General features: G+C 37.7%; 1 protein-coding gene and 1 pseudogene across 2 annotated transcripts; both read right to left on the bottom strand.

Annotated features, from left to right (window-relative positions):
- Positions 1 to 34,782: 34,782 nt before the first annotated feature.
- ZNF800 (zinc finger protein 800) lies at positions 34,783 to 63,161 on the bottom strand. 2 transcript variants are annotated; one of them, XM_036863208.1, is made up of 6 exons: positions 60,914 to 63,161; positions 60,306 to 60,424; positions 55,117 to 55,212; positions 42,114 to 42,257; positions 37,804 to 39,496; positions 34,783 to 36,558 (listed from the first exon to the last, which is right to left on the bottom strand). In XM_036863208.1, coding segments are annotated over exons 2-6 (1,995 nt in total). In that variant the 5' UTR covers positions 60,367 to 60,424; positions 60,914 to 63,161; the 3' UTR covers positions 34,783 to 36,557. The 2 variants fall into 2 exon arrangements, with proteins under 2 accessions (XP_036719103.1, XP_036719102.1); XM_036863207.1 differs by having other exon boundaries at positions 34,783 to 39,496.
- Positions 47,404 to 48,837, bottom strand: LOC118900673 (annotated as a pseudogene).
- Positions 63,162 to 72,089: the final 8,928 nt, after the last annotated feature.

The raw sequence follows: 72,089 nt of genomic DNA, 5'->3' as shown, positions 1-72,089 counted from the left end.
ATTTGCATGAAATCTGATTTCTACAAAGCACTTTACAGTATTTGGATGAAAGAAAAGTGTCAGGGAAAATTATCAAAGCAATCAAAAAAATTAAATTGCTAATTGCACATCCCTTTTAGTTAGAAAGAATTCACTCTGCTAAAGAACGGCATAGAAGTAAAATTACAAAATTTAAGGCTTGTAATTTGGGGAATGTTTTTCCTTCAGCTCAAAACTGATAAACTGGTCATTAAGCACTGCCCTTAAAGTTGAGGCTTTAGTCCTTTCTTTTTCCCCCACAAACAAGCAATGAAGCTGCTTAAAAGGGAGTTATGTCAAGCATTTAAGCACCACGCTGTTTAAAAAATGAAAATGAAATCTGACTGATGACAAGTCAAAGTAGAGGGACTTTAAAGAGAACACCCAGTTATTATTTGTCTCTTCAAGTTTTGGGCTACTCTTGCTTTGGGTCCGACTCTTGCTTGTATTAGTTTCCAGTGCTGCTGTAACAAATCATCACAAACTTAGTGGCTTAAAACAAACAACACAAATGTATTATCTTACCGTTCTGGAGGTAAGAAGTCTCAGTAGGCTAAAATCGAGGTGCCAGCAGGACTGTGTTCCTTCTGGAGACTCTAAAGGAGAACCAACTTCCTTGCCTGTTCCAGCTTCTAGAGGCTCCCCACGTTCTTTGGTGTATCACTCCAACCTCTGCCTCTGTCATCACGCGTCTGGCTCTCCTCTCTCCTCTTTTTACTTATAAGGACCTCTCTGATTACATTCGGCCCACCTGGAAAATGCAAGCTAATCTCTCCACGTTAAGATCCTTAACTTAATCACTTCCCTTTCGCACAGTCCTTTTTGCCACGTAAAGCAATTATATTCATAAGTTCTGGGGATTAGGCGCGCATGTCTTGCAGGGGGTTGGGGACTGAGGGTCATAATTCTGTCGACCCCACCTGGGGAATACCTGTGGGCTAGCAGCTGTGAGGTGAGCCAGAAGAAGCAGCCCCACTGGGCAGTCTGTACTCCAAGACCAAGTCAGAGCAAAGGATGCCTAGTGTTTTCCATTGACCAAATGATGTGGGCAACGCAAGTGAGAGAGAAAGGATATTCAGGCAGCCTAAGGGGCGACAGGCCTCAGAAGAAAGAAGCCAAATGTCAACACCTCCCAGGCATGAGGGAAGGAGCAAGCAATGAGCTAGATCAGTGCTCAATGAGCGAGGTCAGGACTGGTGCTGGTGCACAGACTGTGACCAGTCTACAATGTTGAAAAAGGACAGAAATTGAGAATAAGCCTTAGGAAAATTTTAGAGCAGTTTGACAGAGTAATTTTCTGTTGTAGAATGTGATTATTTAAAATGCAGGTTTATATTTTGTATGTCTTTTCTTTCCATTTCATTTTATTAGCAATTCATTTTTATTGTATGTTTTCAAAACTATTGGTCCATGGCAGACTGGAAATAATTGGAAATTTTTTTTTAATTTTAATTTTATTTTGGAGTATAGTTGAATAACAATGTTGTGTTTAATTGGAAATTATTGTTCCCATTCTCTTTCTTTTTCTTTCACACACACTCAAAAAAATCCTGGTTCTTCACCACTGATGATTTTTTTTTAAATAAATTTATTTATTTATTTATTTATTTTTGGCTGCGTTGGGTCTTCGTTGCTGCACGCGGGCTTTCTCTTGTTGCGGCGAGCGGGGGCTACTCGGCTACTCTTGGTTGCGGTGAGCGGGCTTCTCACTAAGGTGGCTTCTCTTGTTGCGGAGCACAGGCTCTAGGTGCATGGGCTTCAGTAGCTGTGGCACATGGGCTTAGCTGCTCCGCGCCATGTGGGATCTTCCTGGACCAGGGATCAAATCCGCGTCCCCTGCATTGGCAGACAGATCCTTAACCACTGTACCACCAGGGAAGTCCCACCACTGATGATTTTTCAAGAAGCCCTGAGCTAGAGGAAAGTGCATAACTTACAGAAGGGAATTCCAGGTGAGAGCTCCCCTGGAAATCTCCAAGGAGCTAGAATCAGCTGTAAACACTTGCCAGGCACTCCAGCGAGTTCCACACCAACTCACAGCACTATCAGCTCACTAAGAACTGCCCCGGCCCCATTCCCTTCCTCCACCCCACGCTCCAACCCCAAGGTTGGACAAGCTAGGAGAGGGGTAGGACCACTACCAGGAAAGGGGAAAGAAGCTTGCCACACCGTTGTCCTCTTAAGTCAAGCTTGGAGTTTTGATTATTACAAGGGACTAGACATTTTAATTACTGAATTGAGAATGTGCTCTGTGGTTTAAAATGAATAAAGGACATTTTTCATTGTATAACAGTCACCAGAAAATTCATGAGATTGGCCCATTTTCATCCAAGGCCAGGGCCAGAACAAGCCCCGCAGACCATTTTAAAGGAAGAGTTTAAAGACAAGAATAGAAGTCACTTTATGGTTTCATCCCTCAAGTCATGATTGTTCAATCTAATAATTATGTAACTCTTAGAGATAGGGCAAGTCTCAATATAGAGCCACTCATGCCATAGTTTAAGGCAGGGTTTCTCAACCCTGGCAATACTGCCTATTGAGCTGGATAATTTTTCCCAGACGTATAATTTTAAGTTCAAAGTCCTCTGAGAAAGGACATCTAGCTGTTATCAGTCATTGATGCATTACTGTAATTGGGTCATCAGACTCCTTTCTTTCACAGATTGCCCCATTTTTACTATACTGGTTGTCTGAAGCCAAGGTGAGAGTAAGGCACAAAGATCTGGGAAAACCAGTTGGTTCCTTCCATTTCCAAAACATCCTCTGATCTTCTCCCTACCCCCACTACCAATTCTCTCTTTCAGGAACTCCACTTCTCACCTGTATTATGGCACTAAATTTTTACCATGTCCTCCTGCACCAGTTTCATGTCCCTCAAACTCATCTTCTGCATTGTCCTTGGAATGATCTTTCTAATCATGCCATGTCCTAACTCATAAGTCTTTAAAGACTTGCTATCATCCAGAGGAAAACATCCAAGCTCTTAACAAGGCATGCACCCTACTTCCATCCATATGAATGATTTCTAACCCCTACGTCTTTACCCTTGCTGTTCCCTTTCCCTTTCTCTGTCTTTCACATTTCTTTGTTTACTGGAAAACTCCCACTCAAACCTGCAGTTTCAACTCAAGCACTCAAGTCCTTGAAAAATCCTTCTCTGATTCACTCAGCAATAATTAAGTTGCTCCTTTTCCCAGGATCCCAGATAATAGTGAGCATATCTTTAGTGTAGCACTTACCTCTTTGTGTTTAATTATTGTTTTACTAGACTTTTTTCTCCACTAGACCATGAGTTCATTGAAGGTAGAAACCATGGTCTGCTGTTTTCCTGAAATTCACAACATGGTTTACAGAGCCCTGTGTGATCAGGGCTCTGTATTCCTCTCCTGTCTCATCTGGCCATACTGTCCGTCTTGCTTTCAACTCCCATACCACACAGACCTTTATTCAGTTCCAATTCATCATGTGCTCCCCCACTTCCAACCTCCTCATATAGTCTTCCCTCCTGCTTGCAATGCCCTTTTTTACCTCCCTTGAATGCTGTCCCTGAAAACTCTGCTCATTTTCCATCCCTCAGCTAAATATTACTTCTTCCAAAAACTTAATCTGAACTTCCAGACCAAGGGAGGTTCCTCTGTTTTACTCTTCCAAGACATTCTGTGCTTCTTTCTGCACCATTTTGCACTTATTACAATCGTGTGACTCATACCACCTCACTCAGGTATAAGAGATGTGCTATTATTTAATTTTCTAAGTAAAATTAAATCTGATTCTGAACTTGCCACTCACCAGTGTATTGGGAGGAAATATCAAAGTCAGTCATGTTTTTGCAAGACTGTTAGAGTACAGAATTCTGAAGGCCTCTGGAATGCCCAGGACTTGGAGGAAGGGCCTCTAGTCTTTAATCCACTGTGACCCTTGATCACTGCTAAGATACTCATCATCCAGTTTGTGCTTCATTCAAATACAGAAGGCTCTGGTGCTTCATGCCAAGCTTTCGGGCTCCGTGAGGCCCTAGAGTTCTTCCTATCTATCTATCTATCTACCTATCTCATGCCATCCAGGGCTCTATCACCCAAGTGGCCCCCTACAGCCACTTTCCTCCGAGGCCCCAAGACTTTCCGCTGTGCCACTGCCCCCAGGACTGCAACTTTTGCTTCTAGCCCTCTGAGCACCCATCTCACCCCTAATATTCACAGGGGCCAGAACAAGAGAAAAGTAGAGGCTTATGTATCATACATCCAAATATTTTCAAAGTTACAAACCAAGCCAACAAACTATTAAATGAGTTCTATTGTTCTATGATAACATATATACCTTTATAATTTCCTGGAAGGCCGCATTCAAGTTAAGAATCCTTGGATTCCTCAGTGTCCCATACTGGAACATGGTGGCCTAATCATAATTGGTCCTTATCCCATACCCCCAGCTGCATCCCACACTGTGAGGGGCCTCACATGCACCTATGTGGACTCCCCAGCCTGCAGAACCAAGCTGTGTCACACCCCTGCAAATAGCCATCCTTTGGCCACCCTTCAGGACTAAGGTACTCAACTGGCATGATAGGATGGACCAGAAGAGGCTCTAGAAGGTGAGGCTGTTTGGATTGGGAATGCTGGATCCCAGGCACCCAGAATGCAGTCTAAAGAGGAGTGCTCAGGGTCTAGGTGGGCATATTCCCTCAGATCCACAGACTCTTCAAGAGTGACCAAAAGAGAGCCAGAGCAGGGCTCTGCAAAGCGTGGGGCCCAAAGCAAGGGCCTCTCTTACCTGGGTCTGAGGGCAATCCTGAGATCAGATCCTTAGGCCTTGCTGGGACTAACTTGTCAGCACACAAGATGAGGCACCAGAAAATAAACTTATTCAATATGTTAAATCAGTATTAGTTCAACTAATACTGATGTGTGGAAACCAAGAGGAAGGGCCACCAAGCTGTTGCTAAGCTAAGAAACAAAATCAGTGTTTCATGAAATTTTATAAAAAAATATTACTAGTTTTACCAGGAAAAAGTATAGTATTCTGTAATGAAATGTTTGAAATACATATTTTAAAGCAAATTTTTTCTTTAATGCAGAACTTCTCAGAGCCTTTGATATAAGAATGTGGCCTGTGAATCTTCAAATAGGCAAATAAAGTAGGTGACATTTTCCAAACTTGTATGGGTGTGTGTGTGCCTGGGTGTGTGTGTGCTCATGCACATGCCTGTACACACATGCATAATATATCTCTTGGCATTCTGAAAATGCTATGAATCAAATAAAACAAAATCACTATAACAGCCAGAGTTCTTGAGTGCAAGTGACAGAAATAAAATAATTAAATGGAAGATTATCAGGGAAGTCTTCAAGAACCAGGCTTGGAAAGCAAGTAGTCTGGGCAGTAGAAACCACAGCAGGAAGAACCCAGTTCTTATGCTACTAATACTGAAATAAATTAATTCCCAACCATCACTACTTCCTTATGTCATAGGGAAATGCTAACAAATAATAAGTAAAAAAACAAAACCAAGAGGCAAAAGAACATGAGCCCCACCCCCCCACAAAAAAAAAGAAAGAAAGAAAAAAGAGATGTACAGAAACAGTCCTAGAAGGAAATACAACAAAATGTTAACAGTGCTTTTTTTACTGCTTGATAGCTTATAGGTAATTTTAATTTTATTTAGGTACATGAATTACATTTGTAAGTATAAAAATAAATATTTTTAAAATGAATCTTTCCAAATCTAAAAGAAAACTTGTTCCAAGGCCAAAATTTTCAAACTCCCTGTTCACAATTTTCAAATCCTTCCAGATTTCATAAACTTTGATAGTGAGTTTTTCTAATTATTAGATGATCATTTAAGTTCCATATTACCTGAGGATTTTTGAAGCAGTAAACAGTATTAAAGCTCTTTTTTCACCTTTTACATGAGTAACTAGGATATTATATAGAAATCACAATTCCAGTAAATTATTGACACTAATGGTATACCAAATCTCTGTTGTCAGTAACTAGTATAGTCACCACTAGTCAGCACTATTGGTAGGATCTCATAACGAGGAACTCTAGATAATGCTTGCATATAACTTGAGATAATTCAACTTCACAGATAATTTCACTTTTTCCAAACAAAATTACCTCTTTATTAAAATAGCAACATAAATATTAATAAATTTATTCTTTATTAAAAAGAAATCAGAATTAACAAGAAAAAAAACCTCACAACACTACCCTAAATAACACCAGTCAAAATGAAATAAAAACAGCAATTATAATCCATTATTTTAAAAATAGCAACAATTAAGAGACTATATACAAAAACTTTGGAGATGCAGTCAAAGTTGTGCTCAGAGGTAAATGTATAGCCTTATGTGTCCTATTATTAAATAAGAAAGAAGTAAAAATCAATGAACTAAGTCATTAATTACAAAGAAATATTCAGAAAACACAAAACAAACTTAAGAAAAGAATAAAGAAGGAATTTAAAAGATTAAAAGTTATAGTAATGATGTACAAAACAGAAAAAATAGTTAAATGTTGGTTCCTTTAGAAGACTACCAAGTCTAATAACAGAAAGAAAAATGCAACTAAAAAGATTAGAAGTGAGAAAAGAGCTATAACTATTAATACAGAGAAAAATATTTTCAATTATAAGATTACATGTTGAGGACTGCTAACAAATTTTTAAATTCTATGAAAATGCATGATTTTCTTTAAAAGTGTTATTTTTTTAAATTGATACTCAAGAAATAGTAGCTAACCTGTCTAAGCCAAAACCATAGAAGAAAATTTAAATTTTTTCAGATAATTATCTTCCACTCACCCTGAAAAAAGCTTGGGGCCTAAACTGTGCTATGGGTGAGTTCCTCCAAAACTTCAAAGAACAGGCAATTCCTACACTCTATACTAATCTAGAGTATGGAACAACATTTTTTTGAAGCTGTTTAAGATAGAATTAAAAAATGTAAAACTATTGTCCAATCTTATTCATGAACATAAATGCAATTATCCTAAATAAAATGTAAGGAACTGAATTCAACATGATTGTACTAAAAGAGGAAAAAAAAAAACAAAAAAACCCCATGATGAAATAGGATACATCTCATGCAGAAAATAATCCAATGTTGAGATATCTAGTAATATAATTTATTATAAAAATAGGCCACATGATCTTCTCTAGTGCCCAGAATATGTTTAATATAATTCAACAACAACTTTTAATAAAATGCTTAGTATACTTGAACAAGGAGACCACTTCCTTAGCCTGATAAAGAACTCTATTTCAATCAAACAGCTAATATTAAAAGCTGGTGAAATATTACTGGTATTCCTAAAAAGTCAGGAATAAGAACAAAATTAATACCATCATATGGCATTAACATATGAGGTATTAATATTGTAAAGAAAGAGAGAAAATTACTATTAATTATACTTCAAATGATTGTCTACTTAGAAGAGAATCAACTAGAAAAATTAATGAAAGAGTTCAGAAAAGTTACCAATTACAGAAATCAATAGCTTGACCCAACAAGGAGCAACCAGTTATAAAACATAATGTGAAAATGATCCCAACAAAGTATAAAATATCTAATAATATAATTAACAAGAAATATGCAGGACCTACAAAATTACTGAAAAATATGTAGGAAGCCTTCAATAACCTTGACATGCGACAAGTTCCTGAATAGGAAAATTATTATTACAAAGATGGCAATTTTCCCCCAATTAATCTATAATGTTAAAGCAATCCTAAACAAAATGCCAATTTCTTTTGGAAACTGGCCAAACTATAACTAAAGTTTACCTGGAAGAATAAATGCACAAATATAGCTGAAAACATTTTGAAAAAGAAGAGTAATGTTTACCCCATAAAAAAGTTAATCACACAATAAAGCAAATTATAAAATGACAATAATTAAAACAACATGGTTCAGGAATAGAGAATACCAAAACAAAACAAACCAAATAAACAAATAACTAATAAATCCAGAAACCACTCCAAGTATATGTAAGAATTTAATTTTTGATAAATGTAGAATTTTTAAAACAGTGGAAGAGGGCTTTTTCAATAAGTGATGATGCAACAACTAAATAAATATTTAGAGCCTTAATCACATCTATATCAAAAATAAATTCCATTTGGACTAAAGATTTAAATCTAAAAAATTTAAAAGAAAAAAAAAAAGACAAATATTTATATAACATTGAGCTGGAAGAAGACTTTTTCAAACATATCACCAAAAGTAGAAATCATGAAAGAGAAGATAGATTCATCTAAATAAAAAATGTAATATTTCTATATATCAAAGACATCATGAATTAAATTGGCACATATATGACAAGGGGCAAAATATCTGCAGCAAATGGAATAAACAAATTATTAGTGGTTAGTAGTTTTAATATATAAAGAGTTCTTACAAATCAATAAAAAGTGAACTCCCAACAGAAAAATGAGCAAATATGTTCATTTATTCCTTTAACAGATATTTACTGTTCACCTAATATGTGCTAGGTATTGTGCTAGGGGCTAGGAATACAATGTTGAAGAACCTAGACATCCAGACACAGTCTCTTTCATTCATTCCAGTATGGGAAACACAGACATAAAAAGTAAATAAACAAATAAATAATGTTACAAATTGAGATAAGGAATTCAAAGAAACAAAAAAGTGAGATAGCAAATAGGAGGAGAGAGGTGAGGACTATTTGCAAACAATGCTCTGGGCAGGCCTTTTTTAAGATGTTGTATTTAAGAAGTTATCTAAAGGGTTGTGGTTGGGGAGAGGATAGCCAAGGAGAGCAGCTTAAGCAAAGATAACAGCATTTACTAAGCCCCTCAGGTGCAGAAAAGATCTTGGCATGTTGGAGGAACCAGTGTGGTTACATCATGGTGAGCAATAAAGAGAGGAGCATAGATAGGTTTGGAGAGATAGGTAGGCATCAGATTGTGCAGAACTCTGTGAGTCGCCGCGGTAAAGGGTTTAGATTTTATCTTACAATTTACTCAGTTCAATTTAGGAGTAAGGTCACTGTTGCAACTCTATGAAGAATGTATTGAAGTGGGTCATGGGTCAAGAGTGGAAGCAGAGAAAACAGGTAGGCTGGCTGTCATAATAATCAGGTGAGAAAAAATAGTGATTAGAAGTAAGTGTTGGCATTGAAGATGGAAAGAAGACAGATTAAAGATTTGGGGGACCAAATGGATATATTATGCTGATCTATCTGATGTAGGGGAGAGATGAAAAGAATCTAGGATGATGCGTAGGTTTCTGGCTTGAGCAATTGGTTGTATGGTGGTACTCTTTACTGTATAGGGAAGATGTGGTAAACAGGTTTGGGGTGAGAGTGAGGAATTCGATTTTGGCCATGTTAAGTTTGAAAGATCTGAGTCATTCAAAGGAAGATATCAAGCAAGCAATTAGATATGTGAGTCTAAAACTTAGAGGAAAGATCAAAGTGGGAAACATAAATTTGTAACTCATTAGCATAAAGCCAGTACTTAAATCCATGGAAATGGAAAAGATCCTGCTGGGAAAGCACATAGAAAGAAAAGAGGGACCCAACGGAGGTGAAAAACCTCAACTTTTCAAAGTTAGGCGGGAGATAGAGCATAACATTAGGAGTGAACAGTGAAGCAGGAAAAAAACTGGACAGAATAGTGTCTTGGATATGAAGAGATAATCTTTAAAGAAGCAGGAAGTGGTCAAGGTGAGGACAGGAAAGTATCCTTTTGGATAGGGTAATATGGAAGTGCTTGGTGACTGAAATGGGCACTTTCAATAGTGGTGGTGGGGAAGTCACATTGTGAATTGAAAAGTGAATAGAAGATTAGAAAATGAAGACAATCTATAAGGATAACTCCATAAAGAAGTCTGGTTATGAAGGACAGCTGAGAAATGGCTAATAGATGGAAAAGATGTGCACAAGGGAAGCTTTGGTTAAGATGGAGAACACTGGAGCATGTTTGCAGGCTGATGAGAATGATCCATTCAAGGCACAGATTAATAATGCAGAGGAAAAGGGAAAAGCTAAGGAGAAAAGTCCATGAAAAGGCAGGAAGTGTTGGGATCCAGAGCACAAGAGGAGGGGCTGGACTTTGCAATTTCCTCCATAGTCACAAAAAGGAAGTTGGTGGTTGCCAAGCTAGCTGGGTTGGGGGTGGAGGGGTCTTGTGCTGGGAAGATGAAGTTTGTATGTAACAGCTATTTTCCAAGGGAAATTTAAAGTAAACAGGGAGGAGGGGATCAGAAAATTTGAGGAGAGTTGAAAAGGTATAAACAGTCATTTTAGAAGTGGGAAACTAAGACTACAGTAAGAACAATAGCACCAATTTGAGGTTTGAGATACTGGATTCAAAGTACAACTAGTTGACTGTGTTGTGTGATTTTCTTAAAGAAAATGTCCCATTGGCCCAGTCAGGCCAGTGGAAGGAGATGGTAAGGTTCATCTGGAGTGGGGATTTTACCAGGAAAGTAAACTGGAAGAAATTGAGGTTCAAGACTACTGAGGGCACTGTATTTCAAGGAGGATGAGGACAGTGATGGATCATGGGATCTAGGCTAGACAGGAAAGGAAGTGAATCCAAAACATGGGCTGAAAAATAGTGGAAAAAATGAGGTTTATGAATTAGCTGTCAGTGAACAAGGGATCCAGGAGGATAGGAAGATGGTAATCAGAGTGGAATGTCTGATAATGTGTTAGCTCAGGTCCTCCTAGAAGCAGACACCAAGGCAGGGTTCAACTTAGAAGAGTTTTATTGAGGGCACATCTGTGAAGGACAAAGGGAAGGAATCAGGAGCAGGGTGGGGTCTTCATATCATAATTCAAGTCTGGCACCTAGGGAAGGAGAGGGAGATTGGGCAAGAAGAGCCTTAGACGGCACGCAGCACGGTTCTAAGGAAGTTTCAGCCAGGCTGCTGAGGAGTTCCCATGCCCAAGCTGCTCGTGAGAGGAGTCCCGGCGTCTCACTAATACCCCGACTGTGCTCAGTCATGGGCCAAGAGTAGCCCAGGAGACGCACCGGCCTCCGCGCAAACCCAGTTGAGGATGCCCTGGGATGGCAGTCTAGAACGTGGGAGCAAGGGCTGATTCCGAACGGAAGAAATGGTCATTGGGGATGAAGTTACAAGGAGTGGACTGGAGGCTGGAGTTCAAGTTTAACCACAGTTACGCGTCACACGACTCCAGATAGTGCGGGTCACCAGCTTGTTGATGATGGGATTCGAGGTGAAGACTAAAGTGGGAGCTAGTCTTTGAAGAACTAATAATGAAAGAAGCTGACTAGGAACTTGACGAATTACGAGGAGGAGGGAAAGAGGATGGTATTGTCCAGTGGCAAGATTCTCCGAGAAGCCGGGACTGTGGCAGACGGGATGAGGAAGTGCTGCTCAGCAAGTAGCAGCGACTAGCAGGGAGGCCTTCCTCCCCACCCGCCGGCCCTAAGGCACACGGTCCGCCTGAGGGGCTGCGTGGGACAGAGTTCGGTAAAGCGCGGGGGGACGGCAGGTCTGCGATGGCTGAGGACCCCAGGGCGATCGCCGACGCCCGAGTGGACTTCGAGAGCTCCGGCGGGTGCGGCGGGTCCGGCGGGGAGGAGAGGCGCGACGGGCGAGGCTTGAGGTACTGGGCTGTGCCGGGCGCGGCGGCGTCCGCCGGCGGCCGGGCGGCGGCGCTCACGGGGGCGCGGGCTTCCCCAGGCCGCGGGCGGCGTGCTGGCGCTCCCGGGCGGCGCCGCCGCGGAGCTTGGCGCGGCAGCTGGCGGCGGCCTGGCGCGTGGTGACGGCGCCCGCGGGAGGGCAGCGGCTCCCCGGGGCGGCCGGGCGCAGGGCGGCGGCGCTGCGGGGCGACGGCTTCCCGAGGCTTCGGCCCGCACGGGCGGCAGCGGTCCCCAGGGAGAGAGACAAAGACACGCCGGTTAGAAACGGGCCGAACGCGCCGGCGCCTCCCAGCTAATCAAGGAGCTGCCAACCCAAACTCGGCGCGATGCCATTTCCGCCCAACAGGTTGTCTGTCACGTAAACACAGGAGATAAACCTGTGTTGATCAGAGGAAAACAGCATCCAATTCAAGTGTCATTATACACGTTTTTAGCAATTTAGGGAAATGTACCAAAACCCTTAAATTTTTTAATACTCTTTGACCCAGAAATTCTAGTTTTAGAGTTTTCCCTTAAGGAGTAATTATGAACACATGCAAAAATTTCATACGGGGTATTCAGTGCAGTATCTGTAACAGCAAAAAACAACAGGCAAAGAAAATGGAAAAAAAAAATTTAAGGAGAAACCGGGAATATCCTATATCCAAAAATAAGATTATAGTCCTTCTCTTATAGTTGAAACTAACCTGCTATTAAAATAATGCTGGGATATAACTATTCATATGGAAAGGTATACTAGATAGAACGAAAAAAATTAGGTTCATCCCCATTTGTAGTGGTGGGATATGTGCGTACATGTGTATACACACACACACACACCACACATGTATAAAATAGTGGAGAGAAACACTCCAAAATGTTAAGTGGTTATCTTCAGGTGATGAGGCTGCAGGTAATCTTTATTTATATATTTCCCAAATTGTATACAATAAGCATATCTTTATAATAAAAAATTCAAGTAACTTAATAAAAGGCATTTTAGTCCATTCTTATGTACCCATTCTAACTTTCTACCAATTCAAAATTATATTCTATATTGTGTAGCAAAGTGGTGGACATCAAAAGATTTTAAGAATGAATGAATGGTCCACAGTAGTTTATCTTCCTCAAAAGTTCTGAGTAAATCACAGTATTTCAGAGCAGTTTATGCCTTAAACGTTATGCAGTTAATCAAAACCACTGTCTTCTCTGAAGTTATACCTTATTTTGCTCTATTAAGCATTTCTACTTCAGGAAGAAAAAAAAAAGCTTTCTGGGCTGCTAACGAACCTAATTTGATTTGTAATCTCCACAGACTTGTGAACACAAAGTTTTCTGAAAAAAAATTACCATACTTTTGGAACAAATGTTTTAGATAATACCAATGTTTTCACAATGTATTCAATAATTTGCTCTTTAACTTGAAATAACTTAGTGGGAGCAAAACTAAAATACTGCAATAAACGAGAGTCTAAACTGTACATCTTGGTCTTCCAGTCATAACAAATTTAAATTTTAGCACTCATTAATACCAAGGGAATCTGTTTTGCTAAACCTTGTTCCAGAAAAATGTGTAAGATGACAATATAATTATACTAATGTAACACAGGGATGGGATTCCAGGGCTTTGTTATTAAACTGATAGAAGATCCATTTAATACATAAGTTCCAATGATATTTTAAGCCAAAGTGACCTCAGAGTTGTCAGATTGATTTTTCTTAATGATGAGTAAAATCCAAGCTTAGATGTTTATTGGAATGCAGCTTAAACAGATGATGACCTAATCAACCATACCATCCTGCAAGTTTCCTTCCCTCTGCAGGTACTGGATAAAATGATCATGTCTAGAGACATACCTGTAGTAAAAAAAATTATCAGAAATAAAATATACAATAAGAACAAATCCTAAGTGGCCAAAACTTTGTGTTAACCAACTGCTCAAACAAAAAGGGTGCGTAAGGGCTTCCCTGGTGGCGCAGTGGTTGAGAATCTGCCTGCTAATGCAGGGGACACGGGTTCGAGCCCTGGTCTGGGAAGATCCCACATGCCGCGGAGCAACTGGGCCCGTGAGCCACAATTACTGAGCCTGCGCGTCTAGAGCCTGTTCTCCGCAACAAGAGAGGCCGCGATAGTGAGAGGCCCGTGCACCGTGATGAAGAGTGGCTCCCGCTTGCCGCAACTAGAGAAAGCCCTCGCACAGAAACGAAGACCCAACACAGTCATAAATAAATAAGTAAATAAAATTAAAAAAAAAAAAAGGTGCATGAGGTTTTTATAAAGCAGTGTCTCTCCAAAACCCTTATTTTACACCAAATGATTTAACATAACAGTATTAAATGCAGATAAGACAGAAGAACATTTTTGGGGTGCTATCATCTAACTTTCATTTGGTATATCGTGTCCACACAGCAATTTCAATTTAATTCAACATTTTTGAGTGCCTATTATGTCTCAGGCACTGTGCTCAGACACTAAGAACCAAAAAAAAGACAACATGAGATTCCTTCCTTTGAGAAGCTCGATCTAGAAAATTACCTTCAGATTATTCAGATAACTCCAACCCTAAGGCTAACCTGAATCCCTAAATCACGCTGCAGTCCTGCCAAAGCTTTCCTTCTCATATCCTTCAAATGAGCACTTTCTAATTTCCTGTCATTCCTTTGCTCAAATTCATCCAGAGCATCCCATTGTCTCCACACTAGCAAAATTATTAGTTCTTAACCTTTTAGGGGAATCAAAGAATAGTCCGAGATTCTGCTTAGACATGGACTTTGTCCTCCAGAAGCATGCACAGAAATGCATACACCATGTACTTTATTTCACTGCACTAGAAACTGATTTCTTCAACATAAGCAATATACAAAAACAAATATTTACAAAGAAAGGAATCCCTCCCTCACATTGTTATTTTTCATGAAAGAAAAATGGTGACTTACTGAAAGAAATTTTAAAATTCTAACTGCTTAGTAGTAAATCTGAGATTTGGCTTGAGTTGAAATTGTAATATGGACTTTGACATAGCAACACATACATAATCTTTGATAATCGATTGTAACTTTTTTTCCATGGCAACAATTGTTGAAATCCTTGACTCACAAAGGTACACAGAACGAAAGAAGAATTTCATAGAATGCTTTGTCAGGTTAAGGTAGCCTGTGTACTAGAACACTAAATTCCTGTAAGGCTTTCAAGTTGAAGTCAAGTCACGTTATTTCCTCTGCCTTCAAGTTCAATTAAGACCTCTGGAAAGGCAGCACGTTTCTTTCCGTCTAGTAGAGAAAAACATCATGTTCTGTTCCCATTTCTTGGCAATACCTCTTGGAAAGGTGGTGACAGCTGCTGACATGGAAAGTAATGAGGCACAATGACATGTGGCTATCCCTCATCAAAGCAGGAAAACCATGATGTATGCCTGACAACACAGGTGTACATCTGACCTCAGAGTGCTATCATTTTTTTCCTGCCATCTGAATAATTATCAGAGAGAGAGGGAGAGATATTATTTTGAAGATATTGAGAGCCTTTCCAGTTTCCAAAAAGAGTCCTAAAATGAAATTCTTTGTCGATGACACCAGACAGCCCATGAAAACGTGAAGCTTGATGCAGCGAGAGGCGTCAGTAGTGTTATCAGGCTGCATGATGAACGGAAATAGCATGGTGCCCAGTTTTTTCCAACCCGGGAATGAATGATATCATTTGACAAACACTGCCTCAATTCTCTTTCATGGGCCATATTTAAGAAACTTTGTGCCAAACTACTTGACTCTCCACTCCCCTAACCTACACTATTATTTCCCACCTCTATGCTTTTGTTCTTGGCATTTCATCCATCAAAAAATGTCTTCTCCCTCCTCTCATGTATTCAAACACTGCCCATCCCTCAAGACCCTCAGCCATTCTAATTAGCTTTCCCTGATTAGTGCAGTCTGAAATGATCTATCCATTTTTATGAACTCCCACAATGTTTACTGTTTATGACTGTCCTCAAAGTGTGGTTATGAGACCACCAGCTTCAAAAATGCACCATAGGGCTTCCCTGGTGGCGCAGTGGTTGAGAATCTGCCTGCCAATACAGGAGACACGGGTTCGGGCCCTGGTCTGGGAAGATCCCACATGCCACGGAGCAACTAAGCCCGTGAGCCACTATTCCTGATAAATAAATTAAAAAAAAAAAAAAAAAAATGCACCATAATCTGTATTTTTACAAACACCAGAAAGAGCTGTAGCAATTTCTCCAGTTTTCCTAAACCTATTTTGCCATTCTTAAAAGAATAACATCCCCAGATGGATGGAGAGAAGGCTGACAACAACGCTTATTGTTGCCCGAGTGACAGATCAACTCATCTCAGTTATTCCTTTCTGTACTCATTTTCACACAAGAAGTTTGTCAAGTGTGTGTTCACCAGATCCGTAATGCCATTGCTGACTGCTGAATTTACCACCATCATACCTCTACCCCTGGATTGTTCAATCAGTGCCTCCCAGTTCCATGGCCACCTGCTAGTCTAAGGATTCAGACCATTTTCAAAATAACTTTACACTCTATGAGAAAGAAGTTAAGCAGATTTGAAATTAAGGTAAGCTGATTAGATGGAAAGGCCTACAGTCGACATCATCTACTCAAATAAGATAGAAAATTACCTATATCCTAGAGCTGAGCAGTAACCTGAAGATTATCTCTTCCAACAGATTCACATTACAGATGGAAGAACTGTGGGGAATGGGGTATTTTGGAGCAAGAAACTTAAATTTTAAGAGTATCAAAATCTCAACAAAATGGTAGCAAAATCATGCAGAGCCGAAAGGGATTCAACATGAATGATAAATGCAATTGAGTTAAAAGAATAAGGAATTAAACAATGAAAATAACTCAAAATGTGAAAGATGAGATTGATCAGTCATCTAAAGAAATGGCCCTTTAAAAGATTGTCTTTGACATTACAAGTACCAAGGTAACCTGAACTTAACACCAGTTACATTTATTAATATTAGTTATCATTTACTGTATGCCAGGCATTGGGCTAAGTGTTTTACATACATTGGTGCAATTTTATTAAACTCTAATGGGGAAAAAAAAAAAATGTGCTAAAGGAGACAATCTATAGTACCTGTAAGAAAAGAAATCAAGAAAGCAAAAGCTGGCCATCTGTCTGCATCCTGGTCTACTAGAAAGGATTCTCTGAAAATTGATGAATATCTGGTCTGAGTGGCAAGTATATTCCTATGGGAAAGATGAATGTATCATACTACCAGAGCTTGCTGATACTGGTCACTAAGAGCTGATTCAATGCTCATCAAGAAACCTTCTCATTATAATTTAGTATATTTGCCTACTGGGAGAAAATACACTGAACCATAAACATGAGAAGCCAGTGTCCCTGATACATCTCATGACAAATTTAAAAACTAGTATTGTGGTATTTATACACCAGTATCTATGAGGCTGGTTAGAGTGACACAGTCCTCAAGCACCTAGTCACCTTGCTAGGTGAACCAGTAATGGCCCTAGATGAACCAATAGGGCCAGCCTTAGAAAGCAGTGACCGTGTGAAAGTTACTTGTGAGGCCTAGCAGGGAGGCTAGCCTGCCCTCTGTCTTGCTGTTCACCATCTTCAAACTACAATGCCACGTGATTTCAAACCCATGCACGCAAGGAAGAGCCATTTAATTCGAAACGGGAATAATGGAAAATGGAGGAACAAGATATAGTGTTGTTTCTCCATGTTCCAGAGCACTACCTTGTGAATTTAGAGCTTAGTTTATATAGCAGAGAAGGCTGAAGATTTGTGTGGTTTTTATTTATTTATTTTTTGGTTTGTTTTTTTTATGGCACCAATAAGTAATTGTTTCATTTATCAAAAGAATTAGTCACCTAAGCAAAAAAGAAAAAGTTCAAGTAGAACTTGGACATATAAACTTTTACCAAAGAGTAAAGATTAAAACATTTCTCACGTCCATAAATATGCACGATACGCAGTTACTTAAGGGTTTTGTTTCTGTTTGGGGTGTTTTGTCAGTTTTTGTTTTCTGATGACACCTCTACAGGCGAGAGATCTAAATAAATACAGCAAGGTCCTAACATGACATCACAATTCTTGACAAGACTTGAGTTCATGATGTCTCATCAAGAATTCCAAAGCCAGAATGCAGTAAGAACTATTAACACCCTGTGTCCAGGGTCAAGGATAACACACATAAAAGTTGCGCTAATGCTATGAACCTCAAGGATACAATTTTATTTGTTCTACTATTGAATTTTAACTATTGTGATATTATTATGAAAATATACTTTTAGTCTGATTAACTTTTTTCCAATCAATAATGGAGTTATAATTAATACTATTTTCAAACAGAATTACTCAGTAAATGATACATGGAGAAGTACTGCCATCTTTAGGGAGAATGCAGGATTACTAATTATCTAAAGTAAAATTCAAACATAAGTACTTGGCCTCTATGACTCCAATCATGGACATTTGGTATGGTCCACATTTTTTTTTTAATGGATTTGTCTTTTGTGATATAGTCTGGTCCAAAAGATCTAAAATCAAGCAGTTGTAATAGGCCCCATTAATCTCTGAAAAATAAAGCAATAATTGCATTGACAGAGAAGCTAGCCAAAATAAACCCTGAATGATCAAAATTAAGGGTATATTTTTATACAGATGACCATGAGTCATCTCAAGAAGATTAAAACACATAGTTAAAAACTGTTTTGAGAAACAAATGAAAAATTTTTTCTGTGATTTGCATATGAGGTTGGAGATTAGAAAATAAACATTTGTGGTTTAATATTTATAACACCACTGCTTATCACTGGCACTAAGATATTAAACTGCTTTGTACATACCATACAAGTTTTTACACAAGTTTAAAAGTAAATGATTTCCCTGAAAATTTCACCTGCCATTTCTTTTTCATATATTAAAGAAAATATCCCAATCAGCTATTTTTGGTAACTAGTAGTAATAATTATTATGTACATTTCACTTTACCATTTATCATAAAATAAATCCATGACCATGATCTCTCTCTTTCTGAAAGAAATGTGAAATACCACATTATGTTGCACATGAGGTACTCAATACGATATGCTAGAAGCAAAGAATAATTTAACACTTTGTTCACATTAACAAAAACTGGTTGTCTAAATGGTAGGTAGTAAAGTAAAATGGAAAGTTCATGGACCAAGGGATAAAAACATCTGGGTTCTACAATTTTCAGACATAATGTTAAAAAGTGAAAAAAAACAAGGTACGGTATAGTATGCTACCATTTGCGTGAAGGGGAATATATACATTTATATGATTATATATACATAAAACAGATCTCGAAAGCCCAAGAAACTGGAAACTAACTTCTTAACTCTGGGGAAGAGAATGAGAAAACCAAGAGATGGGGTGGGAAGAAAACTTACCTTTCACAGTACATCTCTTTGTACTGTTTAATTTTGTTAACATGTACATGTTATTACCTACTAAAATAATCTTTAAGAGATAGCTGGTCTCTATTTCTGACTTCTTCACTGACCTTGTGCAATCACTTACCTCAATTTTCTCCATTTTAAAATGAGGTTATACTACATCTCTATAGTTCCCATCTACAATTCAACAGAATTTTGGCTCAAAAGAAGGTATATACAAAATGTATATACCAGATGGCTAAATAAAATAACTATAAGCCTTACTTTGCAGTGACTTACATACATGATATTATAATTATTTATACTCTGCCTGCTCTGTTCCCACCAGGCTACAAAAGCAGCATAGTAAGCAAAAGAATCTGGGAAGAAAATTCATGTTTGTGAACTTGATAATGTTTCTCTTCTTTGTTTTTATTCTGTATCAAAAGTAAAAAATCTGGTTAGTCCTGGGAGTTCCCTGATGGCCTAGTTGGTTAGGATTCCAGGCTTTCACTGCTGTGGCCTGGGTTCAATCCCTGGTTGGGGAACTGAGATCCCACAAGCCGCAGCCAATAAATAAATAAATAAATAAATAAACAATCTGGCTAGTCCTCTATACACACACACACACACACACACACACACACACACACACACACACACACACTATTGCTTCTAAGATACAGACTCTCAAAACATACTTTGATACATGAGTAAATATTAAAAATAAAGAGGTAGAATCTTGTGGTAGAGTTTAAAAATGGATCCTGAGTAAGGAAAAAGTTAAAAATCACCCCTGTATTCCCCTAAAATTAGCCCAAGAACCTCCTAAAAATCATCCATAATCTTCATAAACACAAGATAATAGCAGATCAGGCAGGGTAGCCAAGGGCAGAGCAATAGAAGGTTTAGACCAGTAAAACCAGGACATGAAGAGGATACTGACATCTGGAGAACAGAAAATGGGGACAGGCCTGATGACCCATTCATTCATGACCTCACATGCTGGAGAGCAAAGCTGTTAGTCTTGAGACTCAGAGGGCTTACAGTCTGATCATGGGGACACTGTAATTAAATAATCATGCATTAATAACACAAAGGATGAAAGTGAAAAAAACTGGTAAATGTGAGTTCATCAGAGGAAGAGGTCACCATGGGTTGGAGCTACCAAGAACAGATTCATAGAAGAAACAGCACTTTAAATCTGTGTGATAAGCAAAATGATGATGGTAGCATGGACAAAATAAAGTCAGCAAGGGGAATCAGTCTGGTAGTAGGATGATAAATTTAGTTTTAGTCACAGTTTGATTTTAAATAGTAACTTGGCAAAAAAAATGTTAGAAATTATTTTTCAAATATTGGGTTGTCAAGTTTTCTTGATAGAATACTTCACAGGAGTGATGACATGCTAGAGATATATATCAAAAGTGACTGAACAGGCTCAAATATAAGATTAATATGCATCTAGATACAACTTTTAATAGGGCAGCGCTCTGAAGTATGAGAAAATCATACCTATACAGGAGGCTTGGCAACCCTCTTCCAGTATTTTCTTGCAAGTACCTAGTATTATTTCCTATCACAACCTTCATACTCAAGAGTCAGCTCCACCCAAAATACAACAAAACGAGGAAATCAAGAGGTGCCGGTTCTACCTTTCCATTGATTAAGATTGTGAGTTGGGTCTGCTTGATGAAAGAGTACTGTGTGTTCTACTACATGAAAAAAATGTCAAAAAAACTAACCTCTCTCTCAACGATCTAGTAACCTTGTGAAGCTAAAGTAATAATATAGAACCATGTAATAACTTTTGGCAAGATACATTATTCAAGGTATTATGAATAAAGAGTGTGCGTGTGTGTATGAGTGTGTGTGTGTGTTGTTATTCGTAGCATACTGATAAATCTTGTAAGAAATTTCTAAACAAAATTTATCTCTAAAACGTTGGCACAGGGCAAGAAAGAATATCAACAAATATAAAGAAGGTTATTAAACAAATGAAGTCCTCAGTGCAGAAAGTATAAATTCTAAAATTCTATTCTACCATTCATTTTTGTTACAATCCTTCAAACACCTAAATACACACATTACCTTTTTTTTTTTAGTAATCTCTTAGTGATTTACTGAGGTGAGAATGAGTATATAGAAGCTTGCTGCGGGGAGGGAAAAATCAATGTTTAGAAACAAATTTATTTAAAAAGGAAGATCTGAAACAGGTATTAGTTAAAAGTTTATGATTTAAAATAATTCTGTGCTATAGCAATGTGCCTTGTGTTATTCTGACATGGCTGTTAGGTTTATGCTGATGTCTATTGTTGATTAATTTAAAGTTCAAATAACAAGAAAATGAAACCATTTTCAAAGCATTAAAACAGAAAACTTTAAAGTTTTTTTTCTCATTTTACTATAGATTATGAGATTATAATAAAATGTTGTTTTATTATAGTTATCCTCTTCTCTTCTAGTTCAAGTCTGTCAGCATTTCTATTATTGACTTCCGTTAAGGTTCATAACTCATCCATAAAAATCTGCTCTATTGAAACCTGACACACAGTCTCCTGGGAATTCTTCCCTTTAAAGGCAGATTTTAAAAGTTAATTAAAAGTTGGATAGCTTAAATGGTATACAGACCTACACTTCCAGAATTAAATCATTGGTTTCAATCCCAAGCAGGACTGACTTCTTAAAAGTCATTCTGCATACCCTCCTAAGTATCCACTGGCCAGGGCAGGGTAAATAGGCTGCTTCATTTCAGTTCCAAGAAGACAAAAATCTCCACTTGAACTCTAGTGGTTATCTAGATGGCAAGACCTAAAGTTTTATTGTTAGGTTCTTCCTTCAGAAAGGAGGTAAAAAGAAAGAGAGAAACCAGTGCGGACCACAGAAACATACGTGACAATGCAGGGCCTAGTTTTCATTTCACTGTTATTTTAAATATTCACCAGTCCAAATAGTGCAGCTTGGCAAAGTAAAATTACTCTAATTTATTTCAATAATCTGTTCAATGTTTAATAGCATATTTTTGCCCTCAGAATCTGGCTATGGATACTAAATTACTTAAGTTTATCATATGGATTATGTCAGATTTTATTAGTTTACCCAGATGGCTTCCTCCCAGTTTTCAGAAATAGTTTCTGCCTTAGTCAGAGACATAGGGACTAAGTCACAAACAACTCCTGGATAGACCAAAGCCATGGGAGTCAACAAACACATCTTCTTCAGTCCAAGAACACTGATTGTTTTACTTTTAAAAATAGGATATTTCCTTTTTAAAGAAATAATCTTTTAAAAATAGGCCTTACAGATTTTTGAAAAAGCGCTCAAAATACAAGACGGATTAGTTCACATTGCCTAATACTATTACAATTTAATTATTTAGCACTTCTTAAAGTAGTATCAAATACATGCTATATTACAGATTTCATACGTGGCAATGGGGCTGGGGAGTGGCGGTGGGGAGGAGAACCGGTGCTAGCTAAACATCATTTCCCAAATGAAAAACTGAAATAGGAAGGCACTGACCTAAATTGTAAAATAAACCAAAAGAACGTGAGAATTAGTATGGTATGTTGACTCTGTTCTTGCCAGTAATCTCTACGTTTTCAACCACGACAGGTACATGAATGATCCCTAAATCTCCAGCCCCTGCGCAATCTCTCTCCTGACCTCTAGTCTGTATATCCTACTCACACTAAGCACCTCCAATATGATGTCCCACAAGCACCTCAAACTCAACATGTCTAAACTTTAATTCAACATTTCCCAGGAAAAGTGTTCCTCCTCCTGTGTTCCCTACCTTGAAGAATGGTAACACCTACCTGCCCAACCAGAAGGCCCAAACTAGACGCCTTCTTCAACTCCACTTCAGAAATTCCACTTCTGAAATAATTATAGTATCTGTATCCATCTCCAGAGCCTCAGTGCCATTACCTAAATCTAGGTCCTTATCACTTCTTACTTAAATTTCTGGAACTGGCTTCTGTTTGATTTCCCCACCACACATCTTATCCTTATCCCATCTCCAATTCAGTCTTCTCAATGCTATCAGATGCCCCTGGCTTAAAATCCTTCAACAGCTACTCCTAATTTTGAAAATATGATTCAAACTACTCACTTGGTATATAAGACATTTCTTGATTTGGCCATAATTCCTTCCCTTGGTCTACATGTGGTCTCATGTCCTCTGTACCTACCTGGAAAGTTTGTCTGCCTAGCTAACTCTTTCAAAACTCAACTTAAAAATGAATGAATGAATGATGAAAATCCTTCACCAAACCCTCAGTATGCCTTAATACTCCACTTCTGTGTATCCTTATAACATGTTCTTCTTTCACAGTATTTGAGAAAAGGAACTGCATTTCTTATCTCTGTAACCCTAGCACCTAACTAAGTGCCTCACACAAAGCAGGAGCTCAAAATGTCTACTGAATGGATGAAGTGAGTCAACCTAAGACAGTGAAATCTCAAGAATATTGATGAAATTCTGACTTTTGAAACCTGAGCAGGCTCCACAGGGAGGGGGAGATTAATTTGCTTATTACTCACTAATCTGTTTCTAGATAATATTTTTAAATAATTTTTTCATTTTCCATTCAATAAACGTTTGCTAAATTAAAATCTTTAATCTTTAAAAGGCAAATAAATTCCTCATGTCAAACACAACTAGTCCTACAAGTAATAAACACATTAATTAACATGTGGTACAAAGGCCTGCATCACTCAAGAGGCTAAAAAGAAATCTGGGTTAAGTCAACTTAGCAAATACCTGTTTGCCTGCATGGCTAGGGCACCACCTATATATTAACAACAGGTCAACAAATCTAGCTGCCACTACCCTACCCTAGCCCCCAAATCAACTATAGTCACATCAGCATTAATGTGAGTGTGGGGTAATATAATTGTTGACTCTCATCCTTAGGGAAATAAATGCAAACGACAGAAGGGAGAAGCCCATTACTATTTCAGAAAGGCCGGAACTACAGACCAAGGTCTGTGAAAATGTAGGAAGATTCTAGGACCCCGTAACTTTTCTGCCTTTGCTATCTCCTGTTTTCCTATACTGATAAGCTATCTATTATCGATCCACTCATTCAACAAATATTTTCTAAGGACTACTATGTCCCAAGCATTGTGCTAGGCACAGGGTCTACATAACTCTCCCCAGTCTGTTACATAAATCTCTCCAGTGGGAAGACAGACATTAAACAAGTCAATGCACAAATATAAACATAACTAAAAACTGTATTAGATGACAATATGGAAAAGAACATGAAACAGAACTATAAGGGAGACTACTCTAGATTGTCTTTAGAAGTGACATTTAAGCTGAGACCTGACAATGAGTAAGTTAGTCAAGCAATGAACCTACAGTAACAACGGATCTGTGTTTTAGGAAGGTAGTTCTGACAGCAGCATGGAAGACAGATCAGAGAGGAGGTCAGTTAACAGATTATTGCAGTAGTGTAAATAAGAGATAGTCCTAACCAAACTACTAAAGGTGGAGATGGCAAGGAGGACCCAAATGTGAGAAACAGTGAATTGCAGGATGAACAGGCATTGATCACTGATAAGGTAAAGAGTGTAAGAGAGAGAAAGAAGTCAAGGTATTTCCTAGGATTCTAATTAGCCTAGGTAACCAAGAAGGTAGGGGTGTGAATAATTGAAACAGGGAACACATAAAGGAGGAGCAAGTTTAAAAAGAAGATAAGTTTGGCTTACTGAGTTTCCGTTGCTGGTAAGATATGGAGAAATATCCATGTGGAGATGTCTGACATGTAACTTTGAAAACAAATGGTCTAATAATCAGAATCGCCAGGCTAGGAAATAGGTCTGGGGTCATCTTCACAGAAGTAATAAGTGATGCTTTAGGAGTGGAGGAATCAGTAAGAGTATTAAAAAAAAAGAAAAAAGGAAAAGGAGAAAGGAAACTCTGATCATATTTAAAGGCCTAGAAACAAAATAAAAGTCAGTGGCAAGAGAGGAGGGATCAGAGTTCACAGGACCATCAGTTCAAGAAATATTTATCAACATCCACCATGTTCCAGGTACTGTGCTAGATGCTAGGGGTATAAAGAAAAGACAGGAGTTCTTAAGATGCTTACAGACTACGGGGAGAGACACAAATAGTTAAATTCAATATAGTTATAGATGGGGCACTACAGAAACACACAAGGGGGAAACCCAGCCAAACCTAGGAGATCAAGAAATACTCACTGGAGAAGATAGTGTCTGATCTAAGGCTCTAAAATTAAGTAAAATCATGCAAAGAAAATTGGTAAGGACAAACCAGATGAAATCAAGAGAATGCTCCTAGACTTTTGGAATGCTGAACAGGATAACGGGTTATAGAAAAGAACTGGAAGAAGCTGAGAGGCTAAAGTGATTTAAACTGGAAAGAACAGAGTTATTCTTAGAGAAAAGAAGAGAACCAGAAGATGAAAAAAGTAGACACGAGGTTTTGGTAGGAAGTTTACACAAGATTCTGGGGGAAATGTTACAGAAAGGGGATTGACGGAAGCTGCCAGGCTGTATGAGGATCTGGGAAGAGACGGGTAAGGAGAACTTGTATGAAGCTTGCTGAGCTTAACGTAATTGTACCTATCTCCTTAGAAGATTTCTGGAAAATAGTAAAAAGTTCATTATTTTCCAAAGATTTGGAAGCTTGTCTGTTTCTTTTGGATGCAATACCATGCTGAGACCAGCCCAAAGTGACCCAGTTACAAGTAACCACGAAAATCTTGGAAAGGTACATTTTTCTAAGCATTAATGGTCGTAGAGAGTTCAAGCATGATGGGAAGCAAGAAGGCACTAGATTTAGCATTTCTGTGGTCACTGATGGCCTTCAAGTGAACTCTCAATAGAAATGTAGGGGTAGGGAAAAACTATATGGTTCACATGTGAATGGTATAGGCATGGCTCAATATTGTTCATTCATTCAACAAATATTTACTGAATGCCTACCATGTACCAGGAACTACCCTAGGCCCTGGGGAATCAATGGTGACCAAGGCACAGGTCTCCTAAGAGCTTAACGGAGAAAGGAGACAACAAAATAGACAATTACAATATAGTGAAATTAGTGCTAAAGCAGGGTATGATGAGAGGACATGAAGTTTGACAGTGAAAGGAAGGAGGAACAGATGGCAGTAACTAGACTGAAGGTAGTCTGGAGGGGAAGTTTACTTTTTGGCTGAAAGGAATTTGAGCATGTTTGTAGGCTGAGGGGAGAAGTTTGTGGAAAGGGAGACAGAGATGAGGAGGAGGAAGGAGAGGACGGCTGGAGGAAGGTCTGAGGAAGAAGACTGGCAACGGTAGAAGTGTTGGACTTGGACTTCTTCCTTCAAAGAACCAAAGAAGGAACCGAAGACAAAAAATAACTGATGCAGAAGGGGAGCATAAAGAAATGTCTTCTACCTTTTGTCATGATATAGGCAAGGCTGCCTCTTATCAAGGAAGCAAAATAGGACTGGAGGCTTTAAGGGCAGTGTAAAAGCTCTGAAGTAGCAATGTGAGAATTGGATAAATGAAATAACTAATTCTAATTCCTAAGATTACACAAATGACAGAAGAGGCAATCAACAATTGTATGCTTAGTTTGTTTAGATCTGGGAGTGGAATATGAAAGTGAAATGTGAGGTGCATTTCATAGAATTGAATAGGGATGAATTAAACAAAGGTAAGTCTTAAAAAAAAAGAATTATCAAAAAATCACTAAATGTACACCCATACAGTGTATAACTGATTATGGATTATTTATCAGGGTATACAGTCAGCACAGCACTCCCATGAATTTGAACCTGTCACCACTACTTAGTAGCAATGGCAGAAGCTAGGAGGCTCAAATTAAAAAGTCAGGAACCAGAAGCCATCAGCAATAGAAACAAAGAGGAATTCACAGGTAGAGAAGCTATATAGATTAGAAGATGAGGTAATGGGAAAAGAAGCTTAAAAGCAAAGACATATTGTGGACTAATATAAGCCTGAAGATAACTGATGTAATGTTGCTGCTTTCCTTCTTTCCTTCTTTCCACATTCTCCTAGCTGTTTTATGCCAGGTACATTGTGAGGCATTAGTGATACAAAGAGAAGACATAATTCTTGCTTATAAACTCAGAATATGTTCTTGTACCCATAGCCTAATTTTTACAAAAAATAATCATAATAAAACTGAAAGCTGTTCTGAGTTTTGCTACTCAAAACTATGCATTGTTCTATAAGACATTAATCACAAGGAAGCACAATTACATCATAAAAAGTTCAACAAATTCTTGAACAATTAGCAAAAGGTGCTGCCAAAAACGGCAGCAGGTTAAGTACCCATAGAATAATATGTTCTAACTTAATAAACTGCTGTCCGTCTTGGCTTTATCACAGATGTTACATCTGACTTTTCCTTAAATGCCTGGATTAATACCAACAAAAAGGCAACGAACATCAAATGGCAAAGCAAGATAACCAGAAACTATTCGGCAAGTGCCAGAAAGTATTTTGGCAGCAAACTGATAGCAATTTTAGTGATCACTGTAACAGTATTAATACATATTTATTGAGCTCTTGAGCCAGGCATTGTGCTAAGTATATTACATACAATATATCATTAAACTTTTATAAATTCCCACAATAAACCTACCTATACCGCATTTTCTAATACCGTCATTTTATAGACAAGAAAATTGAAGCTTAGAAAAACTAAGTAACTTGCCCAACCTACACAGTTAGTAAGTAAAGGAGCCAGGACTTGAACTCAGGTATGCATGATTCTTAAAAATCCATGCTTTAACCACTGTGTGATTCTGTTTTCCCAGAAGAATGGAATGGTGCCAGACACATGATGAACACTCAGTAGTGCCTGTCGTTGAAGGAATGAATGAGACGATATAAAGCAGCTATTGCAGAGTAAGCCCAAATGCAGAAAATACAAGAAGAGCAGAAGCAATACTTTAAGGATTCACTAAATCACCAACTCAAATTGTGCAGCATAATTGTGGGTGTCTGGAAAATCACAGAAACTGACAGAATGGCCTAATACACTGTTACAGGAAATGTAATGGCTCTTTTTGAGTGAAAACTTCAGGCTGTCTATGAATCTACAAAGCCAAAGACGGAAACAGCACCAGGCAGTTCAGAAAAGGAACTGCAGGTACTGATTAGAAAACTCTTCCACACATTTTCTCAGTATGGAAAGGATGGTTGGTGCTGCACTGACGAACAGTCAAGCCCACAGGTTACCTTTAATTCTATCACCTTTAAAATGAAAGAAAATGACGTGTACTGGAAAGGCTAGTACATTCTAGAACCAGCCACATCCCTCTTTTAAAAGACTGGCACCAAAAGATTCCTCTTACTGGGTCCAGGGCCATGTTTTATGGCACTGACTCTGCTACCACGATCACCAACGACAGGACCCACAGAGAGCACCTGTCCCAGGAACAGCCAACCTCTGAAGAGCAACCTATGGCCAGCAACCTACGAAGAGGCCTAGCATGGGAGATTTGCCCAACAAGAATGCACCTAACTGAACCAATCAGATTTTCTCTTACAGAAGTCTAAATTCAAGCTATATGGAGAAAGAAAATACCTGAACGACACAGAAGAGGCAAGCAGTGGAAATAATGAGGCAGTTATATAACCACATTGAGAAGATATCAAATGAGGTAATTAGTGTCTTTTTTTTTTTTAAAGTAAAAGCAGAGTCTGACACGGGGAGGGGGAAGGGTAAGCTGGGACGAAGTGAGAGAGTAGCATGGACACATATACACTACCAAATGTAAAACAGATAGCTAGTGGGAAGCAGCCGCATAGCACAGGGCGATCAGCTCAGTGCTTTGTGACCACCTAGAGGGCTGGGATAGGGAGGGTGGGAGGGAGACGCAAGAGGGAGAGATATGGGGATGTATGTATATGTATAGCTGATTCACTTTGTTACACAGCAGAAACTAACACACCATTGTAAAGCAATTATACTCCAATAAAGATGTTAAAAAAAAAAAAAAAAAAGCAGAGTCTGAGAAGGGCTAATAGCAGCAGAGAAGCCACACTCCTGCTGCTAAGAAGGCAACACCCAGTCCCTAGAGTTGCATTTTTTCCGGCTTCTTTAACACCTGGTTGAAATCCATATGGTGAAGCCAGTTTGTACAATTACTGCTAGGTTCCCTTAAGGCCTGGCCCCTTCTCAGTTCCCCACACAGCACTCTCTAACGAACCTCTCCTGACCAGCTACAGACCAACTAAAACCCTGCACTCGCAGCAGCAGCAGCAAGAGCGCAGCACGATGCTGTGTCACCGGCACACATGCACCCACACGCCTGCAGCGAGATGGCACGGCAAGCTGGGTGGTGACCAGTAATCCACGTACTGTGGGTCTTACTTCCATCTTGTAGAATCTGTGGTTTGAAGACATTGTGTTCTTTAGCTCTAGTTAACTGTTTTAGAAAGAAATGACCTTCAAAGAAGTATCTTAAACTTTAAAAACTAACAATTCATATCATTACAATTATACACTTAGAAACTGAAAAGAGATCCAGGGCAGTTACAGGCAACAAAACCATTTCCTTGAAAAGTTTCTTCCTCTGGTGTGTGTTTGTATCCAAATTTCATGGTAACTAAGTGATTGTGTTCACTTACAATCATAAGAAACAACAGCTGGCTAGTCAAGACAGCCAGGCAAAGAAAGGGCAAATTGGAAAACCATGAAAACGTTTTGAGGAAAGTTTAACTTGAGGATATAAATATTGAAGATGACTCACAAATTTCACTAAGCGTGTTCCTCTCTATCTTTATGACAGCCCCATGAGCCTACCTTAGGTCCTCAAAGCCTGCCCATTCAAAGGAAAGGAGAATAAGGCTCAGAAAGTCTCAAACATCTACAAATGTCCAGCATGCTGGATTCCAAGGAACTCAGTAAATATCTGATGAGCAAAAGGCATGAAAATGGCATGGCCACTCTCCTGCAGAAGCTTACACAGAACGACCCTAACAACTTATATGACAAAAATCCAAGAACACTACATAAAAATCTTTTCCTTAAAAGTTAATTTTTTTTTCATGTAATTCAATCACTTGTGCACACCATGTTCCTCGTACTTGGCTATTTTTTTTTCTTATAAGAAAACTATTCCTCACTTTCTCTTCCCATCCAAAATAAAAACTACCAGACACAACCAGTACTTTGGGGTTTAGGTCTACCAAAGCATCGATTTAGCCAAGAGTCTCAACTTTTTAAAAATTATATTTTTGCACAGCCTAGAAAGAAAGCCTGACTAAAAGCCACAGTTCCATTTCTCAGAGCTAATTTATTCTCAGGATAATTCCACAGATAGAAGGAATTAAAAACTAATATTCAAAACCTGGGTTGTAAAGAGAGTTCTATGCGTTTAGGGTTCATTTTGGTGTAATAATTTCTCCTCTGAACATAACATTATTACATGCTCTTGCATTGAAAGTGTTACCAGATTATACAGGAGCAGGACACCCACATAGGCTGCAAGTCATTATTGCTCAAGCATTCAAAGTGGTTTTTTTTTGTTTTGGTTTGCCTATTTTTTTCAACCACCTCATTCTACTGTTTAAACATTACAATGTTTTGTGTGTTAGAAACATGCTCAGATACCTGACATAAGAATTTGAGTATCAGAATCATTAAGAAACCACACAACCCAGGTGTTGGGACCCCAGCACTTGATCTGCAGATCAAGATATGAAAGTTCATCCAAACCTAGGGACAAAGGTTCTCTGGTGTTGCAAATTAACCCTAGACACAAACATTTCTAAAATCGTCATCTTATGGTTAAAAAAAACAAGATCAAGAACAGGGAGATGTGCGGGTAAACCCTGTTGGTAGATAATTTAACAGTACTTGGGCCTCAACTGAAATGTGGAGTACTGCCACTAATGACTACCATTGGCAAGACTTTTGAAAAGTACCATTTCTTCTTACTTCTTCATGACACATTCACCAAAGAAATTCCTGACTTAGCCCAAATCATGCTCTCCTGAAGAATCCACTCTTTCCACAACCAAATGCTTGCTTTCAAATAGTAATGCATATCTACTTTAGTTTCATAGAAATATTTCAACTATGTTACTCAGTTAATATTTGCTCCATGTCAATATTTTACACATGACCAAAACCAAAATATTGTGTGATAGAACAGATACTAAGAGAATTTTAAGATAGATGGGTTGTCCTAAGGAGTAATGATAAAAACAAAGCCTAACTTACAATGAATGTGCTTAAAACTACCTAATACCTTTTCAAGATAAATGAAAAACTTGAGTAGGAATGATAAACTAGTAATAGCTGCTTAGAAGAAAATTGGTGGCAAATAATAATATAGTTGGTTGTCCTCATTTCCCAGTTAAACACAAAAGCAGCAGTTAAAATCTGGTGCGTAGCAATAAACTCTCTTCTAATGCACACATTTCCATTTAAACTTAACTTTACAAGGTAATAAAAAATTGCACAGTTATACTGTGAAAATTACTTATAGTAATCGTATCTAGCATTTATTGTAACATGACAAGGACCACCCTGTTTTACATGTATTTTTCATTTTCTCCTCAGAACAACCTTATCAGGTAAGAAATATTATTCTCATTTTATAAATGAGGTTAACTAGGATACAGAATGCTTAAGTAACTTAACTTGCCCAAGGTCACACAGGAAATAATTTGTGGATACAAAAATTTCACCAACGAATCTAGCTCCAGATCATTACACCAAACTGCCAACAAGTAATGTAGTGACTGTACTTTGCAAATGATAAAATCTGCAAATATAAGGTGCACTGATGAAGGGAACATGCTTTGTGGTCAGACTTAGTGTCAAGTCTCAATTCTGTAATTTACTAGCTGTGTGAACTTGAGTAAACCACTAAACTTCCCTAAGCTTCAATTTCTCTGTTCTGTAAAGTGGGCACAATGAAGGGACAGTTCTTACTCCATAGGGTTGTTGGTGGATTACGGGCATCATGCATATAAAGGATTAGCAGAGCGCTTGGTATATAGTAAGCACTCTATACACGCTAATTACTATCAACTAATACTAAGAATTCTCTTTATTATCATAAACTCTCATTTTAGTACTGATGGCACTTTCTAAAATAAATTAAATCTATCAATATTGAGATAATAAAAGTTTAGGAAAGTAAGACCCAAAAGCCTCAAAGTATATGACAGCACAATTCAGATGGAAAAGGCTACTACTTACTTTAACATCATTATCAAACATTTATTTAAAGTGCCTGGATATACATGAAAACGTGCTGGGCACTAAACAAAATTATCAAGACATAGTCCCTGACTTCAAAAATACACAATCAAGCAAATTAATTCTGCTGAGTGGGCACAAACAGCAAAACCTCCAACTCCGGGCACTTTCTGAACCAGATGCACCTATGGTGCTCATTAAGTTCCCCTCTGTTTGTAGTGGTTAACGTATGTAGAGAAAGAAGCTTCAAAATAAATAATAAACCTGACAAGTGTAGAATGATAAAGATTCAGGAAGAAATGAGCTGTCTTTCCACCCTCTTACCTTCTCAAAAAAATGTTTTAGCTATCTTGGTACTAATGATCTCTGTTAATTAACCAGAAGAGAAAAAAGGAAAGATAAAAGCTAGAAGCTCAGAACTGAGGTCAAAGAAAAAGAGTACAGAAACAAATTATAAGAGAAGGAATGAATTTGGAAAGTTAGAAAAGCCAAAATAATTGTAGGTGACTTTAAGTGAAACACATTTTATTCTGCAGTCTATCATGTGCTTAATGCCTTAGAAACCAAACAACAGCCGTACTTAAGATTGCTGATCCTTACTCCTTTTCAATCTTGAGGTTTCCGCTAGCTCTTGAAGTCAGAGAAGAGAAAAATAGCATGGAGTACAGAAGGATTCTGTCTAACACCACAGCCAACATCATGCTGCCCATATCTTAGAGCTCGGCCACTGATCAACTACGAGACTGTGTCTGAATCATAATCCTGATAATCTAAGGATTCCATTAGAAAAGTAAATTCTAAAACTCCTAACTAGAATATTTCCAAGGGCCACTACAGGAAACCTGGAGACCTAATTTCTAAAGTTTTAGAAGCATTTCAAATCTCATTTTCAGTAGTCACGCTATTTGAAGAGATCTTCTACAACTTCACAGCAGGAAATGATATTCACTTGTGCTTCTATCTCCATACCTACTTGCCATAATACCTACTGGGAAACTCTTCTTTCTATACCTGCAGCCTCAAACCGTAGCAAAACCACAAAACTCCCCACTACTGCATCCACAGGCTCTTTAAAGCAAACTGAGGAGAACAGCCTACTGACCATAAGGCAATGTAACAAATACATATTCCTAAAAAATGTGAAGGTACTTTTCAACAATACAAGCAATCTGTGTCAACCGAAAATTTGGCTCATAAATATATATATATATATATATATATATATATATATATATAAATAAAACTAGGCTAAAAATTAAGGATGGATAATTTATATATTGTTCAAGAATGTATACATTCAAGGTTTTCTTCTTGAAGTAGGGAGTAAAGAGGGGAAAGAGACATGAACCCCAAAAATGGTTATTGTGCATTCAAGGTATATCTGCATGTTATAATCAACACCTGCTTAGGGAATTCCCTGGCAGTCCAGTGGCTAGAACTCCGTACTCTCACTGCCGAAGGCCAGGGTTCGATCCCTGATCGGGGAACTAAAATCCCACAAGCTGGGCAGCGTGGCCAAAAGAAACAAAACAAAACCAAAAACACCTTAGTGTCAGCCATACTTCATCCAGCTTTTGCTTGCACTATACAAACTTATGAAGTGCAAGCCATACCTTTTACTGTTTCTCCTCTTCCACCAAATTTAGGAATAAAAGGTATCTTCAGGAAGGAAGATGATTTGAATTCTATAGAAGAACTCTCAATTGATCAAATTGCAGCAAAAGTGAATGTAATTTGTAGCCAGAAATAGGTCTTAATATAAAATAAGGAGTTTCTGATGGTTCTTTACCTGCTTCACTACTCCCCCCAACGACAACAAAAAGTATTATAAATACTTGCTTATACAGCCTGTGTGCAGAAAAGCTTCTGGCACAAATTTCTTAGGCCTCTTCTCAAGAGCCTCAAGCCTGATCCTCTGAGATGACAAACCTCAAGAGTCAAAATAAAACCAAAAAGGATGAAGACCAGAAAGGAATAGGAAGAACAAAGAATTTCTAATCACTTCTTACTTGTTCATTCTACTTAACTGGTCCTAGTTTAGTCTCTAACTCCTATGTTTCCCATGATCCATTAATTTGGCTATTATGATAAAATATTTTTAATCTCTCTCTAGGCCCTTCTAATTTAGACAAGTCCTGACATAATGCTATTTTTTTCTCTATGACCCAGATGAAATATTTTTATAGTCCTTGGAACCCTTGATGCCCCCTCCTAAATTCCTGCTCTGTGGCTCTAAAGTTACAACAGTGGAGACAAACTGTATGTGAAACGTCCTGTGGAAACAGGTGAGTGGAGTAAGGGTACTGCAGCAATTGGGCTCTCCTCCACCAACATCAGGATATTTCTCTTTCTTCCCTACAGTATTTAACAAGTAAAGCAGAAAGGAAAAGGCTGGCATACACACGAGAGGCTGCAGCAAAGAGCTACCCCAAGCTTTTTAGGAATCCTCATATCTTTCCACTTGTCATAGGTACCTAAGTCTGGAAAATATCTTTGGAATATGTCTTGTGTGTAGGAATGCATAAAAGATAACACCTTGCAAAAGTCAAACATACAGGTTTAATAATGTGCAACTAACGAAGATGGTTTATAAATGAAATAACACCTACACATTTAGTTCCCTAAATATATTACACTATTAATCATTAAAGTTAGACCTATAAGTACAAGTTTTCCATATGTGGAAAAGTAAATCTGTTTTTAAATTAAAGAGAAATTATCACTCTAATTCTTAAAAATAAAACTATCAGGATAAATTTCAAGTGTAGCTGCTCATAGTCACTGAATAAATTTAAATTTGATAATAAAACATTTAAGTTTCAACCAATGCACCTTCGTTGAAGCACATTTAGCTGAAATAACTTCGAGTCTGGTTTATTTCCATCACATATAGTACATTTTTCCAACAAGAGCATGTACATTCAATATAGAACATTTCCAGCAACAGTTACAGTCTTTCTAGTTTCCTTTCACAGTATATTTTAGTGCAAAGCACTGGGAAGGGTAAATGTTTTTCTAGCTATGAAAGCATTTTATTATGACCTTGTGGATCTTCAACATTTTAAAATTTTATACAAAAAGTATATAGATGGACAGGGTCCCTCCTAAGTACAGGATGAACCTATATAAAAACATGGTATATTCTCTGCTGTACCTTTTAAAATTATAATTTGACAAAAATTACTAAAAAATAAAATATTCCCTAAAAAGTATAAAATATTGATACACAAAAACCTGCCCAGTATTTCATTAAAGATAGATGTACTTCTGTTTTCCCTAAAATCTTGATTACAAAAATGGACAAAAATTCATTATTTTCTAAATTTTACAGTAGGGATCAAATATTATCTAAAGTGGTCATTTAAGATTTTACTTGGGAGAGAAAAAGAATCAGGGTTTACACCCCGATCTTCCTTTTTTAGTAATATTTAAAGAAATAAACTAGTATTATAAGAAGTGGTTGTGCAGGGATTGTCTGCATCCATAAAATAGCAGTAAGCTATCTATTACCTTCATATTAACATTAGTAAATGTGTGGTCTTTTAAAAAAAACTGAAAAATTAAGTTGCATCTATCATTAAAGTGCTTTGTATGAAACTTAAAGAAAAATAGGGGAATGTTTAATTTTCATAAAAACCTCAGATGTTTACAAATGAAGAATGTGATGATCCATGGATGAAAATGAACCGGAAGTTTCCTGTAGTATATATTTTAGAATGAAATTTTCAAACATTTAAGTGCTATAGAACAAGTTAGAAATAAATGGATGTAAAAATAATTACAAATATTTAGTAGGCTAAATATTTATAATGTGTTGAGATTTGTCTTTTGGTCCTAACATACGCTCACTAGGAAATTATATATCTGTACAATCCAGATAAAAATTCTGCCAAATAAAGTGGAACAAAACTAAAATCGCTAACATATAAAGTCTTTGTTAATTAAAAATCACCAGTGGTGATATTTTCTTCAGGTTGTTGATCACTTAATCAACAAACTGCTGGAAAACAAAATTTGCAACATTTTTGTAGAAACTGTAGACCAAACGCACAGGGGTGGTTAGCTGATGGACTGGGATGACAATACAAAATGTCACAGCTACTTGAAAGTGCTGGAAGAGGCAGTGCCTTAGAAACAAGTGGTTAGATGGTTATTATTTTAGTCAGAAAACAGCAGTTACAGTCATATATTTATCAAATTTTTTTCTTTTTTTTTCCTCATAGTACCATTTGAAGATGTTTAGTGGTTCTAACACCAATTTAAAGTCTTTCCACAAAAATGAACTCCAAACCTTTTCGTACATCACTTGAAGTTATCTGAGGAGAAATGGGAATAAATGAACACTTTTGAGTTTACCAATAAAACCTTATTTTCAAAATAATACAATAGTAAGTGACTTCTAAAGGATGGTTTCATCTCAAGTTTTCCACACAAATAAAAAAATGTGTGATAATCAAACCACAACATTTAACCTACTCAGCACTCAAACTAAGTATACTGCTTTAGAACCTGAATCCAAAACTAATTTAATACTAATTAAATATATTAAATGCATTAATACAAGGGACACAGGTACTGAAGGTAAACTTTTAAAATACAGACAGACTTGCAAAAACAAGTATAGGGAGTCTACTCCTTATCTTATATTGCTTTTTAAAAATCTACATTTGTTCCAAAACCCTCTAAAAAACTAATATTTTTTTCTTTCTTCCCAATAGGAAGTTTATTTTTCTTGCAACACACAACCCCAGGAGAAAAAAAAAAAACAAAAAAAAAAAAACAAAAAACCTCCTTAATAATATTACCTATGTTGAAATGATCACCAAAACTTTATTTAAACAAAAAGGTAAAAATAAGAGGATCAGGGACCTAAACAATCACTTTTTCCAAAGATCAAAACTAAAAAACAGGAACTAACACATACTCCCAAGGAGAAGGAAAAATAAACCCAAACTTTTGTTTATCAAGTTTCCCCCTTTGCCTGGAAGCACTATGTTAAACGTAAATAATAAATGCTAATTGTTCTAAATTCAATTTGGGGATTGTTTTTTCTGAGTGCAGCACTTTATTTAGCCGTCACAGATTAATTTAACAATAATTACAGTGCCTCAAAAGACTTTTTTCCTATAATTATCGCCTTCACAAATTCATTCTAATATACTTAACTTCCTACAATGTATTAATTAGTAGACTAAGTCACTGAATCAAATTAAACCTGTGCAAAGTTAGTTAAACAGAAGACTTCTATTGTAAACACAAGCCAATATAAATGTATATATTTTACAACATTGAGAGGAAATCACTGACCCTGTGCCATCTACCTATAACTATATTGCATTGTCCTGTGGAAGATAAGTTCTGAAGTTAACTTTTGTTCCCAAGCCACTGGAATAAAGGTCACTGAAGAGGTAAATGCGATATGCACATTACTCTTGCAGTTCCCACTGCCGTAAGATACATGGAAGCAAATGTGTTAAAATGGAACCAGCTATAAATTATGGTCAAATGATTTTTTTAGTTCGATGGGGGGAAAAAAGCAAAACTCTGTAACTGTTCCTCACCAGACAAGAGCCTTAGATCTTGTACTTCGGCCTTTGGTTTTGTTTCCTTCAGGTGAATTGGAAGCATTTGCCTTATGAGTTTTCTTATGATGTTCAAGATAAGTCTTTTTGGCAAATGCCTTTCCACATTTATTGCATCTGTGAAGAGAAAAGTTTTTCGTGACTTTTACTTCAATACCAACATCAGCTACTTCATACTTTTTACTAGGAGAGTTAGAAGTGCCATCATGTTTTGAATCACTATGTTTTGCTTCGTCTCTTGAAGGGCCTCTTTTTGCCACTTTATTTAGAACAAAATCAATGGGCTTTTTTATAGCTCTGATCTCTAAACTGGCTGTTATTTTCCCAAGATAACGGGATGACTTTTTATGAACCACAGTTATATGTCGTATCACATCGCGCTTCCGACGAGTTTCATAAGTGCAAAGAGGACACTTGTAGAATTTAACATAAATGTTATTCCCATCTGTGTGCAATTCAATGTGTTTAGTCAAGTTCTGTTTGGAAGTAAACTGACGTTTACAAAGTTTACAGTAAAGTTGCTTAAAGTCAAAGCCAGCTGAAAGTTTTGGTTTCCTGGTTTTTTGCTGGCCACCTGCAGCAGACGGACTAGTTGATTTAGGGCTTTCAGAGTCTTGTTTAACTTTATTTTTCTGTGCTGCCGGTGCGTTCTTTTTTTCATTTGAATGATTTGTTCCCTTTAATTCATTCTGTGGAGAATGGATAATGGAAGGGGGTGAAGATTCTACAGAATCTGCTGGTTCAACTTTAACTTTTATTTCTGAACTGTTGGCAGTATTACTGGGGCCTTTCTCTCTTTTAGAGTTTGTTCCAGAAAGAGTTATCTTGTGGACAATTTGCATATGTCTTTTAAGCATTATTTGTGAACTATATTTCCTCTTGCAAAGGAGGCATTTGCATGCAGTTAAATTGTATTCAGCCTTTGAAGACGACTTTTGTTTTCGAGCCTTAAAAGATTTTTTAGGAGAAACAGAATCCAGGAACAAAGGTTGCCCAGGCTTTGTTGCTATATCAGGAGTAATTGAATCCCTCCTTAGTCCTCTATGAACTTCATCAAAATGCCTCCTTACATTCGCTTTTGTAGCAAATGATTTACAACATACTGGACAACTCCTACTTAGTGGAACTAGAACATTCTTACTGCGTCCTTTAGAGGATTGGTTTGGATTCTTTCGTGTTTCAATGTACTTTTTTAGTTCTTCCATTTTTTTCTTGTGTACTTTTCGAATGTGACGACGAACACCTCGTCTGGAATTGAATTCTTTTCTACAAAGACAACATATCAACTGGTGACCAAAATCAGAATTGTCAGAAGTTTCCAAGTCAGCCTGTGATTCCTGCAGTTGTTCATCAGATGTAGGTGCAACTTCATCTGCAACAATTTCAACAGGAGGGGGCTCTACAGTTTCCACCTCTGTGTCTGTAACTGGAACTGTTTTAGACTGTTCAGTGCTAGTTTCCTGTATTTGAACTTCAGGCTGTTCAGGAGTACTGCTTGACTCTGTGACTTCAGTAGGATTATCAGTCCTTGAAATATATTGAAACACTGCATTCTGATTAGTTTCTATGGGTTCTAGCTTAATAATGTATTCTCGCTTGTCCACACTTGGATATATGGCTTCTAGGAGATCATTTATGGCTTGGCTTTGTTTATCATTTACATCAGGAAGGTCTGTTAAGGAAAAAACAACATTTTAATCTGAAATAATTAGCCTGCTCTAGCCCTCTAATATTTTTAAATGTATTATGAACTTCTATCTTAAAATTTATTATATTACTGGTTTGCATTTATTTTTACAAGAGCATTATCTACTTTTCAGTATCTTATGAGTATAAAAACAAGTATTAATTAAATTAAAATTTGCTTTAATTTACAATCTCATCATGGTACACAAATGTTAAGGACTAGATGGAATCTGAAGAGCTACTTCCAATAAGGGCGCTTAATATAAAATATTTAAGCACATGGGTATCCTAAACAATAAAAATAATATTTCATATTTTTAGGCTAGCAAAGGCAAATCAAAGTTCTCATAACCCAAGATGGATAAAACACCATGAAGAATGTTACTACATATAAAAATAATTTTTTTTTTAGAAAACATAACAACATTCCTATTAACTTAATCCATAATAAATAATCTCGTCTAATTGTATAGGGACATTTGAACATCTTATGGAAAACGAAAAAGATTTCTAGGAAAATATATAAACATGAATGACAGGATGTATAGAAGTGTTTGCTAAATTCAGTCCTATTACATGTCTTCTTAACATGGCAACCTATTAAAACAAATGATTAAAAACTACAGATTAACTCCAAAAACAGAGCCAGTTTTATTTATCTGTGCAATAATTACACCGTCTGTAGGCAACCTAATATTCCTATTGTAACAGAATGGTCTAACACTGGTTATGTTTCTACATACAATGTTAAAATCTAGCTACAAATATAGCATCAAATCTGGTATCTAATTATAAATCAAGAAATGACGGGCTTCCCTGGCGGCGCAGTGGTTGAGAATCTGCCTGCCAATGCAGGGGACACGGGTTCGAGCCCTGGTCTGGGAAGATCCCATAGGCCGCGGAGCAACTGGGCCCGTGAGCCACAACTACTGAGCCTGCGCGTCTGGAGCCTGTGCTCCACAACAAGAGAGGCCGCGACAGTGAGAGGCCCGCGCACCGCGATGAAGAGTGGCCCCCACTTGCCACAACTGGAGAAAGCCCACGCACAGAAACGAAGACCCAGCACAGCCAAAAATAAATAAATAAATTAATTAATTAATTAAATTAAATTAAAAAAAAAACAGAGTAACTAAAAATGCAAACATTCTAGGGGGAGACGTCACATTAAACCTTGTTGACGTCACTTATACCCCAGAGTGAATTATTTAAAAAAAAAAAAAAAAAAAAAAAGAAATGATTCATCATAGCTCTTCTAGTCTACTAATCTTTCTTTTTCAAATGGATAAAGTGGTATCTATAAGAAGAATTATACTTTCACAGAAGTATTTCTAGAATAAGTATTGCAGAAGAGTGCACAACAATACAGCAAATCCATTTATCTATTTCCCTCTAAAATTCAACTAAACTTTAGTTCACACCAAAAAATAACAAAGAATAACTACCAGAAAATTAAATTCCTACTAGTTCTTTAATTAAAAGGTTAGATTTGAAACTAATCTCTATAGCCTACCTTTTCATTTATATTTCAAGGATAAAAAGAAGTATAATAAGATCTAACAGTGGTAGGGAAAGTTTCCAGACAAATACGAAATTTTTGTTTCATCTGTGTCCTATAATATGCTTTAAATCAGCTTCATGCTAATAATTAAAGCAGTACTTTTGATATTTGGAGTTCTGCATTCCACTTCCATCCCAAAAAGGTTAAGCGGAAAAATGCACAAAATCCATAATGCAACTGTAATATCAAACTAACAAAATAAATTCTATATTTTGTAAGTCCACAAGAGTTAAATCCCTGAACAAGAAATAATGAAAGTAACCTATTACTTATTAAAATATTTTAAGGAATTTACATTATTCTTTAAAGCAAGAAAATAATACCATTATATATACTGCAACTTAATCATACAGAGACAATATGCTTAATTCAACAAACATTTGGTTCCACAAAGACTTTGTTAGGCTACTAACCTGCCTTTATCACATAAAGCTATTTCAGATCTCAGGTTAGCCCATAACACAATCTAATTTCTGATAAAATGACTTATCTAATAAACTTCACTGAGAATAAAACTGATCTTCAAATCAAGACCCAGAAAACACTAGAAAGATTAACAAATATTTTTTAATGCTCTCTACAATTACCAAAAAAATCAACTCATTTACTCATTCTTTGCTCTATTTCCAACCTTCTCATTTACTTAAGGAGAATCTAAGTAAATGATGAGTCATATCTGGTAACAAGTTGTTAAGAAGTAAGGAGGAAAAATACCAACACCCTCATCAAGCATTAATATTTTAACTTACAAAAATCCTGGATATAAACTGTATAGCCCATATAAACATTCAAAAACAATATCCAACACTTTAATACAAATAAATATACTCAAAAATCTAACCTCATATATCTTTAGCAAAATCCAAATGAAAAACACTGATATGAAGTATCTATTTAAAGAAACTGAATATAACATTGAGTCAAGTATTTTATCTTATTCTCTATCACTAAATTATCTGTAACTAGATATCGATACCATTTTAACATAAATGTGTAGTTGCAGTATACGAATACATAGCAAAATGCATATATGAATAAAACTTACTGTCATCCATCTGGAGACTTGGTGGGCAGTAGAATTTTTTATGGGTAATTAAATTTGGTAATCCTCTGAAGAGACTGCGGCATAATTTACATTCAAAAATAGTGTCCACATCTTTTAATAAAATATGCTTAAGTTGTTTAGTTCCTGAGGGAAAAAAGAAAAGAAAACTTAACACAAAAGGTAACTTCAACATGCAGTTTTAAACTGAGCAACCACTGCTGACAATCCAAAGGTGCAGTTTTACTCTTTAAAAACAAAATACGGGCATTGCCAATGTCTACCACACTATACTCAGAACTAATTTATAAACTAAGTTCTAAGCAAAATTCTACTATCATTTGGATATTAGGACAGCTGAAATTGATGGTCTTTTTCTAATTCAGCAGCCAATCAATTCCTGGGCTATCTTAACAGTGGTTCCAACATCTGGTTGATCACTATGACCTGGGAATAAAGATGTACATGACCCACTCCTGGAGATTCTGATTCAATAGACCTGGAGTTTGACAGAAGAATTAAATGCCACCCCAACCCAAGTTTTTGGCTGGTTCTTCCAGCTCTCTTTCACATTAGGAAGTAAACATGAGCAATACACTTTCCCCGATTCCTTAAAGAAGGTCAATACTGTCACAGGGCTGTCTGTGACTTTCTTTTTAAATTCAGCTTAAATTACTTCGGGTTCTGGGGCAACATGGGATTATGGCCATTTAGTGTGAGAGTAAAGAATCCTTGTCCATGGTTTTGAATTTTGCTTAGGTCTCTTAATACCACTAGAAATTTATTCAAAGCCTTTCTCCCTCAAAAACACACCCTAATTGCAATAAATTAAATATTGATATAATTACTACTTTAAAGCCCATCTTTTCCACTAGATTATAAATTCCAAGGCAGCCAAGACCAAGCCTGCCTTATTTACAGCTACAAAGTGCTCAGCTCTAATAATGCTCAATAAATATTCGTTGAAGAATTGCCACTGATCTACGGAATCTAAGCATTATTATGATGGAAGATCAAAAGGCAGAGAAAAAATAAACAGCAACAAGCACTCTTTAAATCTTTAAAATAAAACACAAATAGAAGCTCTTCTGTCACTACTTCCTACAGGTCTTTGACACAGGTAAATTGACAAAAGTGATCTGCAGTGTTCACTAATTAATGAGCCTTTGGTTTCCTCAAAAAAATGATAATATTGACTTAAATTAAAGAGGGGAAAGAACAGCATCCTGAAAAATACCTAAGACTACCTAGGTGCACAGTGTTCCATCATTAAACAAGCACGTGACTATTAAGCTCTGAGACTACTAGAGAATAAACACCATCTCAGTAGCATAATTAATACTGTAGGATCCATAAAAGTTAAGCATTTCTGATTCAATCTTTTGCAATCTGTTTATATTTAATTACTGTATCAATCATCATGTTGCATTTTATCATTTTGAAGACAAGCCAGCCCTCAAATTTCTACTGCAAAAAGATTACCACATTATCAGAACTTTACTAAGTCTTTAGAGATTCCAATTTTGATTATCACCTAGTCGTGTGACCTTAAAGGGCTATATAATCTTTGCACCTTGGTTTATTCATCTTTTAAAACAAACAAACCAAACCTATCTTGGAGAATTATGAAAGAAAATATGAACCTAAATTCTACAAGAATTAAATTATAAATCCAGGTTTCTACTGCGAAAAAAAAAAAAATATATATATATATAAAATAAAATAACTTCCACTATTTCCCAATCCAACTCAAGGTTTAATTTGGTCCACTAGACCATACTACTGCAAAATCAGAAAACACACATTTTAAAAGATTCAGAGGATGGCTTGGGTATTATACTTTGTATAAAAGTAAGTTCACATACACACACACACACACACACACACACTTCTCTAGTTTATTTCACATTACAAAATATACTGGCAATAAAGTGCTAATATATTTAGTTCATAGTTAACCTCATAAGTCACTGACAAACTATGAGAGGTAGGCTGATGATAAAAAAAACACTTTAGATAAACCTCTCTAATTGATCTGCATATAGTTCTAGGTAAGTGTAGGTGGGTGTGTTACCAGACGGAAGAAAACATGGGAAAATTTTGCACTTTAATTATAAATTAAAAGACCAGCTAGACCCATACTACAAATTCAATTCTGCCTCTAAAAGTAGTTAAAAAGGATCAAAGAGGGACACAGAAATAATCTGAACTAGGATTAGCTTAAGAATTCTACTGAAGATCTAACTAGAACATACAACATGAAGTTATACATAAAAAAAGTTATTTGTAAAAACTAAGACTGCATCTCTAAATCAGGTTCTCTCAATCAACCATAAAAAACTAAAACAGTATCAATTTTTTCTTCAGTCCCAGTTACACAGTTATATTCAGTAGAGAGTATATATTTATTCCCAGTAAGCATCCCACCCCCCCCCCAAAAAAAAGACTGGGGCTAACCTTGACTCATCAATCTTTTTTTTTTTTTAACATCTTTATTGGGCTATAACTGCTTTACAATGGTGTGTTAGTTTCTGCTGTATAACAAAGTAAATCAGCTATACATAAACATATATCCCCATATCTCCTCCCTCTTGCATCTCCCTCCTACCCTCCCTATCCCACCCCTCTAGGTGGTCACAAAGCACCGAGCTGATCTCCCTGTGCTATGTGGCTGCTTCCCATTAGCTATCTAGTTTACATTTGGTAGTGTATATATGTTCATGCCACTCTCTCACTTTGTCTCAGCTTACCCTTCCCCCTCCCCATGTCCTCAAGGCCATTCTCTATGTCTGCGTTTTTATTCCTGTCCTGTCCCTAGGTTCTTCAGAACGTTTTTTTTTTTAGATTCCATATATATGTGTTAGCATACAGCATTTGTTTTCCTATTTCTGACTTACTTCACTCTGTGTGACAGTCTCTAGGTCCATCCATCTCATTACAAATAACTCCATTTCATTTCTTCTTATAGCTGAGTAATATTCCATTGTATATATGTGCCACATCTTCTTTATCCATTCATCTGTTGATGGACACTTAGGTTGCTTCCATGTCCTGGATATTGTAAACAGAGCTGCAATGAACATTGTGGTACATGACTCTTTTTGAATTATGGTTTTCTCAGGGTATATGCTCAGTAGTGGGATTGCTGGGTCATATGGTAGTTCTATTTTTAGTCTCTTAAGGAACCTCCATACTGTTCTCCATAGTGGCTGTATCAATTTACATTCCCACCAACAGTGTGAGAGGGTTCCCTTTTCTCCACACCCTCTCCAGCATTTATTGTTTGTAGATTTCTTGATGATGGCCATTCTGACTGGTGTGAGGTGATATCTCATTGTAGTTTTGATTTGCATTTCTCTAAAGATTAGTGATGTTGAGCATCCTTTCATGTGTTTGTTGGCAATCTGTATATTTTCTTTGGAGAAATGTCTATTTAGATCTTCTGCCCATTTTTGGATTGCGTTGTTTGTTTTTTTTGATATTGAGCTGCATGAGCTGCCTGTATATTTTGGAGATTAATCCTTTGTCAGTTGCTTCATTTGCAAATATTTTCTCCCATTCTGAGGGTTGTCTTTTCGCCTTGTTTATGGTTTCCTTTGCTGTGCAAAAGCTTTTAAGTTTCATTAGGTCCCATTCGTTTTTGTTTTTATTTCCATTTCTCTAGGAGGTGGGACAGAAAGGATCTTGCTGTGATTTATGTCATAGAGTGTTCTGCCTATGTTTTCCTCTAAGAGTTTTATAGTGTCTGGCTTACATTTAGGTCTTTAATCCATTTTGAGTTTAGTTTTGTGTATGGTGTTAGGGAGTGTTCTAATTTCATTCTTTTAAATGTAGCTGTCCAATCTTCCCAGCACCACTTATTGAAGAGGCTGTCTTTTCTCCATTGTATATTCTTGCCTCCTTTATCAAAGATAAGGTGACCATATGTGCGTGGGTTTACCTCTGGGCTTTCTAACCTGTTCCATTGATCTATATTTCTGTTTTTGCGCCAGTCCCATACTGTCTTGATTACTGTAGCTTTGTAGTATAGTCTGAAGTCAGGGAGCCTGATTCCTCCAGCTCCGTTTTTCTTTCTCAAGATTGCTTTGGTTATTCAGGGTCTTTTGTGTTTCTATACAAATTGTGAAATTTTTGTTCTAGTTCTGTGAAAAATGCCATTGGTAGTTTGATAGGGATTGCACTGAATCTGTAGATTGCTTTGGGTAGTATAGTCATTTTCACAATGTTGATTTTTCCAATCCAAGAACATGGTATATCTCTCCATCTGTTTGTATCATCTTTAACTTCTTCCATCAGTGTCTTATAGTTTTCTGCATACAGGTCTTTTGTCTCCTTAGGTAGGTTGATTCCTAGGTATTTTATTCTTTTTGTTGCAGTGGTAAATGGGAGTGTTTCCTTAATTTCTCTTTCATATTTTTCATCATTAGTGTATAGGAATGCAAGAGATTTCTGGGCATTAATTTTATATCCTACTTTACCAAATTTTATAGCTACTTTACCAAATTCACTGATTAGCTCTAGTAGTTTTCTGGTAGCATCTTTGGGATTCTCTATGTATAGTATCATGTCATCTGCAACAGTGATAGTTTAACTTCTTCTTTTCTGATTTGGATTGTTTTTCTTTTTCTTCTCTGACTGCTGTGGCTATAACTTCCAAAACTGTGTTGAATAATAGTGGTGAGAGTGGGCAACCTTGTCTTGTTCCTGATCTTAGTGGAAATGGTTTCAGTTTTTCACCATTGAGAACGATGCTGGCTACAGGTTTGTCATATATGGCCTTTATTATGTTGAGGTAAGTTCCCTCTGTGCCTACTTTCTGGAGAGTTTTTATCATAAATGGGTGTTGAATTTTGTTGAAAGCTTTTTCTGCATCTACTGAGATGATCATATGGTTTTCCTCCTTCAATTTGTTAATATGGTGTATCATATTGATTGATTTGCCTGTATTGAAGAATCCTTGCATTCCTGGGATAAATCCCACTTGATCATGGTGTATGATACTTTTAATGTGCTATTGGATTCTATATACTAGTATTTTGTTGAGGATTTTTGCATCTATGTTCATCAGTGATATTGGTCTGTAGTTTTCTTTCTTTGTCACATCTTTGTCTGGTTTTGATAGCAGGGTGATGGTGGCCTCATAGAATGCGTTTGGGAGTGTTCCTCCCTCTGCTGTATTTTGCAAGAGTTTGAGAAGCATAGGTGTTAGCTCTTCTCTAAATGTTTGAACAAATCAACTGGTCAGACCACAACTTTTCAATGTTTAAAACAGAGTAAGCTTCCCTGTAAAAGCAGCACCTTTGTGACATTTTAACTTTAGTATTCCTCTCCTTTTTCCTCTCCCTCTCCTTCAACAGACACCCCAACCTTCTCATAATCCTTCCCAAGGGCAGTCATGTCCTCACGGGCCTCAGAAAACTCTCCTTCCTCCATGCCCTCACCCACGTACCAGTGAACAAAGGCACACTTGCCATACCTCAGGTCAAACTTGTGGTCCACGTGAGCCCAGGCCTCAGCGTTGGCTGTGGTGTTGCTCAGCATGCACACAGCTCGCTGTACTCTGGCCAGGTCTCCACCAAGTACCATAGTGAAAGGCTGGTAATTAATGCCAACTTTGAAGCCAGTGGGGCACCAGTCCACAAACTGGATGGTACGCTTGGTCTTGATGGTGGCAATGGCAGCACTGACATCTTTGGGAACCATGTCCCACCATGGTACAACAGGCAGCAAGCCATGTATTTACCATGGCGAGGGTCACATTTCACCATCTGGTTGGCTGGCTGAAGGCAAGCATTGGTGATGTGTGCTACAGAAAGTTGTTCATGGTAGGCTTTCTCAGCAGAGATGACAGGGGCATATGTGGCCAGAGGGAAGTGGATACGGGGATAGGGTACCAGGTTGGTCTGGAATTCTGTCAGATCAACATTCAGAGCTCCACACAATTGGACCTATCAACCTATTCAGGTTAGTATATGTTGGGCGCTCAACATCAAGGTTTCTACGACAGATGATAGATGGCCTCACTGTCTACCATAAAGGCATAATCAGAGTGCTCCAGGGTGGTGTGGGTGGTGAGGATGGAATTGTAGGGCTCAACTACAGCTGTGGAAACCTGAGGGGCTGGGTAAATGGAGAACTCCAGCTTGGTCTTCTTGCCATAATTGACAGACAGATGTTCCATCAGCAGGGAGGTGAACCCAGAACCAGTTCCCCCACCAAAGCTGTGGAAAACCAAGAAGCCCTGAAGACTTGTGCACTGGTCAGCCAGTTTCCGAATTGGGTCCAAGACGAGGTCAGTGATCTCCTTGCCAATGGTGTAGTGACCTCAGGCATAGTTATTGGCAGCATCTTCCTTGCCTGTGATGAGCTGCTCAGGGTGGAAGAGCTGGCGGTAGGTGCCAATGCAAACTTCATCAATGACCGTGGGTTCCAGGTCTACAAACACTGCCCTGGGCACATGCTTGCCAGCGCCTGTCTCACTGAAGAAGATGTTAAAGGAGTCATCTCCTCCCCCAACAGTCTTGTCACTTGGCATCTGGCCATTAGGCCAGTTAGCAGTGTTACAGGTAGCAGAGCTCCCAGCAGGGACTGCCGATCTGGACACCAGCCTGGCCAACGTGGATGGAGATGCACTCACGCATAGCTGCTGTTTTGCGGCTGCCGAGCAGATGGCAGAGAGGAGGAGGAGAGGTTGTTGCTTCTTACAGCGCGACCCTTAGGCGGTCGATGTAAGAGAACCTGCCTGACTTTTCAATCACAAATGCTCCACCACCCTCACGTCACCTATGCACACACACACATACAAACACAGTTGTGTTGATCCAGGCATACCAAAATTCTTTCAGGTCCTTGGATTCACCAAATTCTCTCTCTCACTTACTTTTCAGGTCTTCACCTATGTTTTTTTCTCTCTGCCTATAACATTCTCTCATTTCCCTGGGCTGTCACTTCTAGCAATCCTTCAGATTCCAGGTTAGATGTCATTTCCTCCAGGAAGCCTTCTCGGACTCCTCCTGTTTTTTGTTAAGAATTCTTCCCCTATATTCCCCAGAGCACCCTATACATCTATACTACATTACCCCGCTATCTTGTAATTAGTTACTTTTCTGTATCCCCATTGAACTGGAGGCTGTAAGAGGACAGAGAAGATATCTTTGATGCTCACCACTGTACTCCCAGCTTTCAGGACCAGGCCTGATGGGCATTTGTTAAATGACATACTGAAGAGCCTTCTCTATGTTTCAGAAAACCTTCCCTATAAGTAAGATTTCTTTTAAGTCTATGTAAAGTTGACCAGAAAGTCAAAAAAGGGACCTGAATGATTTTCCAATCTGCTTACATATTTTCCAAATGAGAAAAATAAGACAGAGTAAACCCTCATTCCATAAATACAGGCAAAAGTTATTCCCTAAGTTAGTTCCAGTTACCATTTAAGGTTTTGTTGGTTTCCCATGGGGACATAACTGCTTTATTCTAATCAGCTACCTTTTTCTGACTGCTTTGCTCACTGACAATTAGACACAGCCAACCAACTGCGCCTCTGTCAACAGTTAAACTTTCTACAACCTGAAACACCGAGACAAGACAGCAACAAAAGTTCATCTAGACAGCCACATAAGTTCTTCCACAACTCCTAACCCTGATAGAGAGAGCCACACTGCCTTACCCCTAATTATTCCTTTTCCTATATTTAACTCTCTTTCTTGCCTTAGGTTTTTAAATTATCTTAGACGTCACTACGTACTGCTTACATACTGCTTACACAGATCATCAATCAGTATCTTTCAAAAAACCAGCCCTCCAAAGGGAAGGCTTTTGATGCCTAGAAATTAACTAATTAATGAATATTTCAGATTATCACGCATAATGGGTGCTCAATAAAATTTAGTTATACCTCATCAAGGGTTTCTCCTGTGCTATCAATTAATGCCAAACACATTGTATATACTGATAAAAATGTTTAAAAAATTATTTTCAAAAGGAATCAATAGTCAATTTTACATTAGGTTGGGTGGCAGTCAGTTGACATGACATAATATTATTTCTAACTCTTCAGTGCTAGACAAAGATAAACTTTCCTTTTCTCCCTTAATATACTGATATGTTGATCAATGACCCTTTTAAGTTGCGGCAATAATGATTTTTAAATAGTATACTGCATGCTTTATTGTTGACTCACACATGAGCTCAGTTTCTTTAGGACGACTGTTTAACCACAATATCATCCCCAACACTGCAAGCAAATCTGTAATTCGTGTCATACCTCCTGAGTTCCAAGACCAGTACGAAGGGAATTTCATACTGATCATCCTTAACATAAGAAAACTTAGGAAAACTGAAATTGTTATCTTAAAACCACCACCTACAAAGGTTGGTAAAAAAAAAAAATACTAGATTAATCATGGAACACTGCCACATACTACAATAAATTTGTAAGTAGAATAAAATTATTTTAGTGCCCAATTGGTGAATCTTTCGTTTAGTCTTACACACATTTATTGAACACCTATTAAATACCAGGTACAATGTTATTCACTGAAGACATGAAAAGTGAAGGATATGATCTGCACCCTTGAGAAATTCCCTAATATAAATGGTTGCTCTCCTAGGAACACAGCCCCAGATGAGATGCTTTGAAGATGAATGTAAGAACAACAAATAAAACAAATCTACATTTTTCTTATTCATCCCCAAAATATGCAGTCTGATTTAAAACTTCCTACAGTTGCTATGTATCAACCAAAAAAAAAAAAAAAACCCCAAAAAATCCATCATATAATATGGCACTCTCTTATGTATCTCTGATAAATCACACTTCCAGGACAGAGGCATCGCCATCCAGTCATAGCTTACACTAACTCCAAGAAATGTTGCTTTAAGCAATAAAAAACAAAAACTCTTCTAAGAAACTAAATGACCAAACTTAAATTTAGTTAATGACAATAGCAAACATCACACAAAGCCAATTCTCATTTTTCACTGCAATTTATTCCTCCCTAAGATTCAAAAAAGATGCTGCTACTTGCAAATAGTAGTAATGTATTGTATAGGTAGACTCTTTTTTCTATAATACAGTTGACCCTTGAACAAACACAGGGGTTAGGGATGCCAACACTCTGCACAGTCAAAAATCTGCATATAACCTACAGTCCTCCTTATACTCCCTTCCTCCATATCCTCACTTCTGCATCCTTGGATTCAATCAACCAAGGATCGTCTGATACTGTAATATTTACTATTGAAAAAATCCGCAAAAAATAGACCTGCGCAGTTCACACCCATGGTGAATGTTCAAGAATCAACAGTATAATATTGTAAAAAGAGATCATATATATTTCAAGAATTCAAAAAAAGATGTCAATTTCATATTAAAGACCAGTTATGAATACTGGACAATTTCCCATTTTTCTGCTTCTAACCTTAGGGCATTCCACAGCTCCTTTGCCTCTACCAGAAGACTAAGAGACTAAGTAAGAATATTAAGCTCAATTAATCAATTATTTATAAATACCTCATGGAAGTACACCTTTTTTGTTATTTAAAATTTTGTTTCCGTTTGGGGAGAGAGATTGGGAAAAGAAGGAAGCTAAAATAAAAGTTAATAGAGGGAGGGTTGGATTGGGAGTTTGGGACTAGCAGATACAAACTAATACATAGAGGACAGATAAACAACAAGATCCTATTGTATAGCACAGGGAACTATATTCAGTATCTAGTAATAAAATGGAAAAGAATATGAAAAAGAATGAATATATACATATATATATAAAACTGAATCACTTTGCTGTACACTGGAAACTAACACAACATTGTAAATCAACTATTTCTTAAAAAAAGTTAATAGATACGACGGAAATTTGAAGACAAAAAGTCACAGACATGATCCTGGAAGGACTGACACAACTAAGGAAAGGCTCGAGCAAAGGGCAGGGCACAGTCAAGGTAGTACCTGAAGCCAGGATTCAAAGCAAACAGCATGTCTCAAGTCAACCAACCATCAGGGATTTCAGAGTAGAAAATGTGCAGGTAGGGGCAAAACTGGCAGCGTTCTAAAAAAAATGAGGTATCTATCTATGGACAGATGTCAAACAACAGTGGAAAGTACTGTTAAAAAACCAAAGATACGTAACTATGCATAGTCAGCTACTCCTTGTATTAGGAAGAAAGTGAGGGATATATGCTCATATGTGTGTAGAAGGTCTCTAGAAGAAGACACAAACCATGTAGCTGTGCTGTCTGAACAAAGACACTTATTTTTGTATTTCTGTATACCCTTTTATACCTCTTTATTATTTTTTTAAACCATTTATTCCAAAAAGAAAAGTCTACTCAGATTATAAGTTAAGCAGATAGAAATAAAGAGAGATTGGAGGTTAAGAAGTATTTGTAATTTAAAGCCAGGAAAACAGTCCAAAGCAAAAGCTGAAGTGTGAAGCAAAGAAAATGAGTCAAAACTGGCCAAGCAGTCAGTACAGCACACATGGGGTTGGTAGACCTAAAAAATGAGTCAACTCCTTCCTCAGCCTTTCATGAACTTCCAGCTTGGGTAGGAATTAATACCAGGCCAAAGAGAGCCCAGTTTAGGCAGGAGACCATGAATCCCTTACGCAAAGCTGATACCGGAGCTGAAGACAACTATCTTGAGCTTGAAGACAAAGGCAGATATCCTAACACACTACTACTGCCCAACCTGGTTTAGCCTCTGAAGGTTAACAAGAGCAAAAGCATAGACTTCAAAGTTCTATCTTCAAGTACCTGTCAGATACAAAACACCACCAAGATAGTTCTTTAAATGCAATGTGTGTGACCCAGCTGTAATGGAAAGAGCCTAGAAAGAGATGAGTCATTGAGGGGCTGCTTGGGAGTAGACTGAGACCGGGAGAAACTTACACGAGTCTCAGGATGAGAAGGGATCTTAGACCCTAAGTCATGAGGCCCAAACTTCCAGCTCATCCTCTCAAGGTTTCAGTCAGCCAAGGCTTAAATACCTCAGTGCTAAAGAAGAGCTACCTTAGGAGACTTGAGATTATCCAGAAACGTAAGAGATTACTATCCTGAGGAAATTAGAATTACTTAGCTATGAGATACACTAATGAAGTAAAAGAATTCATTTTTTAATCCAAAATTAGTTTCTTTGTACCATTCAGCATATTTCTAAATCATCTCTAATTTAAATGATTGGGTACTTAGAGAATTTAAATTATAGTATTTTCAAAATTTGCTTGGGAAAAAAAAAAAACTCAGAAGGCAAATTTACCAGGGACATTTAAGAAAGAACATATTACCCGTTTCACAGTCCCTTTTCTTCAGCTTTGTAAAGAAACAGTAAACACAGAAAACAGATACAACCATAGTGCAATGAAAAAACACATAATTTCCTTTTTAAATATTCACCTTCCAAAGTTAAAAAAAAAAAACATAGATTTTGGGTACAGGAGCTTGTTGAAAAGGTATTTTTTACAAGACAAAGCACAAATAAATGAAACAATTCTAACTTCTTAATCAAATAACACTATAATAAACTGAAGCAGTATAAAATAACTTCGTTAATCCCAAATTATGAATTTTTAAAAAAGAAACCTATAGCAAGGAATATGACTAAGTGTGAAGCCATTACCTTCATTTCCATGATATGAGAAAGAACAAAAAGAATTATCTCTATACTAAAAGTAGCTAACAGAAACTCTAACTACAAATAAAAACTAACCATTCTTCTGTTATGCCAGAAACGTATTTAAATACTGCCTCTAATTAGAAAAATTTTAATTGTATTTACCACAGGAGAATTTGACGTATTATTTATTTCTGTTAACCAAGGGCAATTATCAAAAGTAAAATACAACAACAAAAACACAGTAAAATACGTTAGACCACCATCCAACATTGAGCATAGGCATATGGTATACACGAAATACTTACTGATTTAAATATACATAAAAGCAATGCCATAAGGACTACAGATGAAAAGTGTAAGAAGTGATTCTCAGACTCAGAAATTAACTTTATTTTAGATTAAAGAACAATCTATTTCTTAGAATCCTAAAGTAAATCAAATAGATACTACTTCCCTTTAAAATGATTTAAAAACAAGCACCTCAAAAAATTTCTCAATACAAAACAAATAGTTTCATATAAATTATCTTTTTCTTTGAACCTCAGAAATTTTTCATTACGATATAATAAGCTTTAAAATAATAACAAAAGATATTCTAACCCTTTAATTGCCCACCACTTAGGTGTCCATCAGTCATGTATGTTTGCTTGTTCATATTTGATTTGATAGCCTGCAATGTCAGAGAAGCCAAATCCACAAGAGGTGGACAAGTGGATCATTAAGAATCACAGCAACCTAAGACTTTACAAAACACTGGAGTTCTAACAGTTCTCAACCATTTATACTTACTGAGCAACACCTACTTTAGAGCACTGGATTGTAACTGCACAAATATACTTATTATATATCCATTATTATAGTAATCTAATGGAAAGAAAAGCTAAACAAATATATCTAAATATCAGGGCTGGAATAATCTTTTTTCTATCTGTGCTCTACTAAAGATATTGAAACTCCAGGGTTAGGTAGGAGATGGTGAGTCACATAAACAGAGATGATAAAGTAATTAATATAGAACAAGGGACATCTCAGACATTCTGAGTAAATAATCTACTCTGTCAAAGCTCATAAAGACCCTGTATAGTCTACTACCGTCCTTTGAGAGTTTATAAAGAACATGCCAAAAAATAACAATGAATCTTTGCCAGCAAATATACCACATATTTCTTTAAGCCATACTACTTTTTAAATTAGTATATAATATATAGTACTGAAAAGGAATCTCTAATCAAGTCAATATTTACTCATCCACTTTTTAAAAATGACAATTAAAAGTATTCTGTAAAGAAAACCAATGTATACATTTTATTTTTAAAAAATTATTTCTAAGGATTTCTAGGTAGTTTTTAGCTACTATGTGAAGATTGAAAATACATCCTAAAACATTCATACCTGATCGAAAGCACTCAATTATTTGCTGAATACCAGATTTGGATGTCTGTAGTGGTTGCTGTAACAAAGGAGCATCTCCAGGTTCCAGGATATAAACTACATGGAAGACAAACACCCAACCCAATCCCCACAAAAAAGGGTTATTTATTTAAATCATTTACTATTGAAGTAAAACAATGGTTTGCTATAATCATGTTAATGACAATCACACTTTTTTGTATATATTCCACCACTATCTTTGTAAGGCAAAATGAAATAATGGGAAAAATGTAACTAAAATTTTTCTCAATTCAAGGCGAAATTAAGGCTACTGAGACTATGCATTAAGTTCAAATGCAAAGATCTTACTATTTTGGTGTTAGTTAGTACATATTAGTCATGTTTGCCTTTTTATTCCCCTTGAAGAGGAACCACTAAATTTAACCAAAATTCTAGGGCAATGATAACCTAGCCACACCTCATAAGCCATTCCAAAACTCTCCGGACAATCTAGTACAGCTCTCTGGGCAATTAAGAGAGCAAAACTCAAAAACCACTGCCTAAGGAAAGAACTGGTCAAGTGCACAACGACAGATGTACAAGAAAGTTCACTGCAGCACTCTGCAGTACTGTAAATAATTGAGAAAAATTTCAAACAACTTAGAAGTCTCTCAAAAGGAACCAGACTAAATAAACTATGAAATATCCATACAACAGAATCTCTCACGGCTCTTGCACAGCATGAGCTAGGTCTACATGTACTGACAACAAAGGATGTCAATACTACATTGTTAAGCAACAAAAACAGGTTATAGAATATGACCTCAATTATATTAATATATATTTCAGTAGCCACAGAAAGAAATAAACTTAACATATATGAGCGTCTATGTATAAATGCTAATATAAACACAGAAAGTCTGATGGGATACCAACAAAATTTAACAATGGTTCTTTCTGTCAGGGTAGGTTTATAGGGGTGATTTTCACTTTCTGCCTCACATTTCACTAGCCTGGGCTTTTGGAAGTGTGCACTTTAGAAAGTATGCATTTTTATAATAAGTAAAAATAATAATCCCATTGTAAAAGTAAAAATTTTCATATACAGAGGTCTATATCATCCCTGCTTTCCAAAATTCCCAGAGTAGCAGTATAAATATATAATATAAATAAGATTATGGTAATAAGAAATAAGGTAACTGAAAAGGAAAACTGAAGTTTCCCATCAGATATCAAATAAAGAGATAGTTGTGGTGGAGAAAAACCGGCCATTTTAATTACCTCTTTTTTTTCAATATGTTATAATGTTTTACCGTCTTAACCCAGATGATATTTTACCATCATCTGCTCGGTGTGAGAAGATAAGGAGGGTTACTTCAGTAATGTGTGCTGCTACTGCTTCAGGGCCCAGGCTTGGACAGCATTTAGCTGTCTGATAAAGCCTGCTAGGCTATGTGTAGAGACACAGCCTTAGATTCTCTTTCTGGCTTCAACTCTTAAGTTCAGTGTACACAAATGGGAGGAACTACGTCTTAGGACCAAATCATTCCATTAAGCAAAATTTTCCCAATTTTAAGAGAAACTTTGAGATATTTTTAAGAACATACACACAAATACAACCCATTTTGGGACTATCTGACACTGGCACTAACTGCAGTGGTTAAGAACATAAGACTCCAGACCTGGACAGACTGCGCTGAAATTCTTTTTCTACCAATAACTAGTTTCCACTAGGGCAAATTACACTCTCTGATTTCTCTGTTCTCATCTCTAAAATGCAGATAATAAAAGTACCCAAATCATGGGGTTGTGTGAGGATTAAATTAGCTAATGCAGGTACCTGGTTAAATCAGAGCCTGGAATATAGTAAAGGCTCAATAAATGTTCTAGCATCATCATCATCTACAAATCAACTGCTTTCCTGACACCAAAAACTGAAAACTCTTTTCCAAAATCTAAGAGAAGTAGAATGCAACCCCTTAGAGAAACAACAGTAGAAGTTTGTAAATAGATTGATGATATCATTTATTTAGGTTAGATGTTCTTTCCAGTATTTGTACACTGTAAGAACCAATAACTGATTACAAAAAATAACAACTACAGAAGACAGGGCAGAAGTTATACAATTTTAAAGAACTAAAAAGCTCGAAGGCCTAGCTCTCTAAGTGACAAGAATTCTAGAAAGGAAGAATGAAGAAAAGAGTAATGAATAAGGGAGAAATATGGGGGAAAAAAATGGAAACTTCTCCTTAGAGCCCCCTATCCTCATTTAGGTACGTGCTCCAGAAAACTTCCTCTAATACACTAACTTCCACTTCCACATAACAACATCTGATTTCAAAGCTAGAGCAAAATTTTGTTACCCATAACCATCACTGGTACCACCAGAATACATACACATCCTGAGACACCATTCAAAATAACCCCAGGGTTAGTTCAGTTATCAGTGGACACATTCATTTGGTATACACATCTGTGTAGGTCCCCCTGTAAGAAACTTTTCTTTCTTCATGAAAACATAGTCTCAATCCTAAAAAAACTTTATATGTTAGTATTTTATAAAATTTCCTCTTACATATCCTAACATCCCTCCCAAGATCAGGTTACATGACCATTCAGGAAAAAAAGAGCATCTCTCTCCAGCCAAAAAACACAAACGCTCAGAAGTTAACACCTTTCTTTACATCCTTCCAAGAACACACTTCCCAGAATAAAACACCTACTTTTTTTAGAGTCTCTCCTACCTTAAAACAAGCCCCTTAAAATATCCTTCTACCTATGGTGTCTGAGATTTGCTTTCAAACAGTAGAGAGTAGGGAGCAGGTGGAGGATGGAGAAGGGAATTGTGGGGAGCGGAGAATACAGATCAAAAGAGCTTTTGTCCACATATCGAAACGGATGGGGTTGTGTGATGGCTGCATCGGGTTCCTTCTACCATTCTCTCTACTTCTGAACATCTGAAAATTTCTCTAGCAAAAAACTTTCTTAAAACATGACTAAGAATATATTTTACATACACTGATAGACTTATAACACCACCCCTCACTACAGACTGATCCATCCTATCAAGACCTGCTCAGGAACACACTGCTCTCATTCAGAACTCACCTATCGTCCATAATCCAAAGGAGGCCAGACCTCTTGGGACAGCCCATTAAAAGAACTTCTCAAACATCATGTCATCGTCTTTCCTCCAACTGAGGGCATCCATCCTCTTTTAAAACTACCGTAACATACTCCTCTCAATAATGGAAACATCCTCCCACTTGGCCCATACCTTCCTCTGAAATAATGACAATTAACTACCCCATAAGTTAAACTTTTGGCTTTCCACTGAACTAAATCTTCAGAAAGTGTTTACTTCTAACTAAGGAAGCGAAGAAACACCAACCACTTTTGACCTGACAGTCTGAAAAATAAATTGCATGGGAAGAGTTCCTAGCAAAATAAAGTTGAAATTTTTCAATTAATGCAACTTATCTGAATTTGTGTTAATGAGGGAGAAAAAGCAGCAGAAAAGTTCCAACACATATTTAAAAGTTCAACTCTGGAAAACCTCTTTAAAAAGACATTAAAGTATCTAGAAAACTTTAATTACCAGAATACACTAAATAAGGTATGGTCACAAATTATCTTACTTGTTTACTTATGTCTATCTCTTCCCACTCAAACGTTCCATGAGGGAGTGAGCTTATCTGTTTTGTTCACCACTTATATCCCCATTGCCTTGAATAGTGCCTAGCACCTAACTGGTGCTCAATAAAGATTTGTCAAAGAAATAAAGAAATGAGTGACCAAATAAATTTCTTCCTAAATAAGAAGTTTTAATATAATGATTTAATTAACTAATGCAACTCAAATGACTTCTCAGGAAAAAAAATGGAATAAAAAGACAGTGGAACACAAGTATAAGAAGTCATTCACAGCTTTCTACTTCAAAACTAGCAAAATCCATTCAACATTTGGCAAAACGTTAAGTGATATATCATCACTTCAAATACATAAAATATGCAGCAGAAAGGATGGTGAAAGGTAGGCAGATCAGGGAACAGTAGAATAAACACTGGATTCCACCCTGGGATTGCCTGTTTTACTATCAGATGTATTATTTTCAGCAAATCAGTGGGGATAGGGTCATAGTACAAATTTTATTCTCATGTGTACCAAAGTGTTCCGAAAATAGTTCTTCCCCTTTTACCACTGCCATTTTTTCCCATTATACAAAAAAAGTACTCTACTTTACATGAACTCTACTGTGACAAAACCAAGTACATTAGTGCAGTTAAAATACTCCAACAAAAAAACAAGCAAAAGTATTAAAAAGTCCTAATAACTTTTAGGTCAAAAATAATGATACATAACTGCCTTTGAACTGTAACAGAAGACCCCTTAGTTGGTTTAGTGACAGTGTGTATTCAGGGATTCCCTTTTTAAGCTGTACCTCTAAATGTCTGTGACAAAGCACATCATACTTCTAATAAGCAGAGAAACTACTAAGAATTTATATGTCACATTTATTAAAGTGTTGTAATACTCTTCATGAGACTCCAAAAAGCAACTTCTTCATTTCATAAATTCAACTCAAAAGAGTTCCACTGAACAAACTATCCTAAAAATATTTATGTATTCTACCTAAATATTCAGATTTTGCAACAATGTGTTCTGTCCAAGAAATTTCTTTAAGAGGTTCCCCTTAACAAAACCTGATTCTTCCAACAAGTTGACTTCAGCAAACTTTTCTTAGCCCAAACTAAACTCATTTTTAGGTTTAAGCATTATTCTGTCTTTAAGCACTATCAAAGCATGAGAAACTTTTAGTTTTTAAAAGTTTACATGAAACAGCTTCCTCGAAGATAAATGCCAGTATTCTACTACCCATTTTTTCCTTTCTCTTCAGTTTTAAACATTCACAGAGCATGAGGGTGTACTACTAACTGCAGGCTGCCGTGAAAGAGAAGGAAAGGGGATTGAGTAATTGATCTTGTGGAAAAGATTGAAGGTGACACTTGCAGTACTTTTTTTAAGGGATCAAGCAGGGGAGACCTCTTGTTTGTACAAGTTTTTAGCTTCATAACTGGTTTTATGCTGGGGGAAATTATAGCCTGCTTAGTTAGGAATGTCTTCTTGGGCAGGAGGTAAGGAGAACTAGAAGAAAACAGAAGGCAGAGTGGCTCTGGTGGAGGGCAAAGTAACTGAAGAAAGGCGTATACCTGGTTCACAGCATCCGTGATGATGGTGGTCAGTCTGACAGTATTTGTCCCTTAAAGGCATTTTCAGTGGGCGCGACCTACTTTCCTTTCACTGTAAGAAGCTCTTCATTGCGGCTTGGCTGTTGAAAGAAGCACAAACCCGTCACTCAGCCTGAACTTCCTGGGGGGGTTCTGGCTGCATTTTCCAGAAACGTGCCCCTCACCCGCCCGCCGCTTGCCCTCCGCTTGCCCTCCACAGCCCTGCACCTTCCTCTCGAACTGAGAAAGAAAAACGCACGAAGGCTTCTTCAGCCCGAACTCCCGCACAGGTTCATCGCCCTACCCGGAAACGCAGCCCCGGGCGCGCAGAGCGAGGGCCTGGCCGGCTGCGCGGGCGGCGGCGGTGGCGGCGGCCTCGCCTTCCCGGGCGGGCGCGCGCGGAGACGGAGGCGCGGAGCGCAGCGGGCACGGCCGGCGCCGGGGCCCGCGGGGCGGGGGGCGCGGCGGCCGGGTGGCCGAGGTGCAGCTCCCGCCGGCGCCCGGCCCACGTCGCGCCCTCCCGCGACGCACGTGCGCCAGGGTCTCCCCGGCTGAGCCCCCGTCCCCCCAACCAAGTGCGCCCAACTTACTGAACTCCTAGGGCGGGCCGACGGGCGGGCGGAAGGAAGGAAGGCAGGCCGGGCGGCCGCGGGGACAGCCTGGCGTGGGAGGCGGCTTCGGGCCCCACCTGGCGCAGCCTCGGCTGACCGCGCGAAGGGACCGGGGTTCGGGCCCGACGCGCTCGCAAAGATTCCCCGCCGGCGCTGACGCGGAAGCGCCGCAGCTCACCACGTCCCTCCGCGGCCCGAGGCGACGGCTGCGGCGGCGGCTCACGGCGTCCCTCCGCGCTGTGGAGCTGGGCGTGCGGGCGGGCGGACGGCGCGCGGGCGCAGGCAGTTGACAGCAGGAACCGCCCCGCAGCCGCTGTCGCCGCCACCGAAGGAGCCGGAACCGGAGCGGGCAGGACCCGAGGCGCCCCTTGCCAGGGCAACGGCTGCCGCCGGAGCCCGGCTCCCCCCAGCGCCGCTCCACCTGCGACGGTCCCTCAGGCTTTTGGAGAGGGGCGGGGAAGGATGGGGGTTTCCCCCCGCCTTGGGCTCTTTTTGGTAATAGTTGTTGTTTCAGGAAACTTTATTAAGTCAGTCTCTCTCTTTCTCTGTCTCTCCCTCCACGAAGAGCCTGAGCTGCCGCCGCTGAGCGGGTAGGAAGGGGGAAGCAGAGACTCGCCGGCTGCGACAGGGAGCGACTGACTGACCCCGGACGGAGATGGGGCGAGGGCAGGAAGTGACAAGCTCTCGGAGTGGGTGGGGGGAGTGTGGCCGGCACGCCCGGGAGCGCCGCGCGCATGCGCCCAGCCCGGCGCCCCCGACGGTGGGGAGGCGACGCTCTGCGGCCGGGAGCGGAGAGGGAGCCGGGGCGGGTGGCGCGGGACCGCGGCCCGGGTCTCGAAGCGGCCGTACTCCCGCACGTCCCCGGTGGACGGGGAGCCGAAGTCCTGGGCTTCGCGGGCCTAGAGGTGTGAGGCCCCTGGTGCGGTGATTGCGCCCGGGAGACGGGCTGCTGGGCAACCAAACTGTTGCTATCGCTTTTCTTCTTTCGGTGGAACCGAAACGGGAGGCTTGGAAAAGCAAGGGAGGGAACTGTAGGAAGAGGCTTGGCAAATGCGTAAGCCGTAAATCGTTGTGATTCCGAAAAAGTTGTCAGCGCATTTATAAATGGTACAAGTGGAACTTTTTTTTTTTTAAACCCAACAATTTTCCAAGTGTGTCTCTCAGAACTTCGGGGTTTTTATCAGGTCCTTGGGAGGAAAACAATCTAGTTGGTGGAAGATCGGTATTGATTGCAGCTGCGCTCCGCTTCTGGCACCTGAAAGTGAAGTTGGGTCACGTGGGCTGTACGCACTTTTTCTCATCGGCGCTCTCTTCCAGCTTGGAAAATCCCCCAAGATCGCAGTGGTCTGTCAAATTCAGCAAACCCGTGTGCCGCTGCTCGGGGACAGGAGAGACACCTCCCCCGCCTTCTCCCCGACTCCTAGGAAAGAATTCTTGCTCCAGAAGCAAACATGAAAATTTTAAGACAGAAAAAGCCCCTTTGCTTTGTTTATCTCCATCTCTTCCCCCCTACCCCCAAGATCCACTTCGTAGTTAGCTTGCCAGTTTTCGGATCCCTGAAAAAGAAAGTTTCGTTGATGGGCTTTTCGAAGAACAAATGAGTGACTGAAATCTATTTTCAGAATTCAAAGTTAAGTTTGTAGAAGATCCAGTAATTGATAAATTTGTTACTGTAAAAATATTGAATGGAGCATTTGCATGGGTCCTGAGGGATTGTAGCAGCTTGATTATAGGGGTGACAGGAAAAGGATAGAAAAATGAAAAACTTTTTAAAAGGAATTCCACGTACTGTACATTCTACATACTAACTGGTCACCTTAGTACGTTTGATCTTTTTATCTGTCCCATTGTCAAGAAGCAACACAAAACATCAAACTAAAATGAAATGCCACAATTTATAAACCAGTGTAAAACTACGTCCACATGATGGTATTTGTTATGAAGCCAATAAAAAAAAATCACATTTTTATAATATTGTGTGCAATATGCTTAAGCAAAAAAATAGAAAAAAATTTTAAACGTGACCCGTAACAGTGGATTTTATTTAACACTGGAGATCTTTGGTAAAATTTGAGGTGAAATACTGTCTTCACTTTTGGAAGATCTTTTCCTACTTTAATAAGCAAATTTATCATGGGTTTAAAAAAATGAATATACAATTTTAAGTTTTCATAAACCTGAAAAGGCATTGCTTCGGATATGTGAGAGTTGTAAATGTTTGCTGACCAGATGTGAATAAAAAATGTTTAGTTTCCTGAGTAAATGCAGTATTATTTATATTGTACTTCAAAGTGGTCATTACTAGAGGGTCCTCAAAATTGCTTGCTAATAGAATAAGTTTTAAACAATCTTTGAAAAATTAGAATTATAGACAAGATTGTAATGTGCATGTGGGTAGAACAAATATTGAACCCTGAATCATAGAATTTTAAAGAGGAAAAGAAACCATGGAAGTTATGTAGTAAACCTTACTTTATAGACAGAAAACTGAAACCCAGATAGGTTAACTGATTTGCTGAAGGTCACACAAGTTAACAGAACTGAGTCTAGGACCTAGATCATTCCCTTTATAAAATAACAATACTGGTATATGACATGTTTTGAGTAATATGTTTTAAGCTCAAGCATTAACTCATTTAATCCTAACAACAATCCAATGAGATTTTGTTATCATTCCATTCTTCAGGGGGAGAAACTGAGGCAAAGAATGGTTAAATAACTCATCAAGGTTACAGCTGATAGGCAACTGAACCAGCATTTGAACCCAAATGGTATGGCTCTGGAACTCATGACCTTAGCCACTATGTTATGCGGGCTATACTGTGTTGCCTACACTGTACCACAGCTGTTTTGGATCACATTGTATATGAAAGAGGAGCCAGTAGATCCTGTCATTTGTGAAAAGTATTAAAATGCCATGTACAAGTTCACGAAGCGGGAATGGAGTTGCTGAAATCACAACTGAATTTCACAGGGCCCTAGAGTTTAAAGAGACTTTGAACATCGTCTAGAATTTTCACCCTACCTCTAAAAACACTATGCACAAACCATCACAGAAAAATTATTTGTCTTCCTTTTCGTTGTTCACTGCAGCAACCTAGGTGACACATCATTACAGCTTTAAGGAAATTTTTGATCCTTAAAGTCTGCAAGTGCATCCTAATGATGTTAAGACCCTCTTACAGTTTAAAAATATTCTCTCATCTTAAAGGCTAGAGAATATATATGTGAGTGTGTGTATGTGTATATATTACACATACACATATATTATTACTGCATAGCAAACTACCCTAGAATCAGTGCCTTAAAGCCATTTGATATGCTCTCTGGCCTTGTCTGGGATCATGCATGTAGCTGATACAGTCATCTGGCAGCTTGACTGGGTGCACTCATGGCTGGCAGTTAGTGTTGACTATTGGCTGGACCTCTCTCTCCCCTTGTAGCCTTTCATCCTGAATATTATCCTGGACATCTTCACATTGTGGCAGCACACCAAGCAAATACAGAGTGGGAACTGCAACACCTCTTGAAGCAGAAACTTGACATCACTTCCACCACATTCTATTGGTCAAAGAAAGTCAAAAGGCCAGCACATATTCAGAAACTGGGGAGATAAATTTCCCTTCTTTTTAAATTTTTTTATTAAAGTATAGTTGATTTACAATATTGTGCCAATCTCTGCTGTATAGCAAAGTGACTCAGTTTTATACATATATACATTCTTTTTTTAATATTCTTTTCCATTATGGCTTATTCCAGGAGATTGGATATAGTTCCCTGTGCTATACAGTAGGACCTTGTTGTTTATCCATTCTAAATATAATAGTTTGCATCTACCAACCCCAAATTCCCAGTCCACCCCTCTCCCTCCCTCCCTCCCCCTTGGCAACTACAAGTCTGATCTCTATGTCTGTGAGTCTCTGTTTTGTAGATAGGTTCATTTGTGCTATATTTTAAATTTCCCTTCTTGATGGGAGGAGTAGCCAAGTCACATTTCAAAGGGATATGCATATAGGAATAGAAGCAATTATTGTGATGATCTTTGCATGTAATCTATCACAATATATAATTATTTCAAGAATGATACTAACTAATTAAAGCTGCTGGATTGCTTTTCTTTTTTCTTTTTTTTCTTAATGCTTGATGATTCCTTTAAGAAGAGCATAACAAGGAAACACTAGTCAGACCAATTCTTTAAACTGACTAAGTGGGTCAATTTGCTGGCCTTGTATAAATAAACTTTAGTGATTCCTTCACTTTTCTCATCATTCTGTTGCTTTCTTTAAGATTTTCCCATCGGTTCTAAACAAATCTCTCTAAAACACAGTATAAAAACCTAACAACAAGTAGAAGCAGTTATAGTTCCTATAGGACATACATATTCTGGTCCACATTTTTCCAGCTTTGATTATGATGTGGCATTTTACAACACAAATATTTAAATTCATAATTATTTACAAATCAAATTATGGACCAAAATAGAGGCTGAAAGTTTAGAAAGGGTCATGGAAAAATTGATTTAGAAGGACAAATATTAAACTGTTGATCTATTATCAATTCTAGAACTTAACATCTAAGCAAGCAACATAACATGAAAAAAGATGATAATGCTTTCCCCAAGATGTTTATTTTAAGGACAGTAGGGAGTAGATTGTACCTGGTCTGCTGCCCTGGAGGTAAGTCACCTACTAGGAACCACCACCACCCCGCCCCACCCCCCGAACATGGACTTAAAGTTTCCATTCCTGGTGCTAAAAGTACACTTAGGTCTTCCTGGCCAGGTGACACAGTGCATGCACCATGCTGGCATGTGACACAGCACCGAACCATGCCTTACAGGTCTTCCATTCAAATGCATTCTGGATAGCATTTAAGTGAATTCCATTTTAAAAAATGTTTTTTGTTAGAGTATGTTCATAAGTAAGTCTGTATTATAATCTAATAATAATAGCTAAAGATAATGTGTCACTTATTGAACTCAGACTAGGTGCTTTCTGGTTTTTCACTGAATCCTTACTAAGTTCCTGGGTTAGATATTATCCCATTTTACAAATTAGGACACAGATCATTTGTGTTTGACCTAAGATTTAAACGTAGGTCTGAGTCCAGGTCCTGTACCTCAAGTTACATGCGTTCGGATTATACATTCTGATTATTCCTAAAATTTTATCTTCAGCTCAGACCTGTCCCTGAAGCCTCTAAGCTCTATTTCTAACTACCCAGGAGGCAGATAATCTGAATTTCCCCAGGCATCTCAAAATTAGCAGGGTCCAAACTGAACCTACCTTCTCACGAAACCTGTTCTTCCTCTTCCAAATTTTAATCAAGTGTTGCTATCTATTCAGGCTATCAAGGTAGAGGCCTTGGAGTCATAGAGAGGAGCACATGCAGAGATGCAAAGTAATGCAAGTTACCTGTGTACAAGGTTTCTCATCTCACTTATCCCCAGCGTCTAACCTAGCACCATTGGTTATACCTCAGAAAAGTCTAGGAAATAGTGTCCTCTCTCCATGGGCACCATCAATCTTCTAGTCCAAAACCTCATCTCTGAACCATTTCAATAACTACCTCCATGGTCTCCCTACCACCATATCTCCCTCTCTCCATTATTCCACACTATCAACAGAATTATAGTCCAAACAAATATAATAATATTACTTCCCAATTTAAAATTTCTGTTGACTGCTCATGTTCCATATGAAGAAGTCAAATCTCAACAAAAACCATTAGTAGAAAGAGCACATGGGGAATCCCTGGTGGTCCAGTGGTTAGGGCTCTGCGCTTCCACTGCAGGGGGCCAGGGTTCGATCCCTGGTTGGGGAACTAAGATCCCACAAGCTGTGTTGGAAGAAAAAAAAAAAAAGCATTTGGTTTGGAGCCAGAAAAATGTAGGTCTTAGTCCCATCTCCACCATTCATGAGTTTTGTGTCTCTAAACAAGTGAGAACCTGTCTTGAACCTCAGTTTCCTCGGCTGTCTGCTACTTTCAGTGTTGTGGGAAATCAGTGACTGAATAAAGTGCCCAGCAGGACCTGGAACACATTTCAGGTATAACAATAATAAATACTGACTATTATACTTGTCCCTCCCACAACTTCACAACTTTATGCTCCAAACAAACTTGCTGGATTTCTCACCCTCTGCAGAAATCAACAAAGCAAACAGTAGTTTAACTGGATGGGGAGGGAGTGTGGGACACGAGGGAATTTTAGAGAGAGATGATAGAGTTGTAGGTTATGTGGCTGTATCCATTAGCGAAAGCAACTGTTAAATAATAGAACAGTGGTTTGGGTAGAAGGTTGGGAAGTGTACTGGGAGGGAAGGGGTGCCAATTTGGGGGCTACCGGCCATTTTATAGGTTTTGACCTCATGATTGTTACATGTATATTTGCCTTGTAATAATTCAGCAAGCTGATAGTTATGTTTTATGCACTTTTATGAACGTGTATAATATTTCACAATAAAAATATTTTTTAAAGCAGCTGACGTAGGTTTTAATGCCTCTGAACTACATCTGGCATAAATTAGAAATGAGTATTGAAGTTTTCAAGGCTTTGAGCCTTTGCACATGCTACTCCTTACACCTGGAAATAAATATCCTTCCCCTCCACCTGTAAAGCTCCTCTTCATCCTTCAGATGTCACTTCTTCTGAGAAACTAGCTCCCACAGACAAATAACTGCTCCATTTTCCTGCTCCTGTAATAAATCATTCTGATTAAATTGCTGACTCTCCCACTGGTCTGAATTCGTCAAGAAACACATCATAACTTATCCCTCTTTGTTTTGCCATCACCTAGCCCACTACATGGCACATGACAGGCAACAATTAAAAGTTACTAGATGGGCTTGAGTGAACGAATTTTCACTTCAATTGGGCTAAAGAAGAAATATTGACAACGCTCATTCTTTGCAATAAACATCATAAGAAAAAGTTTAGTGGGGAAAATCAATTTTACTGGTTTAGTTTAATTAGGCCCCTGGCCTAATAGGACACTCATTTTCAATGTAGAGAACGACCATACGAGGACAATTAAAGGAACCACTATTGTATAGAATTAGTAATGCTGTAGACTATATGCCATAGCTGGACACTTGAAACTACTAACCATTCATCAGGTAAAACCATTCATCAGGTTAAACCATTCATCAGGATTGTGTTTTTGTTTTTATGAGGGGTGGTTATTTTGGTTTGGTTGGTTTTTTTAACTTTTTTTTTTAACTTGCAAATAAATGGGATTTTATTTTAAGCAATTTCTGCTTTTTTTAGATATCATCTTTGACTTTTTTAACTTTTAATTTTGAAATGGTTTCAAATTTAAAAGCAAATTGAAAGAACACAAATAATTCCCATACTCTACCCAGATTCACAAATTTTTAACATTTCGTCATATTTGCTCACTTGCTCTCTCTCTCAATCCATATACATACCTGAGTTTTTGAATCATCTGAGAGTAGATTAAAATGTACATCCTGCCCCTTTATCCGTAATTACCTCAGTGTGTATTTTCTGAAAGCAAGGATTTTATTATCTTACATAAGCACAATACAGTTATCATATTCAGCAAGTTTAACACTGATGCAATACTTTTATTTAGACTACGGTCTATGTTATAATTTTGTCAGTTATCCTGATAATGACTTTTATGGATTTTTTTTTTCTCCAATCTAAGACCCTATCCAGGATCACATATTGCATTTAGTTGTCGTGTCTCTTTGCTTTCCTTTAACCTGCAATAGTTCCTCAGCCTTTCTTCGTCTTTCATGACAATGACATTTTGTTCAATACGGGCCAGTTGTTTTATAGAATGAGTCAATTTGGACTTGTCTGATGTTTCTTCATGATTAGATTGAAGTTTTACATTTTTTGAATGGTATGTAATACTTGATGTGGTGTCTTTCTCATGGCACGGAATGCCTGGTTGAGAGGCTTTTTTTTTTTTTTTTGCACCTAGCCACGCAGCTTGCCCTAACCATTAGGCTACCAGAGAACTCCCAGTAATCCTTTTTCTTAAGTTGAGATATAATTGACATATAACGTTATATTAGTTTCAGGTGTACAGCACAATGATTCAAATATATTTGTATATATTGCAAAATGATCCCACAATAAGTCATTAATATCCATCACCACAGAATTATGAAACTTTTTTTCTGATGATGAGAACTTCTAAGATCTACTCTCTTATCAACTTTCAAATATACCATACAGTATTATTAACTATAGTCACCATGCTATACATTACAACCCCAGGACCTATTATTTTATAACTGGAAGTTTGTACTTTTGTACTTTTGACCCCCTTCACACATTTCACTCACTCCTTCCCACCCCCCCAACCCCTCGCCTGCAGCAACCACCAATCTGTTCTCTGTATCTATGAGCTCAGTTTTGTTTTGTTTTTGTTTTTGTTTAAGATTCCATATATAAGTTAGACCATATGGTATTTGTCTTTGTCTGACTTATTTCACTTAGCATAATGCCCTCTAGGTCCATCATATTGTCACAAATGGCAAGATTGCTTTCTTTTCATGGCTGGATAATATTCCACTGTGTGTATATATATGCACATCAATGGAGACTTAGGTTGTTTTCATGTCTTGGGTATTGTAAATAATACTATGCTACAATGAACACAGGGGTGCATGTATGTTTGATATTAATCTTGATCACGGGTTTAAGACGTTATTCAGCTTCTCCACTGTATAGTTACTGTTTTTCCTGTTGTTATGAATAAGTAATTTGTGTGTAGATAACAATGGTTTTATTATAGAGACTCCTTTTAACTAGTGATCTCAGTAATCTTACTTAGGTTTTAGAAACTATCAAAGCAAAATGAAACAGAGTAAAAGTTAAATGAATTGACTGTAATATAATTAGAAACTATGGTCAATTATGTAACTGGAAACTGTTTTTTGGTTTACTCTTATATGATAAAAAGTTAGAAAAATATTTGTTATTACCCTGGGTGTTAATTTATTATCAGTAAATCCATTCAACCAACATTTGCTGAGTATCTATGATATTCCAAACATCATGTCAAGCAATACATTGACGAGTAAGACCAGGTCTCTTCCCTTTAGTAAACAAAAATTTCCTTAGTGCCTATGCACTGGGTTCTAGGAATACATTCATGAATAATTTGGGAAGTTCTTACCTACTTGGAGTTTATAGTCTAATTATTGAGGAGCTCCCAATCTAGTAATGGTGGCACAATAAAAACCTGTATTGTTTCATGATAATCACATAAGACAGGCACATGAGAGATGACTGAAACCATGGACTTATAAGGTCTATTCACAACAGAAGCATGGGGGCAGGGGGGGATGGGGTGTTTGCAGCATGTTTTCAACTTGAGTTAGAAAGCCATAATAATAGATCATGAATAATAATATGTTGGTTTTTTCCAAGTAAATATTAAAATGTTACTAAGACCTATTTCTCTAGAACAGCTAACTAATAGATTACCTATTACTATGTATTAAGAGAATAATTCATCCTAAATCGGAAGCTGTAAATGCTTTCTGATTCAGTTTGAACAACAGTCATGAAGGGCTTTGTATTTGATATTGTACCATCAAAGACAGTCTGAGTTTTTCATTCATTCTCCTAACTGTTCCTCCTTATGGCCAAGAAGGTTTATTTGCATGACTGAAAATAAGGCTGCAGTTCAGGACTGTGGAACAGAATGAAGTTAGCTCTTTTATGTAACTCTAACTTCATTAGTATCTTGATCTAAAATACCAATTCCAAAATCTTCTCTGGAAAAGTGAGATGATGCCTCATCTCTAACAACAAAGTATCAGAAGAAATGTACATTTTTGACTTATGAGAACTGAGTCAACACATGTGCCTTAGGTCTTAATTCCAGTTGAATACATAGACTACTATGTACCAGACTATAACCTACAACAAAATACCGTATTAATGGAACATTTTTAAGTAAATAAATGGTGTCTGCACTTATTATATTGATCTGAGATTTTAAGTAATTTCTAAAATAATTTCTACAAAATGATCACATTTTTATCTGAAATTGGCATTAATTTTTCCCTTTCAAATGGTCTAATTTTCTCAAATGAAAGTTGCATATTTTACAGCTGAGAAATCTCTAGAATTAGAGCCTCTGCAGGTAGACGGTACCTTATAAAAAGTCAGGAAGCTTGCTTGGGTGTTTCTTCTACTTCAAGTCATCAGTTATTGTCAGTCAGCAAACAGTTAAAGCAATTTCAGTGTTGTAATGATCATACGTGGAGTAAGGAAAAAAGTTAGATTGGTGAGAATTTTGAAAAAGAGCATCAAGGAATTACTCTCTCCACTCTAGAAGAGACGTTTCAAGTTAGGAGAAAGCCCCTCAGGATCCACAGTGTCGAGATCCTTGGTAAGACCTGTGTTGCTGGGCAGTACTAAGTCATCCAGTAATACCTAGATGCTGGAGTTAATATCACTGTTTTCAATGCCATAGAATGACGTTTTCTTCTTAGTACTTTGTGGGGGAGTACCTAAAGTAGTGTCACTCTCTCTTCTAAAATAAATGTCTTTGTAAAAAAGTGAGTCAAAGTTCAGTGTGTTTCTGATCATTTTATTGCTAAAAGAGATGGTGTGCCAACTGTTAGGAATGGCAGTTTCATTTATGGGAACAAAGTTGCTTTACATTTCTCAGAACCTTATTTTTAAAGAAACAAGTGCTATAGGATATTCAAGAATTCCCCTATCCATGTTAGTTCTCTTTTCTTAATCTCTTGTGAAACTGGAAACTGTAATACAATAAAGTGAAAGAAGATCTAATTGAAACTCCTCATTTTTTAATCCTTGTCTTTCTAATCTTAGGAAGCTCATTTTATTTTATTTTATTTTATTTGGTGTTCAAATACACTAATTTTATTTGACTTTGTATCCATAATTTAAAAAAAAAACAAATAGCTAGGAAGCTCATTTTAAACACACAACCCAGCCAGATGAATGAAGATGCAAAATAATGCACAAGTCAACTAGATTAATAAAATGAATGCCTAAAGATTGTTCAACTTAAGTGCTATATTTTATGTGGAAAACGTCTGAGACGTATCTCATCTAACTCTCCCTTAGGATTTTAGTTAAAGAAAACAAAGAACTCATGTCTTCTGGGAATTACAAAAAGAGTCTACAGAAGATATT

The sequence above is a fragment of the Balaenoptera musculus genome, chromosome 9, assembly GCF_009873245.2.
Source record: "Balaenoptera musculus isolate JJ_BM4_2016_0621 chromosome 9, mBalMus1.pri.v3, whole genome shotgun sequence".
Lineage (NCBI taxonomy): Eukaryota > Metazoa > Chordata > Mammalia > Artiodactyla > Balaenopteridae > Balaenoptera > Balaenoptera musculus.
The sequence above is the reverse complement of the archived record's forward strand: the minus strand, read 5'-3'. Positions and strand labels throughout refer to the sequence as shown.

Coding starts and splice junctions, on each gene's coding strand:
- ZNF800 (XM_036863207.1), bottom strand. CDS start 60,366: ATGCCTTTAAGGGACAAATACTGTCAGACTGACCACCATCATCACGGA. Junction 42,258..55,116: donor AATTGAGTGCTTTCGATCAG/GTATGAATGTTT, acceptor TTTTTCCCTCAG/GAACTAAACAACTTAAGCAT. Junction 39,497..42,113: donor AAGTCTCCAGATGGATGACA/GTAAGTTTTATT, acceptor TTTCCTTAACAG/ACCTTCCTGATGTAAATGAT.